Source organism: Bos grunniens, chromosome 26, assembly GCF_055505025.1.
Source record: "Bos grunniens cultivar Pamir isolate PY7600 chromosome 26, Bosgru_T2T1.0, whole genome shotgun sequence".
NCBI classification, from domain to species: Eukaryota; Metazoa; Chordata; class Mammalia; order Artiodactyla; family Bovidae; genus Bos; species Bos grunniens.
In genome coordinates this window covers 48,479,935-48,552,023 of record NC_141190.1, presented here as the reverse complement: position 1 = coordinate 48,552,023, position 72,089 = coordinate 48,479,935, and the positions used below count along the sequence as shown (strand labels likewise).

At 46.6% G+C, this 72,089-nt stretch overlaps 1 long non-coding RNA gene across 1 annotated transcript; it reads left to right on the top strand.

Moving 5' to 3' along the window:
• The first annotated feature begins 37,913 nt into the window (after window positions 1-37,913).
• On the top strand, window positions 37,914-44,205 carry LOC147344550 (uncharacterized). The gene is made up of 3 exons (XR_015155892.1): window positions 37,914-38,043; window positions 40,436-40,581; window positions 42,811-44,205. It is a non-coding gene; the product is annotated as an uncharacterized LOC147344550 (long non-coding RNA).
• Window positions 44,206-72,089: the final 27,884 nt, after the last annotated feature.

The following is a 72,089-nucleotide window of genomic DNA, read 5'->3' as shown; positions in this document are numbered from 1 at the left end:
GAGGGCTTCCGGGCAACAGAGAGGCCAGCTCTCCTCTCCTCTTCAGCTCCAGGCATGACCCTCATCTCTACCTTGACCTCAACACTACCTCCTTTCAGCTCTGCTTCCTCAGAGATGAAACAAACTCCCTCTCCCAGCTTCCCCTGGGGCGAAAAAGAAAATCACAGGGAAGGGCTCTGATTGGCCCAACACAGGTAACTATGACACGCTGGACCAATCACAGCAGCTGGGGGGATGAGGTACCATCCCAGGGACGCATGAACCTGTGTGGTCAGGAGAACTGATGTGATGAGGGCAGGATTGCCAAGAGGTAGGGAGCCACCATGCTTGTACCCTGCCTGCTCACGGGGATGGGCCACCTACTGTATGGCCGGCCCTGGCACATCAGCTCACGTGCTGTCTCTTCAGTTGTCACAAGTCTCCATCACTGTCTGTGGGTGGGTAGGGTGGTGGGGGTGGCAAGAGGGGAGCTGCTGGGCTTCCTACAGCCCCTTCTCCAACTTGGGAGTAGATGTGTTCTCTGCCATCAAGTAAGTGCCCAGATGGGCTTGACTCTGTGCAGTGACATCTTCTACAAAGTCTGTGGACAAGGGAACCTTTTTCATGGGGCTCACGGACAGAGACCACTTGGTACCAGCCCGGGGTGCTGTCCTAGAGTTGAATCCCCACCACTCAAGGCCAAGCAAAGCATTGCCAGATGGTGCCTAAATTCATCTATGACGGGGTGCCTTCATCTCAGGGATTATCTTCATTAGCACTTTATTGGATTCATTAAATTATTCAAACCCTAGAAAGATAAGACTCATAGAAATTAATACAATAATGATGGCTGAATATTATCAATGGCTTATTAGGTAGCAGTCCCTCGGCTGGGTCTCTGATGCTCATCATCGTTTTGAATCCTCACGATAACCATATAGGGTAGATAGTATAGAGAGTTATCATGATCACAGTTTTGTACATGAGGAAACAGAATAGTTGAGTACTTTGCCAAGGCCACACAGCAGCGAGTGTTAGCACTGTTTACATCCTGGTTTACTGTGTCTTTGGCTTGCAGAAGCAGTACCAGAATGGGAACTGTGTTGACTTGGTTTCATGGGGGGACATTGCTGGCTGTCTCTTCCAAGCTCTACTGTCTCCACTGTATGTGGCAAATCTCCCAGCAGACAGCCTGTTGGACGGCTCAGATTCTTGCCTGGGTAGATAGATGTTCAGCTATTCGCTGCTGGGGCACCAAGAAGGGACCATGTGCCTTGGCCATCTTTGCTAGGAAGGAATCCTATCAAGATAAAGAAAAATGTCCCAGACCACACTGTTGAACCCCTGGATCCAGCCAGATCTGAAGGTAGCCACCCTTGGACTTTTTTGTGTGACAGTGAATTCTTTTGTTTGAACAGGCAAGTTTGAGTTGTGTTTCTGTTTTTTTGTAACCACAAATCTTGGCTGTTATAAGACTCAAGCATCCTACAGATGCTGCACTACCTGTTCTTACGTGTGTTATCCTTTTAAGAACTCACAAGTTTGTGAGACAAACATCATTACATTTATTGTATAGTGAAGAAAGTGAGACTTTCAGAGGTCAAGTTACCTGTCCAAAGCCACTCAGATATGAAATGGCAGAGGTACAGCTTACACAGAGTTATTGATCCTCCAAGGATTAAAATTCTTAAGAATTTTCCAAGTTCTTAAGAATGTAGGATGGTGGAAAGGAGGAAAAAGTAAAGAGGAGAGAGAGAGGGGAGGAAGGAAGTGAGAAAGAGAGAAAGAAACAGAGAAAGGGCTCTGTTAGCATTTTTGAACTGAGGAATTTAAAATCTTTTGGCGGCAAGTTATGATGGTGTATTTCTAAGGCTTAGGAATTTTATCCTGCTATTTGTTCTTCAAATAAAAGAATCAGAGTCACTGACTTAGTTTAAACCAACTCCAAAGACTGCAGAGTTGACTCCTGATTAAAAACTTGTCTTTCTTGGTCGGAGACAGGAAGAGCAGATATGACTTTCCTGAATGTGTTGCATCTTGCAAATTTGATTTTCATTTGTAGCACTTGAGAATGTCAATGATTGGAAACATGAAACTTGATTATTAACAAGCTGGAAATAGTATCTGAATATTCATTCTGCCATCTACTGTGCCTGTATGATAAAAATAAATTGGAAGAAGTGTAAACATGACATTAAAGGTGATTCTGGAATCATTAGTCTTGCAGTTTTTTTTGTTGCTCCATACTAGGGAGTCCGGGCCTTCTCGGGAGGTGCCAGTGGTAAAGAACCTGCCTATCCACGCAGGAGACTTAAGAGACAGAGGTTCGATCCCTGGGTTGGGAAGATCCCCTGGAGAAGGAAATGGCAACCCACTCCAGTATTCTTACTTGGAGAATCCCATGGACAGAGGAGCCTGGTGGGCTACAGTCCATAGTGTTGCAAAAAGTTGGATAAGACTGAAGAGACTTAGCATGACACAGCACACTAGGGAGTCCATGGGCTAGTTCTCAAGTATACTGGGCTCCTAGATTAATGGACTCTCTAGATGATAGGAGATCCACCCTGAATATTCATTGGAAGAACCGATGCTGAAGCTCCAATACTTTGGCCACCTGACGTGACACAACTTAGTGACTGAACACCAGCAATATATGTGTCTGGGCCAGAGATCCAACAGTCAGTAAGACCAGTTAGGTCTAGTTGCAGGAATAATCACATTGCAATCTGATGTCTGCAAAGAGAAGCTTGCATCATGTGCCAGGGCCCAGGGAGCAGGGGGCGGAGAGGCTGCTGCTGACATTTCACAGAGCCCTGGCACTCCAGAGGAAGGGATCTTCTGGGGAGATACAGAAGAGCCTGCCAGTACCAGGCCTGGAGTCAGGAGAGGGATGGAAACGGGCCCTTGAAGTATTTACCAGAAAGTCGACGCCTGATATGAAAGCCCTTTGGACGGCTGTCACTGTGTCCCCCCGCTTGGACGGAGGAAGTCAGGAACTGAAGCCCGTGGTGCGGTTCAGGGAGCACTGTGGTGGGCAGTCCCACTCACACTACACTTTCAGTTGCAGACCTTCAGAGAGTCAGGTATTAGGGTCTCCATGTTACAGACAGTGAGACTGAGGCTTTGTGCAGGTGAGGGACCTGGAGAGCACAGCAGGCCAGGAAGCACAGGAAGCTGGGGTGAACACCAGGGTCTCCCCTCTGGAGCCATCCTGGGGAGTGAGGCAGCTACTTTATTCTCATGCCACCAAAGCAAGCTGAGAAATTCAATTATTTAAAGGTTATTTTTGGTTCCTTATCAAACACAAGTGGAAATCTCTGTTGGCAGAGTTTGGCTCGAAGGAAGCTATAGTTCAACAGTTCCAGTCACTGGACACGAATCCAGGGACCACCTGAAAAGGCTGGGTGTAGCCACAGACCCAGGTTGGGGAGGGGAGAACACACCTAGAAAAACTGGCATTTGGGTGCTAATTAAAATTTTTTTAAAAATCGTATTATTAACATATCTTTTGAATTAGACATTCAAATAATTGTACTTACTGCTTGAGGAACATTTTGCTTAAGAATGAAATAAAATGTGGATGCAGGAACATTTTATGAAAGCATAACCATTAAATTGCCTCAGATTATGTGCCAATTATTTTCATTTCTATGTTATTAAAAATTTAGGGATTAAAATAAACAAGAATTTAAACTAAATTCCCAAAAGTTGTTTCCAAAATGAGACTTGTAAGTTTTATGTTGGTAAATATGTATTTTGTGGCATCTATTAGATTGTCTTGATTTCTGGGACATCAATGAGAAGCATCGCATTTTTTGAAATGACGGGTGTTTAACACTTTTGTGGATTGAGAGCCAGCTCATCTTTCTTCATTTTCCCTGCTCTCTTGTCTTTGTGAGAATTTTTCATCAAACCCAGAGGAACAGGAACACAGAGCCTGTTTCTACCACCCTCTGGGCATTTCCATCTCCTTCCTAGTGCCCACTTTTTCTTCCACGCACCATGTCATCTATCAAAACCCTAAACACTTTCTCACTTGGCCTTCTAATGCTGAGCATCAGTGCTTTGTTTTTCGCAGCAACACCAGCATCAGAGAACAATTCACGACGTCCACTCACTGGTGCCATTTTTGAAATATTTTCTGTCACTGAGCATCTTCGAGGCAGAACGACGAAAGTGCACACACGGACCTTTTTGTGATAAACTCCAGAGCCAAAATCGCCTTTGGATAAATGCTTTCTGGTAGTCATCTTTAAGGAGCTAATTTTTCAAGCTGAGAGAGAGACAGAAATAGAGAGATTTCTAAGTTTCCTCCTCAGGTAACTAATGAGGAAAATAGATAATTCAATACATTTACTTTGGCACATATTAAACCATATCTGGGCTTCCCTGGTGGCTCAGATGGTAAAGAATCTGCTTGCAATGCAGGAGACCCAAGTTCAATCCCTGAGTTGGGATGACCCCCTGGAGAAGGGAACGGCTACCAACTCCAGTATTCTTGCCTGGAGAATGCCATGGTTCTGGTATAAAATCAACCTCCCTTTGATTAGTAGCAGAGGTATTTTCATTTGGGGTATTGGATTATTTTTGATTTCTACTTATTATACTAAATTGAATACCATATTATGAAATCTATTTCAACTTTTATGGACATCCCTGCCTCCTCCAGGGGCTTCTTTAGGCATTTGGTTTATTGGGGAAGAGTCATTTATTCCCTGCAACGATGCCCACGGTGCTGGCACATTACAGCAAAGAAAATAAGCCACAAAATTCAAGTTCTTATTGCGGAATAGTATCAACTTACATGATTCTCTTAAAATAATGAAAAATGTTAGAATATGACATCCCAGGGAAGGCTAGAAGATTCTTGCATATCTAATCAAAATGTTATCATCCCAGAAACATATTTGTAATATGACCTTTGTCGGCTGCCTCATAGTGAAGAAATCCTTTCAAAATGGCAAAAGTTTTCAACGGAGCATCACAGGCTGGAAGAAATCCTCCAGAAGAAATTGCATTTTCAACAAGAGAGCTTCAAACAGCCAAGGCTGCACTCAGGAGATCCCCAGGACCCTCTCGCCATTGTCTTAAACTGTCAAAGTTTGACTCGTTTTGGATTTTTGAACAATTCAGAAAAGATACTTTCATAAACAGCTTCGTCAATGACAGCATATCTAATTCCTTGGCTTCTGAACACTGAGCTGAGTACAGCATGGGGCCGATGGAGAATTTCTCCCGAAGCCATAAAGCAATCTAGGAGGTAAGTTGCCAAGCTGTTGACACAGGGAATGGAAATGGAAATTCTCCAGGAGTCTCCCAGACGCTCCCCCTCCACTCTGCTGGCCTGATACTAGCTGATCAGTGCCGTATATCTTGATGTTAGTATCCCATTTCAGAAATGTTCTGACATTATCTATTTGGAAGTTTGAAAAATAGTATAAAACCCCCAATGCATTTGAGCCCACATTTCAACACAGCAATCATAATACCCATCTCCACTGATGCAAGATGCAGGCTTGAACCCAATTCCAATCGCTGCATTTCTAAGTCAATGGGAAACTGAAAATCTTTTTGTGGCTAACAAGGTTAGAAGAGCCTGACTCCTTCCTTCCTGAATATTACTGTATTCCTGTCCTCAGCCCTTCCTGGTGTTCAGCAAGCAGGGGGCTTGGGTTGTAGAATATGTATGAAGAGACAAATAATCAGGAAAGATGCTTTGGGAGAAAAGTTTGAGATAGCAGCACTGAGAGAAAATGAACCAATGAGGATTTGAAAAATGCAATGCAGTAGAGGTTTATCCACTAAAAATGATTGCACATCTCTGAAAGAGAGAAGAAATAAAATGGCTGGAGTTTGTTTACTTCTTGAAAGACAGGCTCCGTTCATGAATGGCAAGGCTCACCGAATCCTGAGTGACCTTTCACATCACTATCATCTGTTATTGTTCAATCGCTCAGGTGTGTCAGTGTTCTGACTCTGTGACCCCATGGACTGCAGCATACCAGGCTTTCCTGTCCTTCACTGTCTCCTGGAGTTTGCTCAGACTCAAGTCCATTGAGTCGGTGATGTCATGCAACCATCTCATCCTCTGCCATCCCCTTCTCCTTCTGCCCTCAATTTTTCCTGACTTCAGGGTCTTTTCCAATGAGTTGGCTCTTCACATCGGTGGCTGAAGTATTGGAGCTTCAGCATCAGTCCTTCCAATGAATATTCAGGACTGATTTCCTTTAGGATTGACTGGTTTGATCTCCTTGCAGCCCAAGGACTCTCAAGAGTCTCCTCCAGCACCACAGTTTGAAAGCATCAATTCTTTGGTGCTCAGGCACATAAGAAGTAGCAATAAATAGTAAGAATTAATTGTTTATACAAAAGAACAAATAGATGGATATGGTCATTTTCATTTTTAGGCAACATTGAAAACATAATTTCTAATAGAAATCCCCTTCTCTCCTGTCCTGATACTATTGTGGTTTCTTTCTAAATAAATATATTAAGAAGTACCAGGTCTGTCCTTTTCTCCAGCCCTACCACCAGGGCCTTCATCTAAATGTGAACCATCTCCTCCCTGGATAACTACAGGAGACTCTACCTGGTCTCTGCTACCAGTTTCCCTTTTATAGCCCAGGTGATGTGCCCAAGGTCAATCTCATGAAATCTCGGTGTAGCCCAGGATCCAGGCCCTGTCCAACCTTGCCTTTGATTTCCTCTGCAAGTTTACCTCCAAAGCATCCTCAGAGGACTCAGAGCTCCAGCCAAATCCCAAAGCAAGACAACCTACTGCCGTGATAGTGTCTGTCCCTCCCCATTCCGACTTGAGTGGGAATGGGGCTGTGTCTTCTGAAAGTGCAAGGCTGTGACTTGTTCATCATGTGTCCTTGACACCTGGAATAGTGTCTGATGTTTGAGGGGCTGAAGCATAACAGCCCCTCAAGCCCCTCCATAAACATCTGATGGACAAACAAACAAGTGAGCAAATGAACCCAGGAACCGATAATTCTACTGAAGAGCAGGAAATTTGAATCCATGGGTTGAGATGGTCTCAGAAGGCTTCCTGGGGCTTCCCAGCTGGCGCTAGTGGTAAAGAACCAGCCTACCAATGCAGGAAATGTAAGAGACAAGGGTTTGATCCCTGGCTTGGGAAGATTCCCTGGAGGAGGGCATGGCGACCCACTCCAGTATTCTTGACTGGAGAATCCCATGGACAGAGGAGCCTGGTGGGCTACAGTCCATAGAGTTGCACAGAGTTGGACACGATTGAAGCAGCTTAGCACTCATGCATGCAGAGGGCTTCTTGATGGAGTCAGGACTCAGAATGGAGCAAAGAGGAAACTGAGCTGGAATCAGGGAGGCCTGGAGAGGGGAAAATCTATCCAGAATGGGAGCGGTAATGTGGGGAAGGGGTACGTGCAGGGATCAGACAGTCAAGCAAGCACTGGGCGTGATGCAGTGCTTGGTGGGGGCGGGGGGTGGGGGCAGCCGTGGAGGGCCTTGAGAGGGAGGAAGAAATGGGAGGTAAGCCTCCATTTTCTAGCTGGTCTCCTTTATATCTCACTTAGGACAGGACTGGTTCTTTAAAACCCAGGGGACATGGACAATAGCCAACTTGTTCCCATAGGCAAGGGGAACCTTCAGGGAAAGACCTCTAAGAATGCATGCATGCTAAGTCACTTCAGTCGTGTCCGACCCTGTGCGACCCCATAGATGGCAGCCCACCAGGCTGCTCTGTCCCTGGGATTCTCCAGGCAAGAATACTGGAGAGGGTTGCCATTTCCTTTTCCCCCAGAGTAACCAATGTTTAAATTTTTTTTTTCCTTATCAAATCTATGGGGGAAATATGGATATAATAGCTGTAGTAAAACAGTGAAGATCGGCCCTAATTTATTTTTATATTAAAAAGTTTTATTGTGAAATCAGGACTCAATCTGAAAATGGCAGCTCCGTCAGGCAGCAGGAGGCCCGTTCATTGGAGCTGGTGTCTGCTGTCACTGAGATGCTTGTCAGGCCAACGCAGATGAAAAGCTACCATTTAGGAGAGAATGTCTGAGGAGTACAGTGTCACAGAAACATGTTCTCTACCTCTGGGTCTTGTGTTTTGACTTCATCTCATTCTTCTCAGGGCTTCCCAGGTGGCTCAGTGGTAAGGAATCTGCCTGCCAATGAAGGACACCGGGGTTCGATCCCTGGGTCCAGAAAATCCCCTGGAGAAGGAAATGGCAACCCACTCCAGGATTCTTGCCTGGAGAGTCCCATGGACAGAGGAGCCTGGTGGCAGGGTCGCAAAAAGTCAGACACGATGTAGTGACTAAAAAACATCAAATTCTTCTCAAACTGGGCAAACTTATTCATATGAAGACTGTAGCTCATTCTGAATCCAGAATTAGAAACCACTGCTTTCAGAAAGAATCCATGGACAATCTTTCCCAACCATAAAATCATTTCCATTCTCCAACCAGCAAGTTTTCAAATAGTTTTTGTAGATATACAAAAGCGCAAAGCAAATCTATTTTTAAAAAAAGATGTCGGGATGAAAATGAGGAAAATCAGAATGGGAGAAGAGAACACAGCCTGTCAGTGCCCCCCTGGCCTCCACAGCAACCCCATTTTTATCATCAAACTATAGTCCTCCCCATAAACTCTAAATCATTCTCACCTTCCCAGGAGTCTGTAAGCCAGACAATTGTTAAGGGGAGCAACTCATAATATTACTGCAAAATTTCACAGTTGAAAGTCAAATAGCAATGATTTTGCTCTGCCAGCCTGACACCACCATGACCACGACGATAAACATCCCTGGGCGATGAGTGTGTAAAGCTCGGACCGTGATGGTGACACAAGCAACTCTTCAGTTTAAAACATATCAGAAGACAGCCTTTGAGGACGTGCCTCTTTTTCTCAATCAAGATTTTAACATTATGATAACTGGGAAATTAATGCTAACAACCACACAAAACCCCCACTTGTTACAATTATGCTGTGTGTGTATGTGTGTATATATATATAATTGGGCCATGAGAGACTTCAGAGGTTGAGAAGCTCTAAGACATGCAGTCAGCAAGCTGGAGACCCCCAAGAGAGAATGGTGTGTAGCTCCAGCCTGAATCTCAGTCTGAAGGCAAAGAACAGTGCCCAACCTTGAAGACAGGCAGGCAGAAGGAGGACTTCTCATTTCTCAGCATTTTTGTTTCTTTAAATTAATTTTTATTGGAGTATAGCTGCTTTAGAATGTTGTGTTAGTTTCTACTGTACAGTACTGAACCACCCCATGGACTGCAGCACGCCAGGCCTCTGTCCATCACCAACTCCTGGAGCTTGCTCAAACTCATGTCCATCAAGTCGGTGATGCCATCCAACCATTTCATCCTCTGTCATCCCCTTCTCCTCCTGCCTTCAGTCTTTCCCAGCATCAGGGTCTTTTCCAATGAGTCGGTTCTTCACATCAGGTGGCCAAAGTATTGGAGTTTCAGCTTCAGTATCAGCCCTTCCAATAAACATTCAGTACTGATTTCCTTTAGGATGGACTGGTTGGATCTCCTTGCAGTCCAAGGAACTCTCAAGAGTTTTCCAACATCACACTTCAATGCTTCAAAAAAATATCAATTCTTTGGTGCTCAGCTTTCTGTATAGTGCAACTCTCACATCCATACATGACTACTGGAAAAACCATAGCTTTGACTAGACGGACTTTTGTCAGTAAAGTAATGTCTCTGCTTTTTAATATGCTGTCATGTTTGATCATAGCTTTTCTTCCAAGGAGCAAGCGTATTTTATTTCATGGCTGCAGTCATCATCTGCAGTGATTTTGGAGCCCCCCCAAATTAAGTCTGTCACTGTTTCCACTGTTTCCCATCTATTTTCCATGAAGTGATGGGACCAGATGCCATGATCTTAGCTTTTTAATGTTGAGCTTTAAGCCAACTTTTTCACTCTCCTCTTTCACTTTCATCAAGAGGCTCTGTAGTTCTTCACTTTCTGCCATAAGGGTGGTGTCATCTGGTATCTGGGGTTATTGATATTTCTCCTGGAAATCTTGATTCCTGCTTGTGCTTGGCCCAGGCCACATTTCGCATGATGTACTCTGCATACAAGTTAAATAAGCAGGGTGACAATATACAACCTTGACGTAATCCTTTCCTTGTTTGGAACCAGTCTGTTGTTCCATGTCCAGTTCTAACTGTTTCTTCTTGACCTGCATACAGATTTTTCAGAAGGCAGGTAAGATGGTCTGGTACTCCCATCTGTTTAAAGAATTTACCACAATTTGTTGTGATCCACACAGTCAAAAGCTTTGGTATAGTCAATAAAGCAGAAGTAGATGTTTTTCTGGAGCTCTCTTGCTTTTTCGATGATCTAGCGGATGTTGGCAATTTGCTCTCTGGTTCCTCTGCCTTTTCTAAATCCAGTTTGAACATCTGGAAGTTCACAGTTAATGTACTGTTGAAGCCTGGCTTGGAGAATTTTGAGCATTACTTTGCTAGTATGTGAGATAAGTGCAATTGTGCTGTAGTTTGAACATTCTTTGGCATTGCCTTTCTTTAGGATTGGTATGAAAACTGATTTTTCCAGTCCTGTGGCTACTGCTGAGTTTTCCAAATTTGCTGGCACATTGAGTGTAGCACTTTTACAGCATCATCTTTTAGGATTTGAAATAACTTAACTGGAATTCCATCACCTCCACTAGCTTTGTTCATAGTGATGCTTCCTAAGGCCCAGTTGACTTCACATTCCAGGATGTCTGGCTCTAGGTGAGTGATTACACCATCATGATTATCTGGGTCATAAAGATCTTTTTTGTACAGTTCTTCTGTGTATTCCTGCCACCTCTTCTTAATATCTTCTGCTTCTCTTAGGTCCATACCATTTCTGTCCTTTATTGTGCCCATCTTTGCATGAAATGTTCCCTTGGTATCTCTAATTTTCTTGAAGAGATCTCTGGTCTTTCCCATTCTGTTGTTTTCCTCTATTTCTTTGCATTGATCACTGAGGAAGGCTTTCTTATCTCTCCTTGCTATTCTTTGGAACTCTGCATTCAAATGGGTATATCTTTCTTATTCTCCTTTTCCTTTCGCTTCTCTTCTTTTCTCAGCTATTTGTAAGGCCTCCTCAGACAACCATTTTGCCTTTTTGCATTTCTTTTTCTTAGGGATGGTTTTGATCACAGCCTCCTTTACAATGTCATGAACCTCCGTCCATAGTTCTTCAGGCACTCTATCTATCAGATCTAACCCCTTGAATCTATTTGTCACTTCCATTGTATAATTGTAAGGGATTTGATTTAGATCATACCTGAATGGTCTAGTGGTTTTCCCTACGCTCTTCAGTTTAAGTCTGAATTTGGCAATAAGGAGTTCATGATCTGAGCCACAGTCAGCTCCCGGTCTTATTTTTTCTGACTGTGTAGAGCTTCTCCATCTTTGGCTGCAAAGAATATAATCAATCTGATTTCGGTGTTAACCATCTGGTGATGTCCATGTATAGAGTCTTGTGTTGTTGAAAGAGGGTGTTTGCTATGACCAGTGTGTTCTCTTGGGAAAACTCTGTTAGCCTTTGACCAGCTTCAGTAATTTGCCTGTTACTCCAGGTGTTTAACTTCCTACTTTTGCATTGCAGTCCCCTATAATGAAAAAGAACATCTTTTCTGGGTGTTAGTTCTAGAAGGTCTTGTAGATCTTCATAGAACTGTTCAACTTTAGCTTCTTCAGCATTACTGTTTGGGGGACAGACTTGGATTACTGTGATATTGAATGGTTTGCCTTGGAAATTAACAGAGATCATTCTGTCATTTTTGAGATCGCACCCAAGTACTGCATGTCGTACTCTTTTGTTGACTATGAGGCTACTGCATTTCTTTTAAGGAATTCTTGCCCACAGTAGTAGATATAATGGTCATCTGAGTTAAATTTCCCCATTCCAGTCCATTTTAGTTCACTGATTTCTAAAATGTCGATATTCACTCTTGCCATCTCCTGTTTGACCACTTCCAATATAACCTGAATCATGAAACTAACATTCCAGGTTCCTACACAATATTCTTTACAGCATCGGACTTTACTTCCCTCACCAGTCACATCCACAACTGGGCGTTGTTTTTGCTTTGGCTCCATCTCTTCATTCTTTCTGGTGTTATTTCTCCACTGATCTCCAGTAGCATATTGGGCACCTAGTAATGTGGGGAGTTCATCTTTCAGTGTCCTATCTTTTTGTCTTTCATACTGTTTGTGGGGTTCTCAAGGCAAGAATACTGAAGTGGTTTGATATTCCCTTCTCCAGGACCACGTTTTGTCAGAACTCTCCACCATGACCCATCTGTCTTGGGTGGCCCTACATGGCTCATAGTTTCATTGAGTTAGACAGGGCTGTGGTCCATGTGATTAGTTTGGTTAGTTTTCTGTGATTGTGGCTTTCAGTCTGTCTGCCCTCTGGGGGATAAGGATAAAAGGCTTATGGAAGCTTCCTGTTGGGAGAGACTGACTGTGGCAGAAACTGGGTCTTGTTCTGATGGGCGGGGCCATGCTCAGTAAATCTTTAATCCAATTTTCTGTTGATGGGCAGGGCTGTGTTCCCTCTCTGTTGTTTGACCTGAGACCAAACTATGGTGGAAGTAATGAAGACAATGGCGACCTCCTTCCAAAGGCCCCATGGAGCACTGCTGCACTCAGTGCCCCGACCCTGCATCAGACCACCATCGACCCACGCCTCCACCAGAGGCTCCTGGACACTCACAGGCAGGTCTGGGTCAGTCTCCTGTGGGGTCACTGCTCCTTTGTCCTGGGTCCTGGTGCACACAAGGTTCTGTTTGTGCCCTCCAGCGTCTGTTTCCCCAGTCTTGTGTAAGCTCTGTAACCAAATCTCACTGACCTCCAAAGTCAAATACCCTGAGGGTTCTCAGTCCTTTTGCCAGATCCCCAGGTTGGGAAGTCTGTTGTGGGTCCTAGAACTTTCTCAACAGTGTGAGAATTTATTTGGTATAATTGTTCTGTAGTTTGAGGGTCATCTGCTCGGCAGCTGTATGGTGGGGTTAATGGTGACCTCCTCCAAGAGGGCTTATGGCACACCAGGTCTGCTGCTCCCAGAGCCCCTGGCCCTGCGGCAGGCCACTGCTGACCCATACCTCCACAGGAGACACTCAGACACTCAAAGGCAGGTCTGACTCAGTCTCTGTAGGGACTCCTGGTGCACACAAGGTTTTGTTTGAGTCCTCAAAGAGTCTCTGGCAGGTATGGGATTTGATTCTAAATGTGATTTCGCCCCTCCTACTCTCTTGCTGGGGTTAGCCTTTGCCCTTGGACGTGGGGTATCTTTTATGGATGGAAAAAAATGGGATCATTTCCATTCAAAATGATGGAGTAGAAGGACGTGCGTTCATCTTCTCCTGAGTGAATCAGCCATACGTACACACATATCCCCTCCCTTTTGGATTTCCTTCCCATTCAGGTCACCACAGGGCACTGTGCTATACAGTGGAGTTCCCTGTGCTATACAGTAGGTTCTCATCAGTTACCTATTTAAACACAGTATCGATCGTTTATATGTCAGTCCCCACCTCCCAAGTCTTCCCACTGGCCCCTTTCTTCCACAGCATCCATATATTTCTTCTCTACACCTGTGTCTCTGTTTCTGCTTTGCAAATAAGATCTATACTATTTTTCTGGATTCCACATATATGTGTTAATATATGAAATTTATTTTTCTCTGTCTGACTTACCTTACTCTGTATAACAATCTCTAGGCCCGTCCATGTCTCTAAAAAATGACCCAGTTTCATTCCTGTTTCTGCCTGAGTAGTATTCCATTGTATTTATGTACCATGTCCTCTTTATCCATTCCTCTGTTGATGGACAGATTGTCTTCAGCCTTTTGATAGGCTCATGTGTCCTACCCAGACTACGGAGGACCGTCTGCTTTACTCCATCTGCTGATTCAGATGCTGATCTCCTCCAGAAACACCTTCCCAGCCACACCCAGAATAACATTTAACCAAAGATCTGGACACCCTATGGCCCAGTCAGGTGGACATATTAACCTTCACATGCTGGTATCAGACACATGTGTTGGCTATTTTAATCCACTCCTCCATCATCAGTAACTCAGACCACACAACTTGAGACCCTGTGTGGAAACCCAGTTCTTGGACTATTTCTTAAAGAGTTCTCCATAGATATACAGATGGCGCAAGTATACTCACTGACACTCCCCAAAGAGTAAAGGAAGGCATGAGTTCTCCTTGCACGCACATGTGCTTAGTCGTTCAGTCGTGTCCGACTCTTTGTGACCCCATGGACTGCAGCCCGCCAGGCTCCTCTGTCCATGGGGATTCTCCAAGCAAGAATACTGGAGTCAGTTGCCATACCCTCCTCCAGGTCATTCCCAACCCAGGGATCGAACCCAGGTCTCCCGCACTGTAGGCAGATTCTTTACCATCTGAGCCACCAGGGAAGCCCTGCATCCACATGGTCTTAAATTAAGAGCGACTGTTCAGTAGTCAACGTGTGGAGCATGAACCTCTTAGGAAGTATTGGCTGAGCTCCTTATTATTTCTGAGCAAGAGCCAGCTTCTCCTGATCAGCGCTCTTGTCCTCTTCCCCCACGGCCTTCTGTTCTTCCTTCCTTACTTTCTTACAGACTGAGGACCCGCTTTGGGCCGTTGATGATGAGAGCAGACTCGAGAGGAGCAAGGAGTGGAAAGACCCTCCCTTGTCCGTTGTCTGGGTCCTTCCTTCCTTCCTTCACCATTCATTTGAAAGTCATCTGTCACGTGGCTGGTAAGGAGCTGACGGCAGATCTGAGCATGGAGACGGTACAAGATAGTGAGGCTTAGGATTACTTGGACACGAATGTTGAACTAAGAAGGGAGCGGAGTAAAGGAAGACAGGCAAGGTGTGTGAAGTCCATTGGCTAAGGAGGAGGAAGTTAGGGGTCCAAGAAACTGACCTAGGAGCCCAACTGCAGGAGCAACCTAAGGACAGACAGTTACCTCGGTAAGTGAGACAAGCTTAGAACAGTAGGGAGGAAACATCTTGTGTTCTTTGAATACATGCAGCCCATGGCTGCGTCTGGACAGACCACCATCCCACTACAGACCTGTGGGAACCAGCCAGGCCCAAGCCAAAGGGGCATCACCAGTTCCTCCCCTGTCTCTTGGTCCCTCATCTTACCTCCAATTCTTTTTAAAAAATCTCTCTCTTTTTTTTAATTTTTGGTAAAATATGCATAACATAAAATTTCGCATATTACCCATGTTCAAGTGTCCTGTTCAGTGGTATTTATTAGTGTGCATTACCATGCACAACATCTCCACCTTCCACCTCCAGAACTCTTTCCATTTTGCAGAACTAAAACCTTGTCCCAATTTAACAAAATCTCCCCACCCCGCCGTCCTCAGCCCTGTGTGCTCACCATTCTACTTTCTGTCTCTGTGAGTTGGGCTAACCCTAAGTACAGGTTTCCCCTGATGTCTGAAAGCAGAGCATTCCTACGAAACCTGTCAGAAGCCAAAATGGTGTAAAGCGAAGACGCAGTGACCCCAGGACCCATCTTGCTAAGGGATGCACAAAACAAATGGAGAGAAAGCACAGACGCTCAGACACACAGCCCGCAGCTCTGGCGGCTGGATGCCGAGATGCCGGGTGTGCTCCCGGGGAAGCAGGTTGGTGGGGGCCCTCTCACTGCTCCCTGTGTGCGACCTCTACAATGGCTGTTGCAAAAAAATGGGGAGTGCTGGTTTCACTTTTTTCATGACAGTGATTTCTTCTGATTAGCAAGAATACATACTAACGCAGGTCTTCCATAAAAGCAAAGTGGCATAATGTGGACTTTTGAAAAGTGGGTGACACCTGTCTCTCATTTGAGTAGAATCATACAATACTCATCCGATAGTAACTGACATTTCACTTCGTGTAATGTCTTTGAGAGTCATCCACGTTGTAGCTTGTGAAAACTTGAGTGAGAATTTCCTTCATGTTTAAGGCTGAATAATATTGCATTGTATGGATTTGCCACATTTTGTTTATTCATTTGTCTGCTGACAGACGGGTTGTTCCCACTTTTTGGTTACTGTGAATAATGCTTTTATGAACTTGGGTGTAGCAATGTCTTTTTGAGTCACTGCTTTCAGTTTTTTGGGGTACATACCCAAGAGTGGAATTGCTTCAGTGTATAGTAATTCTATTTTAAATATTTGGAACAGTCATCTTACTATTTTCATAGCTGCTGCACTATTTTACATTCCTGTGAACAATGAACAAGTGTTCCAACTTCTCCACATTCTTTCCGATATTTGTACAGTCAGTCAGTTCTGTCATTCTGTTGTGTCTGACTCTTTGTGACCACGTCAGGTCTCCCTGTCCATCACCAACTCCTGGAGCTTGCTCAAACTCATGTCCATTGAACCAGTGATGCCATCCAACCATCTCATCCTCTGTTGTCCCCTTTTCCTCCTGCCTTCAATCTTCCCTAGCACCAGGGGCTTTTCCAATGAGTCAGTTCTTCTCATCAGGTGGCCAAAGTATTGGAGTTTCAGCTTTAGCATCAGTCCTTCAAATAAACATTCAGTATTGATTTCCTTTAGGATTGACTGGTTTGATCTCCTAGCAGTCCAAGGGACTCTCAAAAGTCTTCTCCAACACCACAGTTTAAAGGCATCAATTCTTTGGCACTCAGCCTTCTCTATGGTCCAACTCTCACAACCATATATGACTACTGGAAAAACCATAGCTTTGACTAGATGGACCTTTGTCTGCAAAGTACTGTCTCTGCTTTTTAACATGCTGTCTATCTTGGTCATAGCTTTTCTTCCAAGGAGCAAGTGTCTTAATTTCATGGCTGCAGTCACCATCTGCAGTGATTTTGGAGCCCCCCAAAATAAAATCTGTCACTGTTTCCATTCTTTCCCCATCTATTTGCCATGAAGTAATGTGACCAGACGCCATGATCTTCGTTTTTTGAATGTTGAGTTTTAAGCCAGCTTTTTCACTCTCATTTTTCATCTTCATCAAGAGGCTCTTTAGTTCCTCTTCACTTTCTGCCAGAAGGGTGGTGTCATCTGCATATCTGAGGTTATTGATATTTCTCCCAGCAATCTTGATTCCAGCTTGTGCTTCATCCAGTCCAACATTTCTCATGATGTACTCTGCACAGAAGTTAAATAAGCAGGGTGACAATATACAGCCTTTCTGTACTCCTTTCCCGATTTGGAACCAGTCTGTTGTTCCGTGTCCGGTTCTGACTGTTGCTTCCTGACTGTTGCCACTACTTGTTACCTCTGTTTCACTTTCAGTGATGACCCCCATCTTGTTGTCCATGCTGTGGATGTCTTGTGCTCCAGGATCCAGTCCCGGGACTCTCTTCTGTGTCTGTCCTCTGTCCCTGCTGGTCTGTCCAGTTACAGGGCGTCACAGAGCACCGCGTGCTAATAGCTTCTGCTTCAGCCCAGCTCTCTCTCTCAGTCTCTGTCTCTCCCCAAATCCAGACTCATTCACATAGCTGCTTACACACCCTCCTTTGGGTGACTAAAAGACGTCTAAAACTCAATATTTTCAAACCTCAATTCCTGCTTGACCCCCTTCTACCTCCTCCCTGCCTACTTCATCCTCAGCTTCTGCATCTCGGGTGATGACAAGCCCATCCTTCAAGTGGTGCTGCCTACAGACCTGAGCCAGAGGAGCACTGCAGAGGGCTCCTTACTTAGAGGGCCCCCGTACTGAGCGCGTGCGTGCACAAGTGCACACACACATCACTTTCTTAAGAACACGTGTGATCCAGGGCTTCGATCTGGTTGAGCAGGACCGCCACGTCCACAAACATACACTCCAGTCTGACACCATTTAGACCCCACAATCCGCACATTATCTCTGCAAGTCATTGTCGGAGTGCCAGAGAGGTATGTGGTGAAGCTCCAGACAATGCTGGAGACAGACACTGCTGGGGAGCGTAGGCAGGATTCGAGCATCAGAGAGCTTCAGAAGAGCAAAGACAGATGTGTTAACTTGTTGGATTCTCCTTTAAGCAGGAGTGCAATGGATTCTAGCCTAATGAAGTTTCGCTCCCCAGGACTGCTCAGGGTCCCTTTTCTTACTTGTGTTCATATTTGATCTGTGTTTCCAGACTTACTTACAGAAGCACATGGCACTCATCACAGCACTACCTGGTTGCTAAGGAGCATGGATCGTAACATTAGACAATCTGCATCTCAAATTTGCATGTAAGTCTAGATATAACCTACAATGTGAAATACCATTTCTTTACATTGGCACCTGGATGAACAATGTCCAGGAGGACCACAGATAGTTTTATTTTTATCAAACTACTTTGTATGTTTTAATTAAACTTTCAAAAATATAAATTAAAATTTCAGTTATATGTTAATTCAATAATTGGAGAAGGAAATGGCAACCCACTCCAGTATTCTTGCCTGGAGAATCCCATGGACACCAGAAGCTGGTGGGCTACACCATGGGTTCACAAGGAGCCGGACACGACTTAGCGACTAAACCACCAATTCAATAATTAAAATGTGTTTTGCCCCTTAATTTTAATAGCTAATTTTGAATTTTAGAAGCAAAATAATTTTTGAAATCATGACAAATAATTTAAATTTATTCCTTTTTACATTCAATTTACATTTTTGACAAAAATATTCACATTTCCTTCTCTTCAGTATAATTTAGTTCTTGGTTCTTTATTTATTAATGACATTAGAAGACAAATTATGTGAAAATCTTGGTTGTACAACTTAACTAATGATTACATTGAAATGAGGAAAGAAAAGTGAGTCTGATGGAGAAAGTCCATGCTAATTTATGAATTATAGATGTTTTTATTTTTTTTCACTTATTTTAATATTGCTGGTCCATGAAAGTACCTCCAGACCGCAGTAAGCATTAGATTCAGTGACGTGTTGCCAACGTCCAGCCACTTAAAAGCCAAGCTTTATAGGTAATTTTCTATTTCATCATCACAAAAGCAAGAGGATAGAAAATATCAAATAGTTTGGGAACTCCGTTCGACTTCTTAATGTTTAGACTGTACTCTGGCTCCAGGCCCCATGTGCCAATGGGAGGTCACGGCAGGTATCTGTCCCCAGTCCTCCCTTCTGGGGTGGCAGGTTCACCTGTTGGCTAGAGGTTCAGGTACATCCAGAGTCAGCCCAAGACTCCAGCAGTGTCTGCTGCTGGACACGGGGAATGTTCTGGACCCCATGCTTCCCTGCAGTCATTTCCCAGCGTGGCAGCCAGAGCGGACTCTTGAGGCAGCCGGTTGCTCCTGGGCTCAGAACCCAGAAGAGAAGTGAAAGGCAAGGGAGAAAGGGAAAGATACGTCCAAGTGAATGCAGAGTTCCAGAGAATAAGACCTTCTTAAATGGACAATGCAAAGAAACAGGGAAAAAATAGAAAGGGGATGACTAGAGATCTCTCCAAGAAAATTAAAGATACCAAGGGCACATTTCATGCAGGGACTGGCACGATAAAGGACAGACATGGCAAGGGATTAACAGAAGCAGGAAAGGTTAAGAAGTGGAAAGAATACATGGAAGACCTGTAAGAAAGAGGTCTTACTGAACCAAATAACCAAAATGGTGTGGTCACTCACCTAGAGCCAAACATTCTGGAGTGTGAAATCAAGTAGGCCTTAGGAAGCATCAGTGTGAACAGTGGAGGTGATGGAATTCCAGCTGAGCTAGTTAAAGTCCTAAGAGTTGCCCTTAAGTGCTGAACTTAGTATGTCAGCAAATTTAGAAAATTCAGTAGTGGCCACGGGACTGGAAAAGACAGTTTTCATTTCAATCCCAAAGGGCAATGCCAAAGAATGTTCAAACTACTGTATGACTGCACTCATTGCACCTGCTAGCAAGGTTATGCTCAAGGTTAGGCTTCACCAGTGTGTGAGCTGAGAACTTCCAGATGTATAAGCTGGGTTTAGAAAAGGCAGAGGAGTCAGAGATCAAATTGCCAACATTTTCTGGGTCATAGAAAAGGCAAGGGAATTCCAGAAAAAACATCTACTTCTGCTTCATTGACTATGATAAAGCCTTTGACTGTGTGGATCACAACAAACTGTGGAAAATTCTTAAATAAATGGTAATGTCAGACCACCTTATCTGTCTCCTGAGAAACATGTATGTGAGTCAAGAGGAAACAGTCAGAACCAGACAGGGAACAATGGACCAGTTCAAAAGTGCTAGAAGGCTACATCAGTTCAGTTCAGTCGCTCTAGGTCGTGTCCAACTCTTTGCAGCCCCATTGACTGCAGCACGCCAGGCTTCCCTGTCCATCACCAGCTCCCGAACTTGCTCAAACTCATGTCCATCAAGTCGGTGATGCCATCCAACCATCTCATCCTCTGTTGTCCCCTTCTCCTCCTGCTTTCAATCTTTCCCAGCATCAAGGTCTTTTTCCAATGAGTCAGCTCTTCACATCAGGTGGCCAAAGTATTGGAGTTTCAGCTTCAGCATCAGTCCTTCCAATGAATATTCAGGACTGATTTCCTTTAGGATGGACTGGTTGGACCTCCTTACAGTCCAAGGGACTCTTAAGAATCTTCTCCAACACCACAGTTCAAAAGCATCAATTCTTTGGCACTCAGCCTTCTTTATGGTCCAACTCTCACATCCATACATGACTACTTGGAAAAACCATAGCTTTGACTATATGGAATTTTGTCTGCAAAGTAATGTCTCTGCTTTTTTATATGCTGTCTAGGTTGGTCATAGCTTTTCTTCCAAGGAGCAAGTGTCTTTTAATTTCATGGCTGCAGTCACCATCTGCAGTGATTTTGGAGCCCCCCAAAATAAAGTCTGTCAATGGTTTCATTGTTTCCCTATCTATTTGCCATGAAGTGATGGGACTGGATGCCATGATCTTCATTTTCTGAATGTTGAGTTTTAAGGCAACTTTTTCAGTCTCCTCTTTCGCTTTCATCAAGAGGCTCCTTAGTTCCTCTTCCATTTCTGCCAGAAGGGTGGTGTCATCTGCGTATCTGAAGTTATTGATGTTTCTCCCAATCTTGATTCCAGCTTGTGCTTTATCCAGCCTGGCATTTCGCGTTATGTACTCTGCATGGAAGTTAAATAAGCAGGGTGACAATATACAGCCCTGACGTGCTCCTTTCCCGATTTGGAACCCGTCTGTTGTTCCGTGTCCACTGCCACTCTGTTTATTTGACTTATGTGCAGAGTACATCTTGAAAAATGCCAGGCTGGATGAATGACAAGCTGGAATCAAGATTGCCAGGAGAAATAACAACCTCAGATACAGATGATGCCACTCTAATGGCAGAAAGTGAAGAGGAACTGAAGAGCCTCTTAATGAAGTTGAAAGAGGAGAGTGAAAAAACTGGCTTAAAACTCAGCATTTGAAAAACAAGGATTACGGCATCTGGTTCCATCACTTCATGGCAAATAAAAGGGGGGACGTGGAAGCAGTGGATTTTATTTTCCTGGCCTCTAAAATCACTGTGGATGGTGACTGCAGCCATGGAATTAAAAGACTCTTGCTCCTTAGAGAGAATACCAAGACAAACATGGACGCTGTGTTAAAAAGCAGAGACATCACTTTGCTGACAAAAGGCTGTTTAGTCAAAGCTATGGGTTTTCCAGTAGTCGTGCACAGATGTGAGAGTTGGACCATAAAGAAGGCTTAACACCGAAGAACTAAGGCTTTTGAATTGTGGTGTTGGAGAAGACTCTTGAGAGTCCCTTAGAGATCAAACCAGTGAGGAGACAAACTAGTCAATCCTAAAGGAAATCAACCCTGAAAATTCACTGGAAGGACTGATGCTGAAGTGCCAATACTTTGGCCATTTGATTCAAAAAGCAAAGTCATGGGAAAAGACCCTGATTCTGGGAAAGATTAAAGGCAGGAGGAGAAGGGGGCAACAGAGGATGACATGGTTGAATAGCATCAGAGACTCAATGAACATATCTTTGAGCAAACCCCAGGAGATAGTGCAGGACAGAGGACCCTGGCAAGCTGCAGTCCACGAGGTTGCAAAGAGTTGTACACAACTTAGTGACTGAACAACAACTAGTTCAATGGACTCTAACAATCCCAGAAGCAGAAGAATCCTGTCTTCAGACAGGATTTGAAGCCCAGCTTATAAATAGACAGGCTTCCGAGGTGGCGCTACTGATAAAGAACCCACCTGCCAATGCAGGAGGCACAAGAGACACAGGTTCAATCTCTGGGTCAGGAAGATCCCCTGGAAGAGGGCATGGCAACCCACTCCAGTGTTCTTGCCTGGAGAATCCCATGGACAGAGGAGCCTGGTGGGCTACAGACCATAGGGTGCAACAGCCGGACACGCTGGAAGCGACTTAGCACGCCTGCACACACTCACGCATGCATATAAACACAGTCATCACTGGACTGGTCACTGGAAAGAGTGGTCCCAGGGCTTGTGGGCTCTGTGGAGTGTTGTTGGCAAAGCCCTGGGCTGGTCCAGCCCCATCTGGGGCAAATACTGACTGGAAGACCCAGAGAATAGGAAAATCTTGACTTTGGTTTTGTAGGTTTCCAGGAAGGGGCTCAAGTGGGCACCTGGTCTGACCATCAGGCGGCTGCTCCTCTGTCCTGCCTTCTGGAGGTGCTTCCACACCAGACCCCAGAATGGAGATTTAGCCGGCTCAATAGCAGAGTGCCCCTGGTCTTGAGACATGGAATAGCCAGAAGAAGAAGATTCTTATAACTTGCTTGCCAGATCACTTGTGGTAGAGAGAGACTAGAGTTGAGGAGAAGGCTCACTCTAGGACCTTCCCAGCCATCGCAGAGCCAAGGTGCTCAGGCCCAGGGCCACGACAGCTCCTCCATCTTAAACCTGCTGTGGCTTCCTAGCATTTCCAGATTTAGCAAATAAAATTAGTGGATTCCTGGCTAAATTTGCATTTGAGATAAAGTTTTTTTGTATAAATACAGCCCCAATATTATCTGTATCGTTTATCTGAAATGCAAATATACCAGGACATCTGCGTTCCTTCTGGCAATTCTATCTCCAGGCCCCTGCAAGGGGGCAGGGCTCGTCTCTACTACCCTTCTACAAGATCATCTCCCTCCCCAGGCCCAAGAGGCAAGGCAACCAGAGGTCCTCCCGCTTCTTCGGCTGCAGGTAAGCATATGCTCTCATGTCTCCTTAGAGCAAGCCTCTAACCTCCACTCCTGAGGTCTTCCAGCCCAAGACTGAGTGGGGCTTGAATTCGGACAGCCTCTGAAACATGGAGAGCAGCATTTCACTTCTTACTGGGCCAGGAAGCCCTACCTCAGGGTGGGCTGGCTATTCTTCCAGGGAGGGAGGAGGGAAACTTGTAATCTTTCTTTCTTTTTCTTTTTTGACCGAGAAATTGCTATCAATGGAAAAGACAAAATACAGTTATTTTGCCAGGGGTGCGTTTAGAGAACTGGAATATCATGGAACACACTTTACATGAAATCTACCGTGAAGGTTGATCCTTGACTTGAGGACTGTGAAGGTATCAAGGCCTCGCTGTGTGATTCCACCAGGCCCACTATTCTTCTGACCACGGGGCGGGTGGGAGCGGGAGCTGTGCGCAGCCCATCTGCGGCAGAACGGCCCCCATCTCCTCCTGTGGCAAGGCTTTCGTCCAGAGTCCAGCGAGAAGAACGGATGATTTCTATTTCTTTCTTTCTCAGGAAAAAAAAAAAAAAAAAGTGCATTTTGCTAATGAGAACGAAGCTCCTGTTACCCCACAAAAAGGGCTTTGTCTCATCCCCCCTGGGGGGTGTCTGCCTTGCACAGTAAGGGGAGTCACTGACCATGCCTTCTCTCCAGGTGTGGTCTACTTAGCCAAATGAGCAAATCACATCTATAATTAGAATTATATGCAAAATGAAAAGACTCTTTAAGGAACATCTCTGGGTCCTCATAGTCTTAAGTATCTGTTGCCATGGAAGCCGGAGAGCAGCTCCAAAAATCTGGAGTGGCGAGTGGCACTCACTTGCCACGAGGGCTCCTTTAAATGAAGTTGCCTTTTTCCTTTGGTTTCTGAATAAACATAAACCTGGGTTTTTCATGAAAAATCCTGATTTCAAGGTTATTGATGCTATACTAAATTAATACAGTCTGTGCAACAGCGAGCACCACCCAGCAAAGCCAGGGAGCCTCCTGTCTTCTGAAAGCTTGACATTTGTTTTTCATCATAAACTTAAAGGTCAAGAGCCACAGACGGATCAGGGCACCTGCCTGAGTTTACATTTACATGTGTTTTATTTTATTCCCACATGCGCTGTTTATGAGACACATCACTGGGATAAAACTGTAGCGTTTCTATATCCTCTAGGCTGGCTAAACTAGGAGAGCTGTCAAGCTGCTCTCTCCACCTAATTTGAATTAAAATAAGAAATATATGCTGATTTGATATTTTAAAAGCAAAAGCTTTACATTTAACATTGGCTGTAACTGGCCAGCATAGAGAGCACACAGACTTCTTAGTTACTTATTAGCCTAATTTGGGGGCAGACTGCTGATAGAATCTACTTTTTTTTAAATTGAAGTATAGTTGATTTACAATGTAGTGTTAATTTCTGCTGTACAGCAAAGGGGTTCGGTGATTTATACCCTTTTCCACTATGGCTTATCACAGGATATGGAGCACGGTTCCTTGTGCTATACAGTAGGGCCTTGTTGTTAATCCATTCTATAAATAATAGTTTGCATCTGTTAACCCGAAACTCCCAATTCACGCTTCTCTAGAATCTACTCTAGTGTGCACTTTTAAGTAAAAGCCAGAAACATCTCACTCTCCAGATAAAAACATGATTAGCCAATCATCTATTTCTAATTGCTGGGAATACACACTCACTCTTTCTTCACAGATGATTTTTTGTGTATGTTTTGCTTGTGTGTGTGTGTGTTTCTGTTCAGGGTAAGCCTGCTGCTTGTACTCTGGTTCCCCCCTTTTTTTTGTGATACCAAATAACATTTTATATTTTTACCAAAATACCTGTGGAGCTGACAGAGCATGATGCATTCGTTTTCCTTGATTTTGTAGAGAGGGAAAAGGCGAGCATGAATAATTCAAAAATAATGCTGAGACTGTTAAGATTTAGTATTGGAGAGGTCATCACAGTTGGGAGAAATGAGCTAGGAGACTATTACTATTCCACGATCTTTGAATCTCAAGGTGACATCATTATTATTTCTCTATATCTATAATGTGGCACCGCAACCAGCTTATTGCTGTGTTTCTCATGTAGGGGAGAAAGATCAATTACATACAGACCTCAAAATGTGAACCATAAGCATCGTGCCCAATAAAACTGTCATTAACAGTCCCCACAATTTCAGCTGCCTGCTTCCAGGTCAAGCTGCTTTAAAAATGATAACTGACATTGAAAGGTTGAATAAAGAGCATTCATCCTAAAGGGAGCCATTTCTTAGCCAAATAACTGAAAGTCTTTAATAACACTTGCTAATTTGGATCTGAATGAAAAAAACCACCCTAATGGTGAGCTTAGCGCTGAGGCTGCTTAGAAGAATGAACATGCCCTGGCGTCCCCCTTTGGAACATGGACCTGCTATGCAGTTCCACGCAATCATCTTTAATTTATTCCTATTTTCAACCAGAAGCGGAAAGATAGCACCAAAAAATAAAATGCAGCCTAGAGCAGAGTTTACAGCACCTCCCTCACCATTTGTTACCACTACATAATCAGTGATAAATCTTGCTTTCTCTGGAACGGGATTAAGAAACACCACTACATTCAAAAATATTAAAATGGAATAGAGCTATTACTATTGCAAAAACCCCTTTTTTCCCCTGCCCCCAAAAGGTCCCTGCATGTTTAAAACATCTTTTTGACTTCACAGAATTTTACAAGCCTTCCCACCAGCTTACTTTTTAATTAAAATGTTCTTGTTAGTGTCAGACCTCTGAAACACCACATTTGGTTTAAAGGTTTAACAGTTCATAGCATTTGCGATTTTTGTAAGTGAGAATGCGAAAGTATGAGAGATTTCCTTTCCTGAGTGCTGCCCACACAGTTTGCTTCGCGGTCGTCACCGCTGATTTCACTCATCGCCCTGTGTCCTCTGAGCGCTGCACCTGTTCATGCAGGTACCTCTGAGTCATCGGGCTGCGGGCTTCACTAACAAAAGACACCCTCGACCCCTGTCCCAGAAGCCATGCTGGTTTTTCAAAGCGGATTTTGAAAACAATGAGCAACTACTGCATCTGTTATTTATAAAATTCTGTCTTGTTATTATTGTGGATAATATGGATAATATTATCCACAATAAGCCTCCATGTTATTTCCTTGAGTTTTCCTTAAATGTTATAATTTGGGATTTACTGTGAGATAATGATCTCTAAGCTCAAATGAACTATATCTGTGACAGTCATGTCACTCTTTCTGTCCCCTCCGTCTCTTTATAGCAGCTCCTCCCCACCGAGGGGTACAGGGAGCCCAACCAGGTACCAGCCCTCCGAGGATGCTGGAAGGCAGGATGGGGGCCCAAGGTCCTTGTGTTTGGGGGGCAGCTGTGCTCCTGACTGCCTCATCCCTGGACCTGCCCTTTACCTGCCTCCTTCCTTGAGGAAAAGTCGGGGCTCCATTATGGAGTCACCTTTAGCCAGCTCCTATGTCTTGTGTCCAGATGCATCCTGACTGAAACAGTGTGTGAAAACTCGTGTTAAATGGCAGAAAAGTCCAGGACTCTGAGGGATGGGTCATGTCCCCAGGGGCCAGGACTGGGGAAGGACAGTGATGAGTGAGCCAGACTCCACGTGCTCAGGAAACGTGCTAGCCTGGATGGGATGAATGCACCGTGGTTGGTAGTTAGCAAGAGAAACACAGGAAGTGTTCTTTGCAAAACATCAAAAGAAAATTAATGGCATGGTGCACCTCAGAGTCCAGGACAAATGCATAAAACACACACAAAAATACACATTCACAGTAGACAATATTTGTTTGTTTTTAGCTATGAGGGCTATATTTTAACTCCCTGTGTCTGGCACGAAATTCTCAGAAGTCCTTCCACCTCTGAGTGGAAGCCCGTGAGAGCAGACGTGGCCAGGGTTGGGGGCTCATCATTCCGCTTCCGCCAGGGGGCTTGCCTGATTGCCGTCTGCTGAGCGGTGCAGAGACTTGGTCCCTGTGATAGCGGCCATAGTGATGTGCTAACGGTGTGCTACCAACTGCACGAGTCTGACATGAAGGTGTCGGCAGCGTTGTATCCTTCTGGAAGTTCAGAGGGAGAGACTGTTTCAGGTTTCTCTCCCAGATCCTGGTGGCTTCTGGCAACGCCTGGCATCCTAGCCTTGTAGACACACCCCTCCACTCTCTGCATCCCTCATCATGCTCCTTGGCCGCCATGCAGTGCGTCTGTGCACCTCTGTCTCTCAAACGTCCCTCTCTGTTTAGGAGACCAGCCATTGCACAAGTGCGCGCACGCTCAGCTGCATCCAACTCTGCGGCCCCACGGACTGTAGCCCACCAGGCTCTTCTTTCCATGGGGTTCCAGGCAAGAATAATGGGGTGGGCTGCCATCCATGACCCTCTCCAGGGGAATCTTCCCGACCCAGGGATGGAACCTGTGACTCCTGTGTCTTCTGCATTGCAGGCAGATTCTTTACCACTGAGCCACTGGGGAAGCCCTGCCATTGTACTAGGGTCCACCCTAATCCAGTGTGATCTCATCTGAACTTGATCACATCTGCAGAGATCCTGGTTTCCAAGTAAAGTCACATTCACGGATACTGGGGTTTAGGACTTGGAGACACAATTTGACCTGATATTGTCGTTACTTGTCAGGTGAATGCATTGCTCCTAGGGCAGGGCACCCAAGGGCCTGGCATGGTTTCCAACCCCCGCAGCTGGTGCCCCAGTATCCAGCATCCTAGAGAGGATTTCTCCAGTGCTGCCAACAGGCTCCTAGCTCCTCTGGCCCTTCTCCCTAGAGTAGCCAGGACTCTGGGTCCCTAGCTGTCTGAACCTGGAGTCTAGGGTGGTAGGGAGGCTTCAGAGCCTGTGCAGAGGTGCCAGGCCAGGAGCCTGCTGCGGAAGGAGCCCAGGAGCCCTGGTCCCGCCCTGGGGGCCGCCTTTGAAGTTGGTGGAGAAGCCTCTCACTGCAGGGACAGAGCAGAGGAGGGAGGCCCAAGTGACCTCTGCTCTCCTCACCGATGCCCTGTTCAAAGAGAATAGTTTGGGCAATGCCTAGCGAATAATGAATGATGGCAGTCAGGCCAGCCCGACGGGGCACCTGCCCGCACAGCCATCCCTCCCTGTTCTCTGCACCTGCCTGAGCCCTGCTGGGCTGAAGATGTGCCAGAGAGGAGGCGGCCCCTCGCCTTTTGTTTTATTTTTAACATTTACTATCCATCACGCTGTCCTGAAGAGGGTCAGTCCTGACACAGGTGGAACACAGACGGGTGGTATCAGTTGGCGTCTTACTACTCACCCGGGCTGGGGAGAGATGGAGGTGAATGTGGACCAGTAGCGAGTTTTCATGGCTGGAGGTGCTGTGACACTCCGGAGGCTTCTCCTCCCTGCTTTCGGCGGCTGCATCCCCTTTGGCCCATAATCGCAGCTAAGGGGCTGGCCACCGAGGCATCAGGGGATAAAATGGTCTAACACTACATTGACTATAAATAGCAAAGCCATAAGTGACATTACTTTGCAGATAAGAAACAATCACATCATTAAGCAAAGGTGTTTAGTGTATCAGTCACCCTAACTTTGATTTATTGCAAGGCATTTGTCTGTCACCAGCACAATGGAAGCTGTAACGCAACTCAAGGGTTTAAAGAGAAAATTAAGATGAATATTGCCGCTAGCACTGGTTTGCACAGATGCAAAATGGGTGGGCTTCCCTCGCTGCCTGCAGGGCTGGCCTCAGCCCAGCTTCCCAGGCCCAGAGGCTAAAGACTGCCTGCGTGGGGCAGAGAAGTTCGCCCCGGGGGGCTGGAGGCTGGGGCTGCCCAGGGCAGGAGCACCTCACAGCCTGGGTTTTTGCAAAGGGAATAACATTGCGAGCAGCCGGGGCTCCCCCTTTCATTCTACCCCTGTTTATGGAATGGGAGCAACGATTCGTTCTTTTGATGAACAATATATTCTGAAGCACCGTCTTATTAAATAACAACTGCTTCTGTATTCCGTTCAGTTTTAATCCAGAAAGCAATTTTGGAAAGCCTACTGTAAGCCAGGCACTGAGCCAGGCCCGGGAAGTTTAATGATGGATCAGTCAGTTTCTCTCCTCCAAGGGCTCAGGACCCAACTGATAAACTCCCAGGAGTTGCTGGCGGGGTAAGTGTGAGCTGGATGAAGGAACAGATGAGGGGGAGATAGGATGGTGAAGGTTTGCGGGAGCGCAAGGGGACTTGAAGGAAGGAGAACATTCCCGCTGGTTGGGAAGATCAGGAAAGAGGAAAAGAAAGGGGATTTGAAAGGGCCTTTGAAGGCTGGTGGAACGCTAGGCCAAGGAGACAGGCAGGGGGTTCTCTAAGATGCTGTTGCTTGTCCATAGGCGTGTGTGTCTGGGTGGCGCTGATGGGACACCGAGCTCCAGTCTGGCTGGTTCACCATCAGACCCAGGGAGAGCGGTTGGAGGAGAAAGGCTAGAAGGAAAGTCAGATGAGACGAGGAAGTGTCTTGGGTGTGTAGGTAAGGAGGTTGCTCTTTTTTTGACAGGTGATGGGACCACTGAAGGTTCTAACCCAGATGAAGTGCACAATCTGACTTGGAGTGCAGTAGGGAGGAGGCACCGAAAATCGCAGGCCATGGAGCGTGTGCCGTGAGAGGCAAGGTGGGGCTGGTGGGGTGGACGGCCTGGGTCGGATGTGGATGGTGGGTGGCGAGGAGGGGAGGTCGGGGCACAGAGGGCGGTGAGGTTTGTTACACCGAGGTGAGCACCCAGTTCACGCCCAGATGTGGTCTGGGGTACAGCTGAGGAAACCTCAAGGGACAGGTAGATCTGGTCATCAGCTTCACGAGGGGCCCTGGTGGAGAAAGAGCTGTTTGAAGGAGATGGTTAAAAAACTCAATGAGACAAAGAGTTCATCTCCCTTCAGACTTGTGCCGACTATGTCTTCTTGGAAATGGATGAAACTACCCACTTATGAAAATATTAATCTAATGACTATTCACTACCAGTTAATCATGAAATGGAAGCTCCGGTACTTTGGCCACCTGATGCAGAGTCAACTCATTGGAAAAGACCCTGATGCTGGGAAAGATGGAAGGCGGGAGGAGAAGGGGGCGACAGAGGATGAGATGGTTGGATGGCATCACCGACTCGATGGGCGTGAATCTGAGAAAACTCTGGGAGGTGGTGAAGGACAGGGAGGCCTGCTTGTTGCAGTTCATGTGGTTGCGGAGAGTAGGACACGATTAGCAACCGAACACCAACAACCCATCTTATAACCACTTGCTCAAAAATTCTCTGAAACTTGGAATCATCAAACAAACCCTGTGGTCTGTTTTCTGAAAGAAGCTATTTCAAAATGACTCAACATTTCACTGCAGTCCTCAGACCAAACCAGTGCCCCCTGGATTGGTCAAAGTGCAAACACACGGCCAGTGTGGAAAGGTGACGTGGTGCCAGCCCTCACTCAGTCAGCATGAGCCCGCTCTGCCTGCTGAGGGTCCGGGGTGAAGAGGGCAGGTTCCCACCTCCCATGACCCACCCATCTCCTTCCGGTCTGGCACAACGCTCGGGGGCTGCCGGACGGAGCAGGGCTGGGGCCTGGGAGGACAGGCTGCCCCGCTCTGGTCCGGGTCTCATCCCCGCTTCAGGCCCCACAGCTGGAGAAAGGGCTGCCCTGTCTCATCTATGGCACAGATCCTCTTGCTCATGGGGCCATGCTGATAGGGGGCTGTGCACCCTAGCTAGGTGTCCACTTAGCTCTTCCCAATCAAGTCCTCATTGGTGTTTGGTAGTATATATCTCAAGAATATGAAGTGAGAGTAGACGTGTTAATCAGTCGTGTCTGACTCTTTGCGACCCCATGGACTGCAGCCCACCAGGCTCTTCTGTCCATGGAATTTTCCAGGCAAGAACACTGGATTGGGTAGCCAATCCCTTCTCCATCCCTTCTCCAGGGGATCTTCCCAACCCAGGGATTGAACCTGAGTCTCCTGCATTGCAGGCAGATTCTTCACTGCCTGAGCCCATACCTCAAGAATAGATTTATTCTTTAATAAATTGAATGTTAATTTTTACTCCAAGTCAAACACGCAGGTTTAAAGAAAGCTTTATTTGGGAAGATAATCTAAGTCCATGGACTTCTGACATGTGGTAAGGGCCCTGCGTTCTCTGGATTATTCCGGTCCTTCTTTGCTGTGGACTGTCTCAGGGCCACGGGGTGAGCGTGGCGGCGTAGAAGCAGGAACCTGCCTTTGCAGGTGGCCCTGCTGGGACCCCGAGTCTGGCCCTCTTCAGCTGGAGCTTGTCTGGTCCTTTTCCTCCCTCCTCATTGGCTACCCCCAGTGTCTGCACAGAAGTGTCCGCTAAAATTAAAAGGACATCTTCTTAACATGGGTGACTCCTGCCTGGCCACGATTCGAGAAGGACCTTAGAGATGCACAGTTCCCCCTCCTTTCAAATCACCACTCTTCTCATCTTAACAAGCCCCAAATAACAACTTTCAGTCAACTCTTGAAAAAAAAAAAAAAAGCTTTAAAACTTTAGTGATGTAGAGGACTTTGGGGAAAAATAAATAAAAACGGAATGATAAATTAAGTGGCCCAGTGCTTATGGTACTAAATTCAAGTAGTAGAAGAAAGTCGGTTCTTCTCCCCTTGGTCACATTGGTTCTAGAAGAGGGACGCAAGCTCGTTACTCAAACTTTCCAAGGTGGTCCTCACCAGGCTTTGGCAGGGAATGTTCATGATGCAGCATGGCACACCTGCCAGGTGAGGAAGCAAGAAGAAAAAACACATATGTACGGAATCTAGAAAGATGGTGCTGATGAACCTATCTGCAGGGCAGCAGTGGAGATGCAGACCCAGATAACAGACTTGTGGACACAGTGGGAGAGCGAAGGTGGGGTGACTTGAGCGAGCAGCGCTGAAACACACGTGTTACCGTATGTAAGGTACATAGCTGGCGGGAGTTTGCTGTATGGCACGGGGAGCCCCAAGTCAGTGCTCTGCGAGCACCTAGAGGGGTGCGGGGGGGAGGAGGGCGGGAGGCTCAAGGGGGAGGGGACATGTACACCTATGGCTGATTCATGTTGATGGACGGCAGAGACCAGCACGACTTTGTAAAGTAATCATCTTCCAATTAAAAAGAAAACAAAATTTAAAATAGAAAAACAGCAACAACAATCCGAAAAGGAACTTGGAAGAGGGACGAAAATGATGCCCTTCCTTCACATTACAAACTGAAGGGCAGTCCTGAGTCTCAGCACGACGACCTCTTCTTGGAGGCTTTTCTGGGGAAACTTTAATGTGAGTGGGATGTCAATTCTCCAACTTCTGTATATAAGCAGGTGACAGGAAAGTCCACTGCTGGTGTTTCATATCACCGGTGATTCAAACTAATGTTTGCCTTCCTTCACTCGCGCCTCTCCTAATTCTACAGGCTCACCTTCATATCCAGTGGAACTTACATTTATTTGTAATCTCACTGCTTACACTCCACTGAACAATAAAAGAACAATAAACTTAATAAAAAGCCCAAGTGATTGGAAACTGCTCTGGGAATGGCAGTCCAGTATGAAAGCTATAAATTTCCTTGTGTGCTCACGACAATGTCAGCTAATTTTTATGAAAAGCCCATCATGGAGCATGGCACCAAAACGCCGGATCACTAGTGTGTCCGCCTTCAGACTTCCCCTGACAACAAAATAGAAAATGCATCGTAAAATGATGTTTCGAGCCACAAATTCATCTTGAAATGCTCACTCTATCCAGGAACGTTTCTTTTCTGACCCTGTCTTGCACCTGAACTTTGAATTAATCATTCCTTTTCTATACTGTTACTCAATACCCACTGGTACCATTGTGGGGGGAAAATCTAGGAAAACAACCCCTAGAAATATTGTCTCATGTGATGAACTTGATTGGCCCGCATTAGCGAACCTAAGGCAGACACAATTAGTCCTCAGAACAACAGCGGTGATCACGGAGCCTAAAAACTAATCTGAAACCATTATCTTCAACAATACACTTTTAAATGAACCATTGGGGGCCCATTTCTCATTGAGGGCAACCCACAGAGAGTACACACGCGGTCACCCTGTGGGATTACAAAGGAGGAGAAATTGGGCTTCCCTTCAGGGCTCAAAAATATCCTTTCTACCTAATCATTAATAATGGCTTCTAATCTACTCTTCAGATCCCAAAATATTCGGCATGCTCTAGAAAATCAAGATGGTTTAACAAAAAAATTCTTTGGCCGGATGATTGAAAGGAAAAAGAGCAGTTATCTTGAGGAAAAATGCTCTGGGTACATGAACAAGACATCAGCAATGGTAATTTATCCCCTGGACACAGAGAGTTGGTAAACTCCACGGCTGTGAGCTGAGGAGTGGAGCCCCTCTGTCCTGACTTGGTAGGATTATAATCGTCAATAGATAACATGGTGACATTCATGGTCACCCAGGGAGGAAGAGGAGGGCGGGATGAAGGGGAGGTGTTTAGAACCTCCCCAGAGATCTCTGGTCCATGGCCCCCACCCGACTGGCTGCCCCATCTCAGGGCCCCTGCTGTCTGCCCTGAGCCTGGCACCAAGTGAGGTCTGGGAATGTCTCTGGAGCAGGTGGCAGGCTCCCCTCATTGGGCTTTTGCTGGGCAGTGGTCTCACCTGAAAGTCCTGGGGCCCCTGGCGGGAGGGGCGGGGGTGTGGATCCAGCACCAGGGACCCCGGGGCTGGCTCCTCCTCTGCTTGCCAGCTCCTGCGTGTCCCAGTGACACACGCTGGGGACCTGGGCCCGAGGGGCGGCTGCGCTGGCTTTCTCTGGATTGGCTCAACTCCACCTGCGGGACCAGGGCCCCTTCTGGAGCCATTCCCCAGCAGCATCATCCCTGCCCTTGCCCCGCTCCACCAGGTAGCAGGTGGAGGTCCTGGGCACTGAGCCAGGCCCTCTGTGTGTGGCTGGGAAGTTACCCAGGCACGGGGGGCCCAGCCTTCAGGCTTCCCGGGGGTCTGAATCAACCCCAGCGCCGTCCCTCAGCTCCATAGCCCTCAATCTCATCAGATCACAGTTACTGGAGTCCTCACCTGCCTCCCCCTGGACTGTGGTCCCCTGGGTCGAGGGCCCACACCTGGAGCCTCCCTGCCCACCCACTCCGAGCCCAGTGCTGCCGCAGGCCGTCCTGAGTACACATCTGTCCCCGCTGTGCGTTAAAGTACAACTTACCATCAGGGGCTTTTTTTCTTTTGCAATCAGCCTTTAAAAAATGGGAATCTTCATTTCATAAGCAAAGCGCCATGCAGCTTGCATTTGGAATAAGGAGCATATTGTGCACCCTCAGCTTTAAAAAAAAAAAAAATTCTGGGTATTTATTTCTCCAGAAATGCACAAGCATCACACAAGTAAAATTAAAACCACTTTAATAAATGATGAAAGTTCATACTAAGTGAATAAATCTCAGTGTTCAGGCATACAGCCATTTTTGTTTTTTCCATTTAGAGGGTGTTTAATACTTATGAGGTGGTGTCTCCTTGCGGTGAATTCCCAGGATATGCAGCGGACTCGGGTCTTACGAAAAGCTATTTATGGCAAGTTTGGCTGCAAGAGCAACTCTCCCTGTAACATCGTCAACTGCAGGGTTTTCTAATTCCTGTTGGAAGTGTGATCTATACCTGCTAAATTTAACCTGGTTGGGGAGGAAGTGAAGCTTCCATTGCCTCTTCCAAAGCCTTTGACTTAAGTTCTGCAGTCTTTCGTCAGCCCAAGATCACACTTTTACTGTAAACTAGACACGTGCATACTGCTTTGATTTGTCTATCAGGGTACACAATTTGGCAAGTCTTAATTTTAACTCAGTAAAATCCATTTTGGTCTTCTGTGTGCAGAACTAGACCTATAGCTGTAGTCATTATAAAAAAAAAAAACATATATAGACAGGGATAACTAGATTTATAATCCATCCCTGTGTAATTAAGATGGTTTTTTTTATTTCAATGAAATGACAATGGCATAATGGATTTTGAAAACAAGATAAATATGAAGAGGAAGCAACATTTATGAAGTACACAGGGAGAGAAGCAGTGAGATTTATTTTTCAAGTGATAAAACATCATCCAATCACAATATTCACTTTTATGGTTATAATTTGCCAAATGATCTCAAATCTTGTTAATTAAAAAAGGGGGAGGGTGACATGGCTAAAAACATAAGAGATGTCTTTTGTGCTTTGAAATGGAAAGATGCCTGCTGATTTTCTTAACCAACCCACCTAGAGAAAGCCATTGCTCAGAAATATGTAACCAGTGAGTCTTTTCACATTTATGGATTGTTCTCATATGTACCTCTCGTTATTAAAACTTGATTTATAATAGACTATCAAAATATTTGAGACTTTAAAAAAAAGTTTCATGCTCTCAGTATTTGATTTCTAGAGCCTGAAAAAATGAACGAGTGTAAAGTAATATGATTTTTTTCCCATGACCAGTGTGGTTTAGGGAGCCACACTGTCTCTTACCCAATGCTTGGCTTGAGTTTTTAAAATTAAGGGTTTTTATCTTGCCCACAATAAGTATAAGGGTGAGGATGAGATTGGAGACATCTATTTTGGCTCCAAGCCAGCCCAAATTGGCCAAGAGACAAGTTTCCTGTAATTTGAAGATCTGCAGTAAAAAATGAACCTATTGTTTTTGCCAGCCTTTATTTAGCTGTTTGCAAAAAAAAAAAAGTTTCTATATTGCTTTAAAGAAAACTATTCTTATAACTTTCAATTCCACAGGACAGAAGAGTCAGTCATGGTGAGTGAGTGTACAAGGTTTCTGTATGGGATTTTTGCTTTGGTAGTTCCAATATCCCACAGTTGCACTGATAGAACTAGAGTTGCTTGTCTCCTAGAGTTTAATGTCTACCTTAAAAAAAAAATGTACTTACTGTGATAAAGCTAAGGAAGAAGCGTGTAAGTGGTGTCTCCTACATGCTCCCATGGTAGGAGCTGTCACCTCTCCTGTTTCGAATATGGTTGAAGAGAACTAATCTCTGAATTGAGGAAAAATCAGGGCAAAACAAGCAAAATGTAAAACACCTTATGAAGGCGTTGGCAGATCAACGCTTTGATATTTCTATCTTTGGATTCACTGTACAAATGTAGGACTTGGCATCACATGTCTAACTTGGGTGTAGTGGCAAAGACTGCTAGCTAACCCTAACCTTTGCTGGTGGTGACTTTTTCAGGGGACTCTTGAGTGCCTAGAACGAAGACCGCATCTTCCTGTGACCTTGGAACTGGTTGAGGCCACAGGATTCAGCTTCAGGCAATGGGAGGAGGGCACATTTCTGGCTGTGAATGTAAGGAGAGCCCTCCATGTGGGCTACAAAGTGTTTAGGTTAAGTAGGCGTCTTGATCAGTGGGAGAGGGGAAACCTCTGGGCCAGTGGTGCTCATTGCCACTTAAAAGCAGTTATTACGTCAGGCAGTGTTCAAGATTTTTCACGCCTATTATCTTACAGTGACCTGATAGAGCAGCTGCTGCTGCTAAGTAGCTCCAGTCGTGTCCGACTCTGTGCGACCCCATGGACGGCAGCCCACCAGGCTCCCCGGTCCCTGGGATCCTCCAGGCAAGAGCACTGGAGTGGGTTGCCATTTCCTTCTCCAATGCATGAGAGTGAAAAGTGAAAGTGAAGTCGCTCAGTAGTGTCTGACTCCTCGTGACCCCACGGACTGCAGCCCACCAGGCACAACCACTATTTCCACATAGGTGACAAGCGCTCAGTCGTGTCTGACTCTTTGCAACCCCATGGACTGTAGCCGCCAGGCTCCTCTGTCCTTGGGATTCTTCAGGCAAGAATACTGGAGTGGGTTGTCACGCTCTCCTCCAGGGGATCTTCCCGACCCAGGGATTGAACCTGGGTCTCTTGTATCTGCTGCACAGGCAGGCGGATTCTTTACCACTAGCGCCGCCTATGAGACATCAGCAAACTGAGGGACAGAGAAATGACACAACCAGTAAATGACAGATTTGGAATTTTATCGCAGGCAGCCTGACTCCAGAGTGTGCACACTTCGCTGCTCCCCAGTATTACGTCTAAAGATGGCAGAGCCACCAGAGAGACAGAGCCTGGGTCCCAGCCCTGAAGCCCCCACCTTAACCCTATACCACCCAGCTGGGGCGGTTACTTTCTTCCTCCTAAAAGCAGCCAGACCCATATCCTAGTGAGAGAGAGGACAATGGCACTGCACACAACTTGATTATTGAGACAAGCCGGCAGAGCTGGTCTAAATGTCCGTTTGAAGTGACAAGGCAAGAAACCCACAACTGAAAGCAAATCGAGCCATAACGGAAATCCGAACCTCAACTCCAGGAGCTCTGACATCCAAGGAGACATACTCACAGTGTCTCAGTCCAACCCTCAGAATCCAGGGTCTTGTTAAAAGGAAATCTGTGCTTCCCTTGAGAAAAAGTTGCTTGTCAAATAGTTGATTTTCTAGAATTTATCTTTCCTCTTTAACTTAATAGAAGAGTAGGCCCTCTCTTGATGAAAAGTACATGAAGGTTGTTTGGGTGGGAAGGGGGGATGGATTAAAATAGTATTCAGTTTTTATATTGTTTTGACTTTGTAAATGTCCAGAGCCATTTACTTTGATATGTTAATTTTGTTGTAAACCTTTTTTCTTTTTTCTGAAGTTAGTGGTTATCTCATTAGAAAAGAAAAAAAAAAAACACTTGTGTAATCTTATTTGATAAATTTCTTTGTTTCATATGCCAGATCTTTGCAAGGGATATAAAACTTTCATTAATGCAGTAACACACATGAAGAAGTTTCACTTTTTAAACTGTAGGCAGCTGTGCTAGAGTCCTCTCTTCTCTTACTTCAGTTGCCCAGTAACATCCAGGGAAAAGCTCTATGTGAGTAGGTTCCTCCTCGCCTAAGTGAAACTGTTGAGTCTGCTCTGACCCAGAACTAATCACTTGGCTGTGTATAGAATTCCAGGTTGTAAGTAATCTTATCTCAAGCTTCTGAAGGCAGTTTTCCCTTGTTACCTAGCTTCTAACGTTGCTGTTAGGAACCCTAATAATAATAAAAATCCTTCTTTTCCTCCTTCTCGTTCCTCTGCTCCTCCTCTATCTTCTCCTCTTCTATCTTCTCCTCCTTTTTCCTTTTGTATGTGGCCTATTTCTTCCTCATCTTTGCAAGAACATTTTAGATTCTTCGCTTTATTCCTGGTCTCTTAAAAATGTCATGCTGATACACCTTAGTGAAGGGTTATTTGCGTTCACGGGACTGTGCATTTGGTGGACTTTGATCTAGTGACCAATGGCCTTCAGGTCTAAGGACATTTTTCTAAAAAAAACAATGCTTTCAATCATCTCCCTTCATCTGCTTTGCTTTTTCCTTGTGGCACTCCTGTTGTTTAAATATTAGACCTCCTGGATTAATCTTCCTAAACTTTTTATCTTTTCTTTACTATTTTCTCTTTTTAACGTGTGTTTCTTGGACATTCCCTCAATTTCATCTCCTAAACCTTCTATTGCATTAAAAGTTTTTAAAAACTGTATTTTTAGTTTCAAGGACCTTAAAAAACTTGTTTTCTGAATCCTCCTTTTAAAAAAACTAATTCTGTATTCTTGTTTCAGGAATGCCAAACCAACCTCTCACCTCTGAGAATATTAATTGCGTATTCATTTGCATTTCACTCTGCTCACTTCACTCTCTGTTTTCTGCGCGTGGTCTTACTGTTTACTTACTCCGACTCAAGTTAGTGGCTTTCTTCTAATACGTGAGAACTCTTGGCTGTCTGTCTTGAGGCACCGCAGAGGTTTCTGGGAATGCTGTCCATGAGTGGGGCTTCTGAACTGGTGGTTTTGCCATCTGGTATTCAAGTAAAGACTGGCCATGCTATAGGGGTGGGGCAAAGAGTTCAGCATCAGAAAGTCTCTTCCCTTGAATGGGCCAGTTTCTTTAGATAAAAATCCCTGTAGGTCCTACCTGGAGGCTGTCAAGTTTAGGGCCCTGGAGGAGAAGCAAATGGGGCATCACAGCACCCAGCACACAGACTCTCCCTTTCCTGCTTTCAGTATGGTGCCATGCCTTCACCTTCACGTGGCCTGGTGTCCCCAAGTCCAGACCGTCTAGGGGTCAGCCCATCCAGAAGGCAGCCTTTGCCTCTCTGCTGCCAAGGTGGAAGAGGGGCAGTCTCCAGGCCGTCTGGGCCGGGGGAAGGGAACCTGGGGTCTCAGGGCTCTTTAGGAAGCCTTCCAAGCACTTCTGTTTTTCAAGTCATTATATGTACTGATGCCTGGAAGTACCAGGTGCCTTCAAATCTGGACCTTTCTGGAGTTCTGCAGCATAAATTGACTTAGTTCTTATTAAGTCAGCAGGTTTCAGCTGTTTGTTCTATTCTCAACGTTTACACTCATCTGTCTGCTTTCTATCACCCAAAACTTGATATCTTTTCTTGTTGGCTGTCATCCCCTATCCTGTTTTCTTTGTCCTTATGAGTTCATGACTTTTTATAATTCCATTACTGTCATTTTAGTGGTATTTCAGGAAGAGATGGAGATAAACAAGTGTGTTCAGTCTGCCATAGTTCACTGGAAGTACAGGTTTTACTCTTTATTTTTATTGAAAAATGATTATTTTCAGGGGTGAAAAATGACAACAAACAAAATTATTTTAGAAATAAGATAACTATTTTTGTAAGGCAGAGAGAAGAGGTTAGGAAATTCAATTCTGATTTTGCCTTTTCCCCTTTTTACTGTAGTTAATGGAAATGAGACTCTAATGACCAAGAGAGAGTCGTATTCAGAACAGCTAACCATGGAGAGAGACTTCTGTTTACTTACCAGCGTCTCCTGTGAGAATGTGGTGTTTCCCCCTGTCCTCCTTTGGCTCTATTCTCTGATATTGTGTCCAGATGGCCCTCGATCATCAATATTGAATATCAGAAGAATAGATTCATTTACTTGCAACTGACTAGGCTGTTTTATTTCACATTTTCTTTTTAGGACTGGTAATGTGGTTTTGGCCAAATGCTCTCATGGGTCTAGGTAATTCTCTATTTTGGAGTCTTGGAGAACTTGCAGAATGTGCGGTCATTTTCCTAGAACATTTTGAAGGTTCTTTTTCTCCAGGGATCAAGTAGAGACAGACAGACAGGGTCTTCCCAGGTTCTCAGGTTTGAGCACAGGAAGAGCTTCTGGGCAGAGCAGTCCTGGTGCCCCATCGGTGTGGGTGACCCTCCATGGCCTGTCCATCAAACACCACCGGAAAATGCACCTCTCTGAAGCAACGCGAAACTTTCCCTGGATGATCCCATTTTCTCAGACGTGCATCTCAGGTTCATTTTGTTCCAACATCTGTTTTTTTTTTTTTTTTTTATGCTGAGGATGAACTTCCATATCTTACAAAGGTACCAGCACAGCGATGTGAACGAGGGCCCCTCCTTGTAAGACCTAAACATCCGGCTGCTTCAGAAATCGGATTCTCTGTTACTACAGTAAACTGGGAGAAAGTGAACAAGTCTTTTGGAAGGTGGGTCAAGCCCCATCCGGACTCGTTCTCACCGGGAGAAGCAGTGTCTCTCTGTAAATAGCACGGCTGACTCACGGGGCTGACCGGGAGATCATTCCTCCTCCACGTCACCGGCTGGCCCCGTGACATTCGGGTCCCGCAGTCGGCGGAGGACCGGGTCTCTATCGAAGTGTGGAGACAGCGGCAAAGCAGAGAGAAGTAGGGAAAGCAGACATTGTTCACGTCCGTCGTGCTCCAACGTGTCATCAGTAGCGTCCCCATCCCCGCACATAGTGGGTTCCCACAAAACGTTTGCACACAACACGGCTGACGGAGGCCACTGCTGACGTCCTCTGGTCCCGGACACGTCAGACCGCAGCAGGTGGCTGGTGACTCACGTGACCTGCTGCGCTGTCCCCTGGGCGTCTCCAAACTCCCTGGCTTCTTCTGTCGTTCGGGATTTGCAGTAAAAATGCTGGCTGTCCTGCCACACGTACTCTGGGAGGTTTAGCTCCTCCTTGCCCCAAAGGCCTTGGGGGTGAAGGTGCTCCAGTCCCTTGCTGCTCTGACTCCTAGTTATCCTGCATCCTTGGGCTCAGCCCTGCTCCCTCTGTTTTTCGCCCTCTCTGGCTGGCCCCTCGTCCTTCACTTGCCCAGTGTCCTCCTAGCTCTGGACGCTTGTGAGGGGCCCCTTTACTGACAGTTTGGAGGAAATGGAAAGAGGTTGTAAGTCATCACAGTATGAGGTGACAGAGTGCAGGTGAGTCTGGGCTCACGGGTCCCATTGCCCTGAAAACCCATCTGACATCCCCTCCCCGGGACGTCTCCCTGTCCGGGCCCCCGATGCAGGCTCCACTGCCGCCGAACTTTGTGTCTTCCCTGAATTAGCAGCCCCCGCGGGAGACCCCTCTCCCCTCCCCCAGGCCACTTGCCTCCCAAGTGCTTGGCTGTTGTCCCTCCCCAGCCGCTGTTTCCTGCGGGGGGCAGGACGGATGAGTGATTTTCATTTCACCCTTTCTTGGTCGCCTCTCTCTCTCAACCAAAAGGCCCAATAAAGTTCTTTTTCTACCCCCCAAATGACCACCTATCCCCCAGATGAATTCTGCTGAACCCGAGAACTCAGGAGCTAGGCACGCGGCATTTGCTTCTAAACAGGAGCTGTATTTTCCTCTCGCCACATCTATTTAATATACAGAAAGGAATGTTTCTAGAATCGTCAGTGATAGCACCGCCAGTGCACACAGGCCCCTCAGGGGTGGCCTCCCCTCTTGCAGAACACGGTACAGCCTGTTCCGCACACACGGTAACCAGCCCGAAGGCCGTCTGACCCTTGCCGGGGCCCTGACTGTTTAGCGCATATGAATTGGAGTGGCTGCTGTGGGCCCTCCCAGAGGCTGCACAGAGATGAAGCTTTAAGTAAAGCAGCTTTTCTCTTTCCTTTTTAAGGAAAGTGTGAAGTTCCATCCATGGATGTGGCCACCCGGCCGCCGGGGTTAGGGCGTGACTTTACAGCACGTGCTAGGGGCTGGGGTGCCACCGGGCAGAGAGATCGCCAACCGTGTCTGGGCGCTGAGACCACTTCTCCATCAGCTTCGAGAAGATGAAGTTTCCAGGAGCCAGGGGCTGGCGGAGGGGCCAAAATATTCAGTCTGTGTGGAACCAGCCTTCCTCTCCACAGGGCTTCCCCACAGCCGGCCAGTCCTGCCCTGTATCTCCAGGGACGTCCCCTCCAGCCCAGCCCGTCCTGCGGTGGCCCCGTCACGTGGGCACCGTTGTCAGAAGCCCCCGTGTGGACAGGCTGGGTGGCCTGCCGGAGGCCGCACATAGTAGACGGCAGAGCGGGGATTTGAAGAAAGCCTGGACATCCGCCTTTCTGGTTTCAGAGCCTCCTCCACTCGGGAGAACGCCATGTTTGCAAGCCCTAATGACATGCTCACGGTGGACCGTGCGGGCTCATAACATCCCACCGTGTGTCTATTTGTATTCAGACCCGGCTATGTTTATAGTTGGGTTTTATATATGCTCAACTTCGGAAGGACAGATATTAAGAGAAAGAACGTCGCTCCTGGGAAAGCAATAAGAGGGCAGAAAATCTAATCCCCGCCCCCGCCACCTCCGCCAATATAAAGTAGGAGTCCTCATTATCCCCTTAAAACATTCTGGCTTCTCCCCCTGCTGGCACTTATCTCAATTAATAAATAGTAATTATTTGCTTGCTTATTTTTTTCTGTGTTCCCCACCAAACTGCAGGTTCCACGAGGGCAGGAGCAAGTCTACCTATCGCCCAGCGTATCTGCAGCTTGTAGGTGGTGGGAGGACCTGAAGGACACAGCAGGATGTGGTTGATGAATAAGTGACTTGATTTAAAAGACACAGACAGGAAAATTCATGTATTCCTCTTCATCTTTTAATAAGTTGGCCAGGAATAAAGATGCATCTTCACCGTCCTAAAACCTTGTGTTAACAGTGCGTGGGCTCAGAGTGGGGCTTCTCTGGTGGCTCAGGTGATGAAGAAGCTGCGTGCGGTGCAGAAGACCTGGGTTTCTGCTCCCTTTTGTTGAAACTGATCAATGCTTAGGAGGATTAGCCAAGTCAAGGCTGATTTGGGTCTTGGTTCTTTAAAATCATTTGAAGTTCCGTTACCAAATTTGAGAACTTAAAAAAATTAACAGCTAATTCTTTCCATTATTACTGAGGAGGTTTTTACCAAGGGTTTGTTTTTATTGCGGAAGCTTCCCTTGGCGTTCTTTGCAGGATATACTTTTTATTTCAATGAAGTTTGAAATGAAAACAAATCCATACTCACTATCAACTAAGTGTGAAATTGCTCTTGCCACCAACAGATCCTAAGCAGACTTCAGTTGTACAAACTTGAAGCGGAGGGAAGGTGCTCTCTGCTGACAAATCAGAAGAGTCACACATACAAAAATACCATTTTAGCATCCAGAGGCTTCGAAGCACTGGTGTGTGCTTGTCAGCAGCTATGAGGTCAAGCCTCGTATTACGCGGATGGGGACATGTGACACAAGCCTTGGACAGGTCCTCCTTCCTAGAAACAATTGTGTCACTCGGAGTCATTCATGGGAAGTGACAGAAACTGGAAGCCAAGGAAATTAGTTGATTCATGACTTTGAGGACCCTAGTTCTGGCACAGCTGGATCCAGAAGCCAAAGCATATTCTGGGTATTTGTTCTCTCTGTGTGTGTCTCTCCCCCCGCTCCCCACACACACTGCTGTCCAGGCTTGACCCCATCCTGCATGAAGCTCCTTCCACAGGGTTTGCCCAGGAACCAGCTCCAGACACCCTTGGATGGCCCTTATAGTTTTCATGCCAGAGGAAGGGATGGACGAAAAGAGAGATGATTTCAGCATCGATATCTCAGGTCTTAGGAAGCCTTTTACTGACCTCTTTGTGGGCTGTGTCTTTGCCTGAACCACTAATGGAGATCACCAACCAGGGCTGACTTGGTTCTGTGCCCTTTCCTGTGGCAGAGGGAGATGGTCCTTATAGATGGGGCTGCTGGATAAATGAAAGGAGAGCTGCTCAGGGCAGAGGCATGGATGCGGAGCAAGTAAAATAAAGTCCCCCCACTCCATTGAACAAGGAAAGGGCGTACAGCCTGTTGTCCAGAAAGTGCTCACACTGTTTTGAAATGTAGGTGAAAGAAAGGTGTACCTTAACACGCCCAAACTTTAAAATACACACTACCGTTTTATTGCATTTTCCAAATATTATCCAAGTAACTCGGATGTAAATTTATTCTGTTCTTTAAATGGAACTATTGAAAACATCTCAATGGTTTGATTTATTTTCTTACCATATGCTCTAGGAAATATTTAGTAAATGTTATGTTCCAATTCACAGTCTTGTTTTAGTTACTCAAGAGTTTCTATCATCCACATTTGTTATGAAGTCCTAGGTTTATGACTCTAGTCTTTTCTTAAGTTTGCTTTCCGAGCTTTTTATTCATGTATTCAACCAATCAGTATTGGGTAGTAAGTGTTATCAGATATTATTATAGGTTCTGTGAAGGAATTCAAAAGAATGTACAGAGAGACAAACTTACAATTTAATCAGAGGATGGACAACTAAACCTCTGAAAGGGCGGTGATGAATATAAAACAGCCATGAGGGAACACACCAGAAACTTCACGCGCCAAAGACAGAGCAGAAAATTCCAGCTGAGAGAAAAGCAGCTTCAGGGAGCCTCATAGACTGAAGGAGAAATGCTTCTCACCTTGTCCTCCAAGGGGCTGCTCCAAGGCCCTTTTCATAAAGCCCCCACCAAACCCCAGCGATGTTTCTTCTGCTCCCCACTGGTCCAGATGGGTGCCCCAAAGGTGTAAGTGCCCCTGTTCTCCTAGGCTGTGCTTGTGTGGCCACCAAGGAGGTCTTCTTGGGCAGCCAGGGGCAGCAGGAGAGAGCTGTGCTGTGCCGCCAAAGAGAAGTGCTGTCACCAGGGTGCGCAAGGTGCTCGGAGCCTGTGCACAGCAGGGGAGGTGGTGGCGCGGGGCTGAGGGCACCTGCAGAGGTGCACGGAGTGAAGGCGGACGCGGGCGGTCCCGTGTGGCTCGGGGGCCACCTGCGGGAGACCGGGCGGGGCCAGAGAGCCGCCCCTGGACCGGCCAGCGGCCGTGCATCTGCACCGTGCGGCCGGTCTCTGCTGACAAGGAAAGAAATGGCTGTGAAGTCAGAGGGCCTTCCAGATTGGACGCAGTGCACGCCCACAGACATCTTCATGACTGATTTGACACTGGGTGCATTCTCTGTGATGTGTGCGCACAGGAAGCTGAAAGTCGCTCAGTCATGTCTCTTTGCGACCCCATGGCCTATACAATCCATGGAATTCTCCAGGCCAGAACACTGGAGTGGGTAGCCTATCCCCTCTCCAGGGGATCTTCCTGACCCAGGAATCGAACCAGGAAGTTAATGTGGTTAAGTACAAACATTAGAAAATAACCAGTGCAGAAGGGATTTCAGTTTACCCAGAGGCCTCCACGGAGAAGGCAATGGCACCCACTCCGGTACTCCTGCCTGGAAAATCCCATGGACGGAGGGGCCTGGTGGGCTGCAGTCCATGGGGTCGCTAGTAGTCGGACACGACTGAGCGACTTCACTTTATTTTTTCACTTTCATGCATTGGAGAAGGAAATGGCAACCCACTCCAGTGTTCTTGCCTGGAGAATCCCAGGGACGGGGGAGCCTGGTGGGCTGCCGTCTATGGGGTCGCACAGAGTTGGACACGACTGAAGCAACTTAGCAGCAGCAGCAGCAGCAGCAAAGACCTCCAAGTCCTTGGCAAAGAGGAGACATTCTGCTTTCCATAAACTCTGTAAAGCCGCAGAATTTGTGGGCAGGGCTTTGTCCTCAGGAAACTGTACGATCTTCAAACGCACACAAAGTGGAAGTGTCGGTGGCTCAGTCGTGTCCGACTCTTTGTGATCCCACGAACTGTAGCCCCCTAGTCTCCTCTGTCCATGGGATCCTCCAGGCAAGAACACTGGACTGGGTTGCCATTCCCTTCTCCAAGGGATCTTCCTGACCCAGGGGTTGAACCCAGGCCTCTCGAATTGCAGGCAGATTCTTTAACATCTGAGCCACAGGGAAGTCCTCAAAAGCATAAGGCGCCTGCCAAAGAATCAGCACAGCGCAGCTACAGAGACCTGAGCTGAGCCCTGATCTGAGGAATTGGGGAGAGCGTTCACATCGGGTCTCAGCTTCCTCCAGAGTGGGAAGCCGAGCTCAGGCTGGGGTGATGACCGAGGCACTCACTTTGGACTTAAAATTTAATGGGCTCCTGAGAACCCAGTAACCAAAACTTGTAATACTTCAACACAACATTTAAAAAAATCAAAACAAATGCAAAAAATCCAAAGCGAATCAACTATAAGCATTTAACGTGGAGACAGCATCGTTACCATCAATGCATCCTCTTGATTCCGTCTCTACTACGGTTTGATGTAGCACTGTTATTCTTTAACTTGCATTCATCTTTATTTTTTAGAATATTAAAATGTTATTCATGAATTACACAGTTTGGGGCAGCACCACAAAATTTGTGCTCAAGGAGGATGTCTCACTTTCCATCCCACTGGGAACATCACTGGGAACTTTCTAGACCAGAATGGATGCTCTGAAGCTCAGCGCATGATGTCATAGAGTTATCTCAGATGAACCTCGGGTACATACCTTATTGTGTTTTCATTTCTAACGCATGAGCATAGGACTAGAAACCCTTGCTTTTCTAAACGTGGGTCCTCACTTGTCAGCATGTCACAATCCCCCTTCTGAGATAAGCAGGAGGCACAGAGTTCCCAGGCCACCCAGCTGCCCAGGGCTTGGCAAGCTGGCCCATGTCCCATCACCTGCTGGGCTACGTGCCCTCCATAAGGATGGTGGCCTCTGAGTGTCCCTAGGGATTCTTGGGTACCCCAAGCAATACTTGGGTATCCCCATGGACACTTGGGCACCCCTACAAGTACTTGGGTGCCTCTACAAACACTCGGGTACCCTTATGAATACTTGAGTATTCCTGCAAATAATCAGGTACCCCTATAAGTAATTGGGTACCCCTATGGCACCCCACTCCAGTACTCTTGCCTGGAAAATCCATGAATGGGAGGAGCTTGGTAGGCTGCAATCCATGGGGTTGCTAAGAGTCGGACACAACTGAGCAACTTCACTTTCACTTTTCTCTTTTATGCATTGGAGAAGGAAATGGCAACCCACTCCAGTATTCTTGCCTGGAGAATCCCAGGGATGACAGAGCCTGGTGGGCGGCCGTCTATGGGGTTGCACAGAGTCGGACACGACTGAAGCGACTTGGCTTAGCTTAGCTTAGCTTATGAATACTTGGGTATCCCTGAAAATACTTGGGTGCCCCTGTGAATACTTAGGTACCTTTAAGAATATTTCGGTACCCCTAGAAATACTTGAGTATCCCTGTGAACACTTGGGTGCCCTGTGAATACTCCAGTATCCCCACGAATACTTGGGTGCCCCTCCCAATTGGAAGACAGCCTTTCTTGAACGCTCAGGCACAGAGGAGGCCCACGGTGAGGGCAGGACGTGGTTAAGTGTCTCTTACCTGGAGAGCCGATGCTGAGGGAGTGACATGGGGGGGTGGCCAGATGAAGCCTGAGAGCGGGCGTGATTGAAAAATGAGGCTCCCCGCGTGAGAAACGGGCGCTCAGCAAAGGGCACCGGGCCCTCGCCCAGCACGTCTCCCCGTGAGGAATGGGGCCATCTTTCACCCGCCTGCCTGCGAGGAGGCTGCGAGCACTCTGGCCTGGCTCCCCGGCTCACCTCAGCAATGAATTTGCGGCTTCTTAATGTAAAACCTGCCTTTTCTGGTCATTGTGCCATTTTATTTACGGCCTGTCTTTGGGGGGCTCTTGATCAATAGATTGAGTCCCACAATATATTTCTTCCCTTCAGTTGTTCTTGGTTATATTTTTAAATTACACGGAGCTGCTAATGATGGTGCAGCTTGCCCTTGAGTGAGCAGGGTCTTTGGCTGCTCGGTGGCCAGCGTTTAAAGGCATCGTGGCTGCAGATTAATACAGCCTCACAGGCGATTTCATTTCTGGGCTTGGCTCCCACCTGGGGGATGGAGGAGGCGAGCCGGCTGCAAGGAGTGGGCAGCAAGGAGCCGTGCGGTGTCCTCACACCGGTCCCCCAGCTCCATCCTTGTTCAGACAGTCAGAGTTACTGAGGGCAAGATGCTGAGGGCCTTCTGTCCATTTACCTACTCAGAAGAACCCCCAGCTCAACATCCCTCCAGGGCGCCGTGCCCAAGTGACATCACCTTGCCGGTGTCAGACCAGAGCCGTGTGTGTAGTGGGGGCGTTACCGTAACAACCGCTGTTGGGTCCCCAAGGGGCCACAGCGAGGGGTCATGATTCCTGCCTAATTTGGGCCCACTCGACAGTATGGAGTGCAGCGACGGTATAGACGCAGATTTGTGTGATCCAATTAAATTATTGTTCGCATTTTTATGCAAATGAAGATAAGTTCTCTGGGCACGTGAATTGTGCCTTTAATAAAAGCTGCAGCTTTTGGCTGTGAGAAGAATGTGTTAACTCGGGTGGTCCTGGAGGTGTGGGTTGCCAAGCGCCTCCGATCTGAGCCCTGCAATTCCCACTGACTCAGTAATTCACGGGCCAGGTACTCTCGCCCCTCCCCTTCATTCCCCTCTCAGTATTCCACAGAGCAGCCTCGTCTCCACCTATCAATTACAGCCGTACTAATTTATTTCCCTGTATCTCTCTCCGCATGCATGGTGGGGGCATGCTCACTTAAAATATATATATTTTCCCCCTTGCTGGAGGCTTTCATGAAACAAGGCGAATATTCGGCACTTGGGATTCAAGCCGCCGCATCTCACAAAGTTCGGATGTATTAATGAACAAAAATAGGAGTGCAGAGAAACTGGAAAATTAGCAGGCAGTTGAGAGCAAGCCAACAGGAAGCTGTCTGATTATGTGCATGCGGGCAAAATCAGTAAAAGAATTTGAAATTGTCTTGTGCGCAGAGATTCTATTGTTTTCAAAGAATAATTCCATCTATTTTAACATTTTCAAGTGTAATGCCATGGGTAAGGGTTCTTCCTTTGATTGTGAGTGATGTTAATTGAAGGGTGTGGCTCCGCGTCTGTTTTGGCTGTTAGACTTACATCTTTTGTTTGAAAACTCCGAGTGCAGGCTTTCCTGCCCAGCCTCCGTCCGTGTTTCTGTTTTGGTGGTGTGATGACAGACTCGCAGTGTTTCCTTGTGTGTATGGTAACAGATGTTTATGTGAATAACAGACTTTTTTATGAAGGCATACACTTTATAGCCAAATACTAATTAAAAATAATTGCATGTAAGCATTTTTGTTTATTCCCTGTCGTGCATCTTTAATCATTTGAAATCACCTGCAGTTGGAAATTGAGGCAAAGATTTGATACTGCAATTAAAAGAGGCCATCTGACTGTATATTAGCTAGGAATAGCAACATATTTGAGGAAAAAAAATATTAGAGCACAATGCCAGGTCATTCTGAAGTCTCTTGTATACTGGGTCGAAACACTAATACGTTACTTTGTTAAACTAATAGGATTTTAAGGCAGTGTTCAGCCACCAAAACAAGCGCTTCATGGATAATATCCTATACCTGACACAGCGCGAGCGCTAACAAGCTCATTACAAGTGGGTTTTAATTAGAGGCGTAACAGATGGTTCCCAGTAAATATGGGCAGTGGTGACTCCCTGGCCTTTTTTTTTTTTTCCTTTTAAAGACAAAAATTGCAGGTAATTGTGAGACTCTGAATCTTAGTTTGGGCTTAATAGTATGTGTTCAATTAAAACAAAGTGTAAAGTGTCAGGAATGAGACTCAGAGTGTGCACGCTGCATCAAGAAAACAGGGTTAAAAATGACTTTCCTGTTTAGAAGAGCGCTTCCCCAGGCCGTGGCAGGGATGGGCCGTGTGTAGCCCCCGGTGACTCACCAGGGCTTGCTTGTCCGGGCTTTGTTTGTTAAGCATTGCCTGTCACTGCGTTATGAAGAATTAATAAGACCCTTCAGAGTGTTCTTGAACTCCAGCATGGAGCACTCTCAGCACTGTGACATTTAACAAAAACATTTAAGCAGGAAAGAAAAGGAATTGTTCTAAAAGCAGCCCGTGTCTCTCTGCAGAAGCCTTTTAATACTATTTGGGGACAGGAGAGGGGAGAGGGAGCAGATAAACCTGGCAGTAAGTTCCACTCTGAGAGTTTTCATTTTCGATGAGCCAAACTTGACGTTTGTGTTACCGGCTTGGGGTGAGGAATTTGGTGAATCTTGCACATGAATAAGGTTTATGTTTTGAGATGAAGTTTACTATTTAAAAAAAAAAACAAAACATTTCCCTTTGGTGCAGAGGAAATTCTTATAGAAAATGAACAAGCAGACTCCAACACAAAAAATAAGTTTACAAATGGATAAAAATTTAGAAAAAAAAATTTTTCATCACTCTCAATCTTAAATGTGCTTTTTAAAAATAAAAAATAGGGATGGGGCATTGAGAGTCAACTGCAAACTCCCAATAAACACCAGTGGTTTTGTAACCTTTCACCCCCATCTGAAAATACGGTTTTCAGAATCATGGTGTTGACTGCCCTAGAATATCAGGTCTTCCTATGAGACTGACAAAGGGCTGTTTAAGGAAAAGAGAGAGATTCCAGCTTGCAGGGAAGCTCCTCCAAAATTTCAGAATTAGAAATGTAGATTATTGGGCGTGCTTTTATATTTCAAGGGCATCCCCCCACTGGCTTCTGTCCAGCCTGTCCCTGCCTGTTTCCAAGAGGCATTTCTCCTCGAGTACTCAGTGGAGGCGCGTCTCACGGTGTGCCACTGCCTGAAAATAAGGCCACTCCAGGTATAAAATATTCCACCCATATCCCCTGGGGCCAGTCGCTGACATGCCGCAGCTCCTCTGACGTGGAGCCGCCAGGCCGACAGCCGTGTGGAGGTGCTCGCACGTCTGCAGCATCCAGCCCCACAGCCAGAAATAGCACTAGGTAGAGTGTGAGGGTTTTAATTTCATTAAGAATTTTTTTGACAGCATGACACCCCAGGGTCTCGTTCCAGTTGTTTCTTATCACTTAAGGAGGGGAGGGCGCGGGGAGGCGGGAACAGGTCCCTAGGCTGGACTTATACATTTCACTTCCAAAGGCAAGAAGCCCCACTTGGCATTCCTCAACTCCGCACTTAGTGATGATCCCGCAGACATTGCGGGAAGGTTCCGGAATGTGCCAGCGCCCGAGTGCCCCCTTGGAATGTGGGCACGGGCGGGGGCGGGCGCCGGCTGACTGGACCTGATTGATGTGTCACTGGAGTGGCATGGTGACTAAGATGTACGGAAAGACGGGGTGTCGTTTCCTGTGACTCCAGCTTGCAAATAAGCATGGCTTCCATTCAATAGATGGAACCAAGAGGGTGTGCAGCCTTGGGCTGAGCAGAGCCAGCCCTGCCCAGAGAAGCGCCGTCCTCGGTCTTGGGGCAGCAAGCCCCTCTCCTTTCCAGATCGTCCCTCTGCCGCCACCTGCCCAGCATTGTCGACAAAGGCTGCACCCCCAGAGTCTGACAGTCCTTACCGCCCACTGCCCCTCCCATGACCAGGCACTGGCAGAAGAGAGAAAGCTACCTCTTACTCCTGAGATCCCAGAACTATGACGCCCCAGGACCTGCAGTAGTCAAGGTCCCTGGGGCCCGTGGCTGTCACCCTTCATGCTTAACTAGTTCTCGAGGCCTCTAGTGAAGATTAATAGATGCCACGGCCTTCACTGTCACGAGCACAGAGACGAAACCCAGCCCCACACTTGACAAGGAGAATGGCCTGGTGACCAAGGAGCATCGGAGTGGAATTTGGGGCCCCAGGACCGTGTGGCGTCACCACTGACGGGTTAACCTTGGAAAGTCATTTATTTCTGTCCAGCACAGCTCTGCCGGCTGCCCCATGTCGCAAGGGGGGCTCTTCACTGGGTTTTCCAGCAGCTTGCAGGAGGCAGCTGTGCTGAAAACATGTTAACCGGAGACTGAGAGACGCTGGGGCCTTGGCGTGTCTGCGGCCTGGCCAGCCCGCCTGCCCTGGTACTGGGCACTGGCTCTGTCCTGGCCTGCGGGCTCGGCTACATCAAACTACCGGAGACTGGAGGCTTACCCTGAAGCCTTCACTTCTCCCGTTCTGCAGGCCGGGGGGTCCAAGCTCCTGTGCAGCAGACCCGTGTCTGGTGCCTACCTCTGCCCGGCTGGCAGACGGCCGTATTCTCGCTGTGTCCTGCCTCGGTGGTCAGACAGGATTCTCGCCTCTGTCTCTGTTACAAGAGCACTAAACCCATTGGGGTGGATGTCCACCTTCATAACCCAATCACTCCCGAGGGTCCCACCTCCTAATGCCATCAGGCTGGGGGTTAGGGCATTTGAATCTGGGTGGGGGAAGCAGATATTCAGTCCTTAATGGGCTCTGTGACGTGCTTTGGAAGTTTGGGGTTTTCCAAGTCGGTTTGGAGAATGTCTTTACACGCGGTGTACCTGGCATTCTCACTTCCAGTGGGAGCACCTTCCTTCCAACTCGAAGACCCCCTCCCAGACACGCGGACCTCGTGTTTAGCAGAGCTGTGGTTAAGCTAGACCAACAAGGGAAAAACTAAATCTGGAGAAGAGGCTTGTAAGCAGATTCTTGGGTACAGCCTTGTGCAAAAGATACTGTGTTTTTATTTCAACTTGGTTTTCACAAGATTTCCCTTTGTTTCTGCATCATACAGTGCCTAGAGCTCCATCTAAGTGACCTGCTTACCAACCAGTTGAGGAGGAAGAGCTGTCAGATCTCCAGGTTTAAAAAAGTCATGAGGTCGTATCCGAGGAGGAGCTTGGAAAGGGAAGACTGCACAAGGGTCGTTCTGCGGAGAGGTTGGCTTGGGGCTCCTGGACAGCAGTCCCGGCTGAGGGCGAGGCGGGGACAGAGCCAGGCTCCCCACGTGAAACAGGCTGCATCGGACGGCGGTGTGCTGTGCTTCCACCAGCGTCACAGGGCCTTGGTCATGCAGGAGTCAGAATGCGCTTCGGCTCTCAGATCTGGTTCAGGTGTGCGCAAGCAATGCCTCTAAGCTCTCCGGTCCAGGTACACACGGGAGTTGGTCTGTTAAAGGTTTGCCTGATTCATATTCAGACGCATTCATTCACACCAGGACAGCCCGCATCCCTGTGAACGCCGTGATGGGGTGAGGAGTCCCTGGGGTTGCCCGAGCCCTCTCCCATTTCTCCAGCGGAGCAAAGCCCTTGTTCGTCTCCACGTATCCAATCCAATCCAAGAGAATGGCTGCCTCACTTCAATTAAGTTTGAATTAATTCTTGCTGGTTTCCTTTACAAAAACATCCAGGTTTTAATTGTTTCACCTAATTACTGGACTGCGACCCAGATTTAAGACCTGACACAGGTGATAGGAAACCATGGGTTTCCTTTGATTATATTCATTTATCCTCTCCAGAGCTTTTTGAAGCAGAATATTTCTCCTTCTGTTACTACTTATTTATGTGTCCGACCTTCCCGACTTTCTGACAGAATGAAATTTCCCTAAATAAACATCAAATCTCTAGATGTCTATGTCTTCACATTTAGGATCAAGTTTAGCTGGAACCATCCTCAAGGCAAGCCTACAATGATTTTTGATCAAATGAGGAAAAACCCCATGACTTGCCTCTTTCCCCAAATTGTGCAGGGGACTTAAAGAAGACAGACCTGCAAATTCTGTGGATGCAATTATAGTATTCATTTCTAGCTACATATCTGCATGCAAATATCAGCCTGTATAAATTTGGCATTGAAAGCACCCCAAGGCTCCCGTCTGGCAGATGGGTATCAGATCACAATGGAACTTAACAGTACCTGGGGGCTTTGGGGCCAAACAGAGGCACTGAGCAACAGGAGAGCATCCGTCTTCCCCCCTCTGAGATGACAGTGGGGGCTTCATACATTGTTCTGGCCAGAGATATTTAAGAGGTGGTTTGGAGAAACACTTTGGGCTGATTGCCAATCTCCCTTAACGTTCTGCAGACAGTCTGTAGATCTTGGAAAGTAGGACATCTTTAAATCACTCTCTTTGCTTCACTTTAAGTTGAGGAGAATTCGCATAAGCTGCGAGTTCAGCACGGCCCACTCGACTGCTTCACGGGGACTCTGGTGGGAGGCGGGAGGCGGGAGGCGGGGGCAGGTGCTGAGGAGGGCTGCATAAACCCTGGGATCAATTTCCCATCCCTTTTTTTCACGATGAGTATCACAAAGATTTCTCGGCCTTATCCATTCTTACTTTGCAAAAGAAAAACACTCATCCAGAAAAAAAAAAAAAGGGGAAGTGAGTGCTTTTCAAAGATGGAGAGGGTCTTGAGAGACCTTGGGCAGAGTGGCTGCCCTGGCTGGGACCTGATCTGTAAGCAGACACAGCAGCACATTCCCAGAGAAAGGGAACGCTGGGAGGCCACACAGGCAAGTCTTTGCTTCTTCAACTGTTTTGAAGTGCGTGGACGCAATTAAAGAAAGTCAGGCTATCTGAAAGAAAAATAGGAGCGAAGAAGAAGAGTTTGAAAGAGAACACTCCTCCCCACCCCTGCGAAGAGGCATTCAGAGTTGGAGGGAGTAGACGGGGTCTCATACAAGAGCATATTACACGAAGAGGCCCGTCTTGTGCAGCTGTAATTTATACACTCACATTTTTGAAAAGATTTCAACTTCTCCCCTCATGTAGATGGGCTTAAAGAGCTCCCTGAACCATGAACGCAGTCTGGCTGGGCTCTGGAATTGTTATCCTTTAAGGTAGAAAAATGAACTTAGGAAAATGATACTCATCAGATTTGTAGATGTCCAAGGAAATATATTCCACAGCGGCTTCTGGTTCTCTATTGTTTCCTTGAAAACTTCCTTGCCTTGAACTTGGTAAGGCAGACATCTCTGGTTTTCCCGGGGTCTCAGGTAAATGAATAAAACCGGGCAGAACATCAAGCGTACGTGTTCTAGTTTTTAATAGTTCCCCAGATGTTTAGAGTAAAGGGCCAAAGCCCGCTCTGGCCATGGAGCCCTGCATGATCCTAACTGCGTGATCCCTGATGGATCCCAAGGATCCATCTCTGCATCCTCCATTAGTGAGGCCAGACCTCTCGGGACCCCCTGCAGCGTGGGCCTCTTCCTCCATCCCCATCACCTCTCCCCTCCCACTCTAGACCACCTCCCGCCACCTCCCCCCACCCAATGTCAACTCACCTTCCGATTTCTGGTACAGTGAGTGGAGGATGTGAGGTCCCGGGCTTACTCTGTCCCAGTGCATGGAGCCTCCCTTCTGCTGTGCTTGTCACATTTATAATTGCTTGGCCATCTGTCTGCCCTCCTAGATCTGACACTCCGCCAGGAAGCTGGCTCTGATCCTTGGTGCCTGGGACAGTCCCTGGCACAGGCAGATATTCGATGGGTGGTTGTAGAAGGAACGGGCAGGACACCCCAAACCGCCCCCTGCCTGGCAGTGAACTGAGACCAAGGAGAGATGCTTTGGATTTGTTGTATTTACAACACTTTGTTTACATTTGCACACTTTAAAGCAGTTACAAATTTCAATTGCATAAAATATTTAAAAAACTTTTTTTTTTCCCTTTGAGAAGTTCTGCTAATCCAGGAAGGAGTTTTTTAAGAAGCTTAAATGTGTTCCTTGCCTCCCTTGCCTCTGTCCACCCGCTGCTGGCCCTACTGACCCAGTAACAGCAACTCACGTGTTTGTGCTCCAGGATAGGAGGGGCTCCCTTAGATGCCCACCCCGTGTTGTGATACCCGCTGTTGGGGTTGGCACTGTTATTTGCCCCACTTTACGGATGAGGAAGCCAAGGCCCCGAGAGATGAAGTGAGCTGTGTTCAAGGTTGCCCAGCCAGTGAGTGTGAGGGTTGAGTTCGAGGCTGCACTGCTTGCCGGGCTTCTTAGAAAGAAGGGCAGCGACTTGTAAATCCTGGAAAGAAATGCGCCAGGGACCAGCAGCGGAGCCAAGCACATCGCCACTGACCCTGCCTTCACATTCAATTCATAACGATCTCGGTTTCCCAGCTCGTGGTCCGCTGGAAGCGCCACGCTGGAAGGAATCCGGGAGGACTTTTAGAAGATGACACCATGATGGCAGAAGTGACAGCTGACAGCCCGATGCGGCGGATGGAGACAGGACTCAAAGGAACCTTGGAAGTGCGTACTAGAAGGTCCCAGAAGAGATGAGTCTTGCATCGTTAGGAAACTTGCAGGTTTTCTAGTGCTTCTCTTTGAGAGGCTAAAAAAAAGGTGATTTAAAATAACGGTTTTTCTTTAAAGGCATAAGCTACAGTCACACGGCAAATTAATTTCCCTGTACCCGGCAAAGGAAAGAGCACGGTGGGTGCCTGCCAAGTGTGCCAGAGGGGAGTCCCCTCAGGGCGCTTCGTCCAGGCGCCCCGCCGTGCAGTAGAGTCACCTGCCTGTCCCCAGGTGTGCGGCTGACGACTTTTCATATCTGCCCGTCCCCCGATCTTCATTATTTCATTCTCTATGCCTCTTCCTCGCTTAGTATGATACAAAGTCTAACTACCACCTTTACCTTTGTCTTGCCAGCGGATTTATTTTTAGCCCTTTTAATTAAAAAAATAAAATTATAATTTTAACCTTGCGCAGGTTATCGAGAACATGGAACATGGAGCATGATACAGAATATACAGACTGGCCAAAGGAATAAATCTCTGAGAGATGTTTTCGAGCAACTAGTTTTCTTTGAAACTTTGGGGAAAGTTTTTTTTTTAAAGCTATGTTTTAATTAAAATGGGTTTTAGATATTGACAAATATCTAAGTCATTCAGTTTTCACTCACTGCACTCGTTTTACAAATTGGAAAGTTTCAATTCATTAGAATGTGATTTAAATTTGATGGTATATTGTCCCAATTTTTCCTTCTTATGAATTAATATTGGGAGCTAAATTACCTTTAATATAAGTTGTTGACTTCAGTAATAAAGAAACTCATATCATCTTTTAACTTGTATTTAGAAAGGCAAATAACGCTTAAACTCGCCCTTTCATTCTAAAGGCAAAGGAGGAAGGTGCTGGGAGTCACTGGGACTTGAGCGCAGACAGCAGCCTTGTTGGGACCCGGATTCTGACTCCCTGTGGGTGAGGGCTTCCCTTTAGGGGCTTCCCAGGCGGTGCTAGTGGTAGAGAACCTGCCTGTCAGTGCAGGAGACAGAATGAGACGTGGGTTCCATCTCTGGGCCGGGAAGATCCCCTGGAGAAGGTCATGGCAATTGACGCCAGTCTTCTTGCCTGGAGAATCCCATGGACAGAGGAGCCTGGCGGGCTGCAGTCCACGGGGTCACAAAGAGTCAGACATGACTGAAGCAACATAGCATAGCAACCTATTCTTTGCTCTCACAGTCTTGGGAAGAGAGTCAACAAATTGTCTCTTTGCTACACATTTCAATTTGCAAAGCGATTTGAAATCTGAGTTAAAGGAAAATCGAAGCCCCATGTACCTTTCATCTTTTGATGAGCTGCCAGTGTGTCTCTTCTGGATATACTCCCCCCTTCTCCTTCCCAGAAGGCCCCTGTTTCCACTGGGGTACCCATGGCAGAGGGAGACTAACTCCAGCCCTGGCTTCAGGAGTGGAATAGGACACTTCATCCAAGCAGTCAGTACATCCATCCTGGGGCCACAGCTAATGCTTTAGAGGCAGACGGGTCACTCTGATGAGACTCTCCAAACATTTGTTGGAAATTCTGGGCTGTGGGCTATGCCCAGTGAAGATGAGAGGCCTGGGTCCTTTGCAGCCATTTTGTTGCCATGAGGCAAGCCAGACAGGCAGAGAGGATTAATTAGAGGAACAGGGCTGGGAGAAGGATAAAAAGATGGAGCCAGACTGCAGGATGAAAGTTATTCATGGACCTGGCCAACTCTGGTCTTGTAAGGCATGTGAGCCAAGAATTCTCCTAAACCAGTTGGAACTGAGTTGTATTATGGGTCCCGATTGAGATGCACATTTCCTGGCAAGTCCTGAAACAAGATCCTTCTTCCCTGTTCCCCTGCTTCCTCTCTTCGTTTTTTAGTGAGGGGGACTAGGTGGTCTTCTCTTTCTCTGTTTCTCCTTGAGTTTGACCTGGTTGACAGGATCACCCAGACTTTTGATTTGAGACGACAGAGCCTGGTGGGCTGTGCTCTGGCATCCGGATGCCCACCTGGGCTGCCTGTGGAGGTGGGATTTCTTTATTGCAAACAAATGTTAGCCTTTGCATTACTCTTCTTCATGCCTAGTTTTCTAGTGGAATGTCTTTTTCTTATTGGTCTGAATGTAATCTTTATATATTAAGAATACGCTTCCTAATGTATGTTGCAAAGGTAATTTCTTCATTTGTTATTGGTGAATTTTATTTGTTCATGGTTTTTTTTTTCTGTATAAAATTTTTACTTTTTTTATGTAGCCAAATTTAGTACTCTTAAAAAAAGTACTCTTAAAACAGCAATGTGTGAATTTATTTGGTTTAACGATGGTAACAAAATATTAGAGCTGATGATATTTTTTAATTATGGAAAATCTAAAAACTATAGAGAAGTACAAAGAATAATTTAAGAAAATATCAAGAAATAAAATTTTAACATATTTACTTCAAGTTTAAAAAATTTTATCCATAAAATGAAAACATAAACACAGTATTGATCTTTTTATCTCTCATACCTAGGTTATTTACCTCCTCACATGTATGTAATTACTACAATGGATCTTATGAAGTCATATTAAATATTTTACTTGGAAAAATAGATAATTATAAAAAGTATCTGGTATTGTTTTGTGTGCATTTAAAATTTCATGAATGGTACTTTTTGTTGGTACTTATCTAAACTCACCATCATTTAAAAAATAAATTCTCTTTTTAGGTTTTATTTCTTTTTAAGTTTTAGCTTTCCCTGGTTGTGGTGTGCAGGCCTCTCTTGTCGTGGAGCACCGGCCCCAGAGCGTGCGGGCTTCGGTAGCTGTGGCGCGTGGGCTCAGTTCCCCCGAGGTGTGTGGGAACTTCCTGGTTCAGGGACTGAGCCTGTGTCGCTGCAGGCGGATTCTTACCCACTGGGCCACCAGGGAAGCTCTCTCGGGATCATTTTGAGAGGCATCCACACTGGTCCGTAACTATGTCGCTGTTGTTCAATTGCTAAGTTGTGTCCAACTCTTTGCCACCCCAGGGACTGCATGCAGCAAGCCAGGCTTCCCTGTCCTTCACTGTCTCCTAGAGTTTGCTCAGACTCACATGCATTGAGTCGATGAGGCCATCCAACCAACTATCTCATCCCCGGTCACCCCCTTCTCCTCCTACCCTCAATCTTTCCCAGCCTCAGGGTCTTTTCTAATGAGTCGGCTCTTTGAATCAGGTGGCCAAAGTATTGGAGCTTCAGCTTCAGCATCAGTCCTTCCAATGAACATTCAAGATTGATTTCCTTTAGGATTGACTGTTTTGATCTCCTTGCAGTCCAAGGGACTCTTAAGAGTCTTCTGCAACAGTTCGAAAACATCAACTCTTTGGCACTCAGCCTTCTTTACGGTCCAACCCTCATATCCGTAGATAACTACTGGAAAAACCATAGCTTTGAGTATACAGACCTTTGTTGGCAAAGTAATGTCTCTGTTCTTTAATATGCCATCTAGGTTTGTCATAGCTTTTTGTCCAAGGAGCAAGGGTCTTTTAATTTCATGGTTTTAGTCAGCAGCTGCAGTGATTTTGGAGCCCAAGAAAATTAAGTCTGTCACTGTTTCCATTTTTCCCCCTGTCTCTTTGCCATGAAGTGATGGGACCAGATGCCCTGATCTTTATTTTTTGAATGTTGTGTTTTAAGCCAGCTTTTTCACTCTCCTTTTCACCTTCATCAAGAAGCTCTTTAGTTCCTCTTCGCTTTCTACCATATAACTACACATATTGTATTTTATGTATCTGACTGCTCTGGCTTTAGTTGTGGGCACTTGAGGTTAGTGGCTGGATCACCAGAGAAGTCCCCATAGTTGTTTTTTAAACTTCTGGATTGATGAATGTTCGGGTTTTTCCCAGTTGTGACTATTCCAAGTAACCATGTGATAAATTTTGCTCCCATCTTTAAGAGTTTCTCCAGGCATATACTTGGGTATGGAATTTCTTGGTTATAGGATATTACATTCTTGGGTTTCATAGGTCCTGATACCCTTGCCTTCCTGTGTGACTGTATCAGTTGTACTTGAACCGGGGGTATGTGACATCCTGCTTTATGAATCTCTGCCAGTATTTGATACTGTCAGACTTGTAGATTTTTGCTAATCTGGACAGTGTGGCTTCTCATTTTAGTTTTAATTTTTATTTCCTGCAGTATTTATGCGAAAAGGCAGTTTTTCTGATGTTTAATTGGCTTTTAGATTTTTCTCATTTGTGAAGAGGCTGTTTAAGTATTTTGCACATTTGTCTATTGAATTGTTTGTCTTTTTCTGATTGATTCATAGGTCTTCTTTGCACAGGCTGACTCCTAATCTCTTTGTCTATTAAATCTGCCAATCTTTGTCTTCTTGGTTACTGCATTTTGCAAAAGCTATTCTTATTCTCACAATATACAAATGTTTATCTGATTATTTTTGTATTTGTAAATATTCAAATCTTTTTAATATTAGGAGTTAAACAATGAATTATATATAGAATGTTCTAAATGTTTTAATTCAAATAGCCAACTTCCCAGTAACTTACATTTATTAAAGAGTGTATTTTGAAATGCCACTTTATAACTTTACACAAATAAGCATGTGATACATACATGTTTTTTAACTCTAGACCACTGATGCGGTTGATTCTCCTGGGAAAACATCACTACATTCTGATGCCTGTAGCTTTAGAGTAGATTTTGACATCTGATCTGATAGGTCCTCCACTATGATCGATATTTTTACATCTTCTTACCAAGTCTCAATCCTTTAATCCTTCCAATAAAATGAAGGGACAGGCTTCCCTCTCATTCTATTGAGGTTTGGGGTACAATTGCATTTTATATTTCTTCCATCCTCGATTCATTTCCTTATCTTGAACAACAGAAAAAAAAGCAAAGGATTGTGTTTTGTATTTTGGTGAACCTAAGGACATGAATGGCACCCCACTCCAGTACTCTTGCCTGGAAAATCCCGTGGATGGAGGAGCCTGGTGGGCTGCAGTCCATGGGGTAGCTAGAGTCGGACACGACTGAGCGACTTCACTTTCACTTTTCATTTTCATGCATTGGAGAAGGAAATGGCAACCCACTCCAGTGTTCTTGCCTGGAGAATCCCAGGGACGGGGGAGCCTGGTGGGCTGCCGTCTATGGGGTCGCACAGAGGGACACGACTGAAGCGACTTAGCAAGGACATGAAATCAAGTGGGAGGCCTAGATACTGAAACAGAAATCACTCAGTGTGTTTGTTTCCTGCCGTGGGGACCCTCGCTGAAGAGTGAGCCTTGGAAGGAAGAGGAAGAAGGTTTTCTCTGCAGGGAGGTAGAAGGTCAGGGCTCACAGGCGACCTGTATGTTTGCTTGTGTTCCTGTTTCTCTGGAATGATAGAGAAGCAAAGGTCTGATCCTGTTTACCATGACTTTGATTTCTTCAAACTTGAGTGACTGTTTCCAGCATAGACGTAGCGCGCGCTCACACAGCTGTGCACCTTGTGAAGAATTTCATCACTTGGAAAGTCACAGGTGTCTGTATCTCCCAGGGTCCAGCTCCCGTGAACAGTGCGGCCCACCCCCCGCCTCTTGGTCACCGCTGGGAAAGCTTCTCTTGTGGATTCCTCTCTGGCGGTGAGTCCACAGGAACGCGTTGGCCTCGGGGCCAACCTGGCCTAAAGCTGCCGAGACGGCTTACATCAAATTCCGGCCGGGTGGGAACCTGCCTCCTCGGGCGTCTGCAAGAGCAGAGAGCTCCCCTCTCCCTCCCTCCCGGCTCTGCCTGAACATTTCTCAGCTGACAAGCCTGCCTTTCTAGGAAATTACCAGGCTTAGATTGAATGGTGGGGCAAGATGGAGTAAGATGATGACCTCAGGCTTGAGGAAAGCAACAAGCCAGCTCCGCGTGTCCCCCTCCGGGCTTCACCCACCCTGCTGTGACTCTGACACAATCTAGGGAAAATGCGTATATGTGTTTAAACACACCACACACATGTACATACATACATATGTATCGGTGTGTGTGTGTGTGCATGCGGATGTTCGGTCATGTCCAGCTCTTTTGTGACCCTGTGGACTATAGCCCGCCCGGCTCCTCTGTCCATGGGATTCTCCAGGTAAGAATGCTAGAGGGAGTGGGTTACCATTCCCTTCTCCAGGGGATCTTCCCAACCCAGGGACTGAACCTGGATCTCTTACATCTCCTATACAGACAGACGGATGCTTTACCTGGGAAGCCCTTATGTGTGTGTATATACACATAAATATATATGTGTATATATTACATATATATAAATATGACATAAATATATACGTATGTACATATATGTGTATATATATGCATGCACATACACACTCTGAATTTAATTTTGAGAGTCTTGAGAATCAGAATAAAAAATAAAAAAACTCAGCTGAGACGCCTGATGTGGAGGAAATTTGACGAGAAGGTGCTTTGCTCGTTGGAACTCACAGTGGCTGTATTTCCAGTAACAGTTATTAGCAAGAAGGCGTTGCGAGGTCTTAATGGAGCCGAGCGCTCTGCTCAGAACGCTGTGTGCATCGTCCATCTGGGACGCACACGCCCGGGACACCCGTGCAGCACACGCCACGGTCCTCCCCAGGCACACGTCTGAAACAGACCTTCCAGGAGCAAGGTCAGCTGCAGGAAGTGACCTGGTCTGCCTGGTCCTTGGTGAAAGGGCCTCTCGCTCCAGAGCCAGAGGGGACACTGCCGTGACTCGGCACCCACTGCTGAGTCCCTCGCCACCGCAGCTGCAGCCGTAGGGGTCTTCTGGGCCTTCCAAGTCGCCCCTCCTCGCTGGACAGTGACCGGAAATGTCTCTGGCTGGGGGCAGCTTGAGAAGCCCCCTGGCCGGGTCCTGGCTGGACTCCCCTGTTTTGTCGGAGCCACCAAGGTGTGTGGAGCCACCTGCTGGGCTGGCCCAGCACGTCTGGAGGGGAGGTAGGGACCCTGGATGGAACATGGCCTGACGCTTCGACCTCGCGCTTTGCTGGAACGCTGGCTTGCTTTCATCTGTGTCATTCTGCATCATGCATTGTTCACATGAGCTGTTCATGGGAGACTCACAGATTTTTTTGTTACGGTCAGCTGGCCTTGCTGTGTTTGTTTCCAAACTGGTCCTTTCCCTTCACTGCAGTGTTCAGGCCTGGGCTGGGACTCGCTGCAGAAAGGCCCGCCTTGGTCCTTAGCCTCTGGGCACGCAGTTGAGTACAGAGGGGCGGGGATGTTACGGCCGCTTCCCCCACCACCCCGAGCCCCACATCCCTATTCATGCGGAGGACAAGCTGTGGCCACGACATTGCGAGAGGCACACGGGGCTCAGAAGGTAGCCTAATACTTAGTCAGTGCCGTTGAAAACCCCTGAGAACTGACGGGAAGGCTGACACAGATGAACACAACAGTCCCCTTAAACAGGACCCTGATTCCCAATTCCTTCATCCCTCCCCTCCACTGCCTCCCGTCCGCCTTCCCAGGGTTTGTGAGGGGCCCCCACTCTGCCCTCCACCAGCCGGGCGTCCCTGAAACTGGCTCTCCATCTTCTCAGCTCTCCATTGCCTCTCGCCCTGCTGGGGCCGCCCCGCCGGAGCCTTCCCACCAAGCCCTCCTCTGGAGGAATCGACTCGCCTGCCGGCACCCTCCCGTGGCCTGAAGACACACTTCCCTAATAGAGCGCTTCACGGCAGCAAAGTGGTTGTCGATAAACCCTCCGGGTCGAGCGGAGTCAAAGGAAATCTGCGCTAGTCATTGAGCACTGAATGACTTGTTTCAAACTCAAGTGCCAGCCGGCTCTCAGGAAAGATTGTTATGACTGTTATTAGGTCTCCCTCTACTTCCTGTCGAACATCTTATTATCAATTTGCGTAAGCGTTGCGCGCGGGTCCAACTCCGCTACTGAGCTGTTGACTCCAATTTTACAAATGTGTAAGAAGTGAGTAAATTAACCGGTGTGAACCCTGCCAGGGCTGTGACCCCGCCGGCCCCGCGTGCAGGCCCGGGACTGCTGTACGGCATAATGATTGCATTACAATCTTGTGATATTATTCAAAATGACTTCAGATAAATGAATGATAAACTAGGGGTTACGCTGCCTTTATTACAGAGCTGATAGGTAGCTAATCAGTGTCCAAGTATATGTCATTACAGAAATTATGAGCTGGGGTTTGATGTGAATTCCCAGAGAGGCTGGCTTGGAGTGTTGTCTGGTGGAAGGCCACAGGCTGAGCTCTGAATTCTGAAAACAACCAGCCTCTCAGCTCTCATAATTTCTGTAAATTACTAGTAGATGTCTTTAAAGGCCCGGGGACTATGCTTTAATCCACTAACAGACTTTCTTCGTTGCAAATGATCAACGCTTTGCTTTCAAAGACTTTTTTCCCCCTCTCTGTATTCTACATCCATTGAGCAAGAAGGTTTTCTTACTCCTTAAGGTGGCGTGTGAGGAATAGTAAAGACTAGGAAATGACTGGTCAATTGCAGATTGGAGGAGAGGCATTAAAATGTCAAGTTCGGAATTCTCCAAGACCAAGTCTAAAGCCAGGAATCACGTCTTGGACGGGAGGGCCGGGCTCCCTGGTTGGGCTTCCTGAGCGGTCGCAGGTCGGTAGGAGGAGGCCCTCCACCAAGAGCTGCTGGATGGATGGCAGACTGACTTCGTCATGGAAACCGTGCTTCTCGGGACAGCCTGAGAACGTCGCACGGGGAGGGGACGGGGCGCCGCCTGCTGCAGTGACGGGACTGGGTTTGAAAGCGGCTCGTCCACTTCCTACTCCTCTCCTGGGACAAGTTACTCAAATTCTTTGGCTCTCCATTTCTTTGTCTGTGAAATGAGGAAAGAGGATACCCGTTTGTATTGATTGTGGGGATTTCATGAGAAACCAAGACAGTTTGCCAATAATTTCTACCATGTAGAGTACCTGCTGAGCATCCGGCCACCGAGAGCTGTTTCTATTATCAGTGTCCTTGTTGCCGAGAATGGCAGGCTACGTGACAGTTTGGTCCTTGAAATGTTTATCTAGGGGCCATGATGAGAGCTTCACCCTGGCAAACTGTGCCGCCTGTTCAAAGTCCCCGCTGTTAGGTCTTTTTATTATGTGCACGTGTGCTCAGGCCCTACAGTCGTGCCCGACTCTTTGCGACCCTATGGACTGTACCCTGCCAGGCTCCTCTGTTCTTGGGATTCTCCAGGCAAGAATACTGGAGCGGGTTGCCATGTCCTTCTCCAGGGGACCTTCCTGACCTAGGAATCGAACCTGTGTCTCCTGTATTGCAGGCAGATTCTTTACTGACTTAGCTATGAGGGAAGCCCATTTTCAGTATACAACTCATCAAATTTCAGGAATAACTGTGGCTTCCTTTGGTTCATAAGGTGATGTCTTCTATGAATACATAGCCGGGTGGGCTCTGCATCAGCATGTTGTCCTTAGCAGCTACTCTGGGAGGGATGCAGAGTGAAGAGCCTGGCACCCTGCCCTGGCCCTGGTGGCACCAAGTGACCATGTGGCCCTGAGCGAGTGTCTGAACAGTTCTGACCCTCTGAAAAGCAGTGTGTGGAGATGGGTGTCCTCTGAAGTCTCTTTTAGCTCTGTGAGATCTCACACAGTGAAACCTACATCTTTACACTGATGGCCTTGTCAACACTATGCACGTGACTGTTAGAGCCATACGTTTATTACCAAAGGATCCAAAAAGGACTGGAAGACCACTGGCTCCTGGATTGACCCAAGAAATGAAGAAGGCCAGGAGCACAAGGGCTCAGTCATCGGGCAGAGCCCCGAGAGAAGACAAGCAAAACGGGGACCGAGAGACGGTTTTGATTGAGTTTGAGAAATCAGACCAGGTGGGAGAAGAGACTCGACCACATTGCATTTAGGGGAAGGGGGAAGGAGGAAGGAAAAGAATGAAGGGCATCTGTCATGTCCCAAGATGGTGATGTCACGCATGCCCGCTAAGTTGCTTCAGTCGTGTCTGACCCTTTATGACGCTACGGACTGTAACCCTCCAGGCTCCTCTGTCCATGGGATTCTCCAGGCAAGAATAATAGAATGGGTTGCCACGTCCTTCTCCAGGGGATCTTCCTGACCCAGGGGTCTCACCCCTGCATCTCTTATGTATCCTGCATTGCATTAGCAGGTGAGCTCTTTACCACTGAGAAGCCCTGTGATAACATCAGAAGGAGATTAGAAGGCCTGAGTTTGGCTGGGGCCATGCAGTGCTCACTCTGCCCGGATGAGGTGATTCCTCCGTCACATGTCACCAGCGTCTGAATTGCAGGCACCCCAGTTGCTGCCCATCTAGCACTGAGGAGGAATACACAGGGCTCCCATAATATTGGTGAAGGCTTGGCTATTGTGGTTTCTTTTTCACTTTCTTTGGAAAAACCTTAAGGCAATGCACTGATGCAGTGTGAGTGTGCCAGTAGTCTTCCCTGTGCGCAGGGCACCAGTCAAGAGCATTTTGAGGGCCAACGAGCCAGGTTCCTCTCAGCCTGGATGCTGCTTTTGATTGGAAAGGCAGAGGCTGCTGGTCATCCCAACGATGGCATGCGTGCCACCAAGTCCACTGGTGATTTTACCCGTGCTAATAAATATTGATATTGCAGATGAGGGGTCTAAAGTATGACTAAGTGTAAGGCATCCTGCCATTCATAGCAGCATTATTTGTGATAGCCAAGACATGGAAGCCACCTACCAACAGATGAATGGGTGAAGAAGATGTGAGATATATATATATATATATTTATATAATATATATATGATGCTATACTATTCAGCCATAAAGAAGAATGAAATTTTGCCATCTGCACCAACACAGATGGACTTGGAGGTCATTGTGTTCTGTAAAAGAAGTCAGAGAAAGACAAATACTGTGTGATGTCACTTATATTTGGAATCTAAAAAAAAATACAACAAACTTGTGAATATAACAAAAAAAGTCACAGACTCACAGACGTAGGGGACAAACGAGTGGATACCAGCATGGGGGGGGGGAGGGGCAAGACAGAGGTGGGGAGGGAAAGCACAGATGGCTGAGTACAAGGCTCAGGGGTATATTGTACCACATGGGAAATATTGCCAATATATTGCAACAACTGCAAATAGAAAAAACTTAAAAGTTGTTTAAAAAATAAAAATGAAAAATATCCTTAGTTTAATTAGTTAACCAACTATATATTTGAATGGCCTGTTAAAACACTTAAATACAGTTTTTGGAACTATAGATATTCGTTTATATCCAAGAAGTCAGATTATAAAAACAGTAAAGAATAGCTGTTGAGAAAGAAGATGATTTTAAATGAAGCCAGAGGAGAAAATTAGATCCTAGAATAACTGGCATCGTCACTGGGAGTTTCAGTAGGTCTAACCATTGCTAATGCGTTAGGCAGTCTCAAACACTAAAATATCAAAACACCATGGCTTCTTATGTCTGGGTCTTAGAGATGTAAGTGCTTTTATTTGTTTAATTATGCTGTTAAAAGGCACCAAACAAGAAGTGATCCACACTCAGGTAAGAATCAGTGTGAGGAATCAGTGTTTGCTTTCTCATAAATATTGTGTATCCTTCTAATATGGTTTCTGCAGATTCAATATGCTGGCGCACATGGCATGGTCCCCGGGATTGGCGTGCCAGCGCTTAGAGTACGCTGTGGGGCCGGCTCCAGCTCTCGCCTTCGTGGCTGCGTCTACACTTAGGAGGGACTCTCTGGGATCGTTCCTCGCTCAGGGAGCAATTGGTTTCTGTTTATTTGTGGGCCGAGGCTAAGCACAGATAATTGTAGTCCCCAAAGATATTTTTCTCAAATTTTGATAAACTCAAAATAGAAATTAAACTGGAATTCTGTAGCTGATGGCATTTATAGTAGTTTTTGCTAACACAAATGTTACAATATTTTAAAAATGAAGAAAATTGGCCTTTCTCCCAGAAAGGCAATGCTGGGAGAATTCAACAGATCTGTTGATGCACACGAATAAAAGCACAACCAGGACAATCCCCCGCCTCTCAGTCTATCTCTCCACACACACACACAGGCACACACACACACACAGGCACGCACACAGAGGCACACACACACAGAGGCACACACACACACACAGGCACACACACAGAGGCACACACACACAGAGGCACACACACACACACAGGCACACACACACACAGGCACACACACACAGAGGCACAGGCACACACACACACACATACACACAGGCACACACACGCACACAGGCACACACACACACAGGCACACACACACACAGAGACACACACACACGTGCGTGCGCTCCCACACACATGTGCCTGTCTGTGGAATGCTCAGTGCTGAAGCAGGTGCTCTCCCTTCTACAAAATCCCTAAAGTTCAATCAAACAGAAATTTCTGAAGGCTCAGCCAAAACAGTCTGTAATTTGCAAGTGCAAAGTGAAAATACCTTCACTGAGTGGTCACAAAGACCTACACCTGCTGGTTTCTAGTCTTAATGTGCCAAGAAGTGTGTGTGTGTGCGTGTGTGTGTGTGTGCGTGTGTGTGTGTGTGTGCGTGTGTGTGTGTGTGTGTGTGCGTGTGTGTGTGTGTGTGTGTGCGTGTGTGTGCGTGTGTGTGTGTGTGTGTGTGCATGCACGTGCATGATGCTGCTTTCTTTTTTTAGTAACTCTTATACTGAACTTTCTGAACCTAGATGCTGAGTTCACATAGCTCTAAGCACTGTGAGAATTTGGAGTGCTGGACTGAGAGAATCCAGCACAATCTAAAAGAATTGAAATAATTCAGGTTGAAAATGAAATACTAGTAAAACCTTTTAGGCTGGACTGCCTATTTGCCTGTTTATAAAAACCAAGCAAGTCATAATCATTCACTCAGCCACCATCATGGAACAAAGTATCGTGGGGCTTGCTCTATGCCGGCTGCATACTGGTACTGACGAGGGAAAAGTGATGGTTCTGTTTTCTGGGAACTCCCCTGGCAAAGGTGAATCTTGAAGTCAGAGGGTACAAACCCTGGGAAGAGCAGAGAAGGGCGCAGGAGGGAACATGATCTGGAGTCTGTCATGGAGGGCTTCCTGGAGGAAGTGACATTTGAGCTAAGAGCTGAAACTAGATCAAGAGAGGGAAGCCACCCTGATGGTTAGGGCCCCGCACAGAAAACAGACCAGGGTGACTGAGTGCAGTTCACTGGAGGTAGTGCCTTGCCAGGCGCTCGGGAGTGTGTAGGCAGGCCGTGCAGGGCGGTGTGGGGTGCACGCAACATGGTTCCAATGGAAAGAGCAGGCACACTGGACAGCCATGTGAAGGAGACCCTGCGGGAGTTATCCTGTCACCCCAGGGGTCCCCAAATCAGTGTCATTTCAGCCACACGCAGCAAAACGAAAGGGACAATTACAATATCACCTCACAACTATTGTAACCACAGTGATGTTTTAAAACACTTTGAAACGCAGAATGTTCAATCTGTAGGAACATCTATTTGCTTTCCCTTTAAATAAGCGTTCATTTTCATGGGGAGACGGACCACTTTTTGAGTAACCTATTGTATGGAAACAGCAAAATCTGACTGAAACTTTGGTCCTTGACACTGGATGGGTTACGTGCTACCATGGAACCTCCGAGAGACCTTGGTGCCAAACAAAATTCAGGGTGAGAACAGATACCCGCCCTGAGGAATCTCTGGGCCCCTGAGCCCGTTTCCGTCCCTCATGGAGGTGATGGCCACAAACAGGCGTTCCCACGTGAGCACAGCGTGCGCAAGAGAGTCCTGGGAGAAGAGCCGGCGAACATTTGCTTCTGCATTTACATGCTCCATTGACGAACGAAATGGTCAATATTTAAAGCCTGAAACTCTTTCCCTTTCTCCTTCAAAGACCCGATCCGAGCCGCTCTGGCCGACGTAGCGTCGTCGCTCCCCGAGTCATTAATCACTCTTTGTTTGGGCCGAGTTCATTGTTCCGATCGTCCAATCCTGCCCGGGTGGGAGCCCCCGGCCTGGTTCTTTGTTCAGTGTGAGTCCCCTGGTCCCGTGGACACACCTGGGGGCGGGGACTGGCATGCAGGGCTGCAGCGTTGCAGCTGATTCGGGAGTCCTGTGCAGCTTTCAAAACCCGGAGGGTGAGGCAGAGACCTATTGTCCGTGATTACGTGGCTTGGCAAGCACCTAGAGGTGGTTTTGGAGGCTTTGCCGGAGGCATGATGCTCTTGAAATCTCTGTCCTAATTAATCTGAAAACGTGCAGTGAACGACTGACGCTTTACTGGGGATGGGTGATTTTGGGGGGATTTCTTTCTGTACCGAACAAGGAAAAAGATGGACAAGATTATGCAATGTGCAGGAATGAAAGAATTACCGGAAACACTTGGTTTTGCCATTTGATTCACAACTCAGAATTATATAGCTAACCCTGGGTCCTCGGAGGCCCTAAGTCCATCATTAGGAACTATTTAGGAACATTATTGGAGAGCTCTGATAACGTATGGCTGCGCAACTGTTTTAATGGAATTTAGGAATAAAAAATAACTTTCACCCCCAAATCTCATGACATAAAATATCCGCTGTCAACCCGTGATTTGTAGGTGGCATCCTGCACGTGTATATGTGTGTATCGGCAGTTCTTTACAAGATGCATACATTTTTATTTTGTTTACCCATATGCAAGGCACTAAAAAGGGTTTTATTGGAAGCACATACTCTAGATTTACAATATTATATTCGAGAGTATACATTTTCTAGCAACAACAACAAAGAAGGCCCCACTGTATCCACACCAGTGACAAATCTGCCAGGCAGTGACTAGTTGATATGCCTTTTTATTACCTCAGCTGCCTTGTTTTTTCTACTCAAAATAAAAGAAAATCACAGGATCCTTAAAATAATAGCTGGCAGCAGGTAGTTACCGGGAAATGCATGTCCCGAGTCTTCACTTTGTAGCATCCATCTGGATGGCAGATGAGAGGCTGGGCTCTGCGGGTCCATGACACGCACACAGTAATAGCATTCAGCTCGCCTAACTGTAAAAGTGAATTCACCAGTCCTCTCTGTGTGATTGTAGACCTGACATGTCGGATGAGAGGGGGACCCGGATTACCTGCCAAAACAACAGCACAAATAAATGCCAGGCCCCGGGCGGCTTGATGTCGAATTACAAACATTGCTCCCGTCGTCGATTCAAACTGAGCTGATACGGAGGCCGGGGGCTCTCACAGCCCGACCGCGCCCGGCCGCTGGCCGGTGGGGTGGCGCGACCTCGTGCCTCTGGGCTGCCTGGTACCAAGGATGCCCATTTTCCATGGGCGGGATGGGGGCCGGGGCACCGCAAGTAGGACAGCAATATTTAGCACCGTGGTTTTCTTCTAAAAGTCCTCTGACTGTCTAATGTGACAGCTCTGAAACTGAAACTGCCTCCTGTAGCACAGCTTGATTTAGGCCAGAGGCAGCTCGTAGGTGCGAGAGAGGCAAACACAGCCTTCTTTGGTGTGTCTTTTTCTTTACTTACGCTCCTTGCACTCATCCTGAGGCCCCCGCTTAGGATGGCGATTGTGAGAAGGCGATATTTATTGGCCTAGGTTTTTTTTTTTAAGGTTCAAAATAAGACAAAGTGCTGCTTACACAATTCTGCCCATGATAAAGCAAACTCCTACGATTAACTGGAGGTTCTCCTGAATTTGGGTTTATTTGGTTTTATAGGGTACACAGAAAATGCTTTTAAACAGTACTTTAGACATTCTTGAAATTTCTGAAAATAAAAGAGACTTTTATTATTTCTTTACAAACTTTTGGGTGAGGCCATGATTTTTGCCACCCCACTCCAGGATGGCCAAGCAGAGAGTCC